This window comes from Candoia aspera, chromosome 1 (genome assembly GCF_035149785.1).
Source record: "Candoia aspera isolate rCanAsp1 chromosome 1, rCanAsp1.hap2, whole genome shotgun sequence".
Classification (NCBI taxonomy): Eukaryota; Metazoa; Chordata; class Lepidosauria; order Squamata; family Boidae; genus Candoia; species Candoia aspera.
The window spans coordinates 140,249,956-140,321,847 of NC_086153.1; the positions used below are offsets into that span (position 1 = coordinate 140,249,956).

A 71,892-nucleotide genomic window follows, 5' to 3' on the forward strand; every position below is an offset into this window, starting at 1 on the left:
GGTCAACACCCCCAACTCCCCCAGGGACGAGTCCGTCACCTCTAGAATATCATCCATCCACCTTGCCCTTGGTCGGCCCCTCTTCCTTTTGCCCTCCACTCTCCCTAGCATCAGCATCTTCTCCAGAGGGTACCCAGAGCAAAACTGTGAAGATGAACATAGGGTGCAGATGGAAGAAAAAGAAGTAGGAAGAGGTGTTCCACCAGACATTGGGACCCCAAGCTACAAAGAGCTTGATGGGTGAAAATCAGCACTAGAATTGCAACCAGATACACAATAGGAACCAGCAAAAATATTAAATTGGCCAAATATGTTGATAATGTCCAATTACAATCAGTCCCTTCGCTGCAATGTGAATGCGTATTTCTCTGTGACTGGATTGTGTGTATGAAAAGGAATAGTTGGGATATACAGCTGGAGGGTCAGTTTTATAAATAGGGCACCTTAAGCAGTTAATGTTGATCAGTACTTATTCAATTAATTTATTTTTTGCCTTCTGTTTTAATGTATGGTTTCTCGGCATATAGACACACACAAATGCATATGCAAGTGTGTCCCATCTGCATGTTTATCTGAAATGAGAAAATACCCAGGTCTGTTTTTTAACTGAGGTTAATGTATCTAAGTTAATAATGTGGGAAGCTGGCTTTGGATAGAATCTTGTCTCCGTTTATGTAGATTATTTCTGTCTACTCTTTATTTGAGGAGTGGGTCATCTTAATGTAGGATTGTGTTCCTTTCTAATAAATATGATAAATGAAATTTCTTGATCATCTTAAAGGCAACCACAAAAATTACATTGCAATAATCTAAATTAGAAGATATAAAGGCATGAATTACTGAGACTACCTTTGTACATGCATGGCTGTAGACAGAACACTAGCCTAAACTGCTAAAAGCCTCCCTCTGTACCATAAATGCCATGAGACTGAACAGAAATCGTCCAGAAGAACCGCCAAAACCTAATTCAGCCTTTCTAGAGAGATACTATGGTAATTGGTATTGAGAGCTACTGAAATGTCCAGGCAAATCAACAGGGTTGTATTCTAGGCAAAGATCATTCTACAGGACAACCAAGACAGTTTAAGTGCCAAAACAGGCCTAATCCCTGGTTGAAATAAGTATAGTCCCAAGGGAAATTGATTAATTTAATTGAAGAATGCCTGGAGCTGACATTCAAGCACCATTTGCTTGATCCTTCATCCAGGAAGTCATAAATTAAATACTTGGCCAAAACCAGACCCAATTCCTGGTTAAAATAGATCTATCCTCAATTGAAACGGATCCATTTCATTGACAAATGTCTGGAAATGATATTCAAGCATCATTTAGTTGATCCATCATCCAGGAAGATATGTTGACCACAGACATATTGTAACAACAATTTTTGTGGATAAATGCAGCATTTTGCCATATTACTGGAAGTTGACTCATTTTTTTCCCTAGATGATATTAAAATGTATCTTTAATTATAAAACAGATGCAACAAGTTTGAAGTGTTGTTTTCCTTATAAATAGACATTCTGGAGATTTATGGGTTGTTTGGGGTACCTTTAAGGCATATATAGTGGTCATATTATTGCTTAAGCTTCATGGAAAAAGAGTTAAGAAGAGAATATGGGGGGGGGGGAAGTGAGGAAACTTGAGCACATATGCAAATCAACATACCACAGAATTTTATGAAGGGTTTTGAAAGCTAATGGCTATCACTTAGACATAATGTGAAGTTTCTGTTTATAATCAAGTTCCAGAAATATCAGGTGAAGTGTCTAGAGATTTATTGCTGGGCTGGGCATGAAATTAGTGTATCAAAACAAGAATATAGCTAGCAAAACTGGCAAATAGTATACAGACATTATTATTATTATCCAAGCAGAGTCATTAGAGCAGATAGATAGATAGATAGATAGATAGATAGATAGATAGATAGATAGATATTCTTTTAATTTTTTTAAAAATCACAATCTGCTTTTATAAAAGGTCACCAACCCTTTGATCTTAGATTACTAATTGACATTAATACAGATTCATAAAAATTGAAATCAGTGGTGTTAGTTTAACTGGATGTGGAAAAGGCCTTTAATCCAGAAATTTCTGAAGTAAGTTTTACTTAAATGTGGATTAAAGTCCTGTTTCTGTCTGTAACAGTACAAGCCTGTGCAGCAACAAAATGTTGGAGGCTGGGACATAGCCCAACTGGCTTCCTTCTCCATTTATGTGTAGCAGAAAATGTTGACCCATTGCCACTAGCAATCAAGTAAAAGTCAGTAACTCTCATTGACATGGAACCAGGAAAGAGCCCTGGAAACACCAAAGTAATCTTTTGGCATTGGGGAGATGATTTCTAGGAAATACCTTGTCAGACAATGAATATGCATTGCTGTTTCACTAGCCATGCTGCTCACTTCTTCAGAGTGGAAATGGATCCAAAACTGAACTCCATTATCCATATCATGCCTTTTTATAAGACCACATTCAAGGGAGTGGAATGCCCACACTGATTTTCAGACCATTCTCTCCATATTAAGTTTCCACAGTGCCAAATACGGCTCTTCAGGAAGGCATTCAGAGATAGGTGAAGGAGACCATGCTCCCCCCAAACAGTGGCCTTGTGGATTGGCTGCAATTTTATTATAAATTAGTCCTCTTGTTAATTTTAATCCCACTTGTGCCAGTGTGGTAAACTGCTGAGAGTCTTTGAAAATGGAGTGGCTTATAAACTAAAATCAAAACAGAAATACAAATAAACCAATTGCTGGCTATTGTGTAGATGACAAGTGATATCCTTCCTCCCTATTAAAATCTTGTGCTGCTTTAAAAATTAATAAATGTATTAGGCCTCATCTTAGATGGACTATAATTTATTTCGTAAGAATCTGTGTAAAATTATCAGCTAGAGTAAGCAAAGCTAATTCACTTAAGGAGAGAAACCCTACTTTATTTAACAATGGCATAGTTGAGAGTGAGATTGTCTCACTCAGGGGCAGGGAACAGATGAAGGTTCTGGAAAGGGGCAGAAAAGAGAGGCTGTCAGGATATATTTGTGCCCTTCTTTAGAAGAAAGTAGGAAAGGCACTATGCAAATTATTATATAGGGTAGGGGGTTATCATGATTCCATTTTCATGTACAAACCCAATTATTGGTTATCTCAGTAGGGTCTGTTTTCAGGGACAGAGAATTGTGGTTACAGAAAGATAGATACGATTTAGTCCAATGCTTATTTTTAGGTGCAGTTTAGAAAAATCTGGGTTAATACTTCATACGCTCCTCAGATCTTTCAAAAATTGGCAATAAGTAACCAATTTCAGCCTTGTACCAAAGTATCTTGAAAGGGAAGGGAAATCTTGCACCTGCCCTTCATAATTCGGGCGTCCTGGAAAAAATTCTAAGGCCTCTCCATCTGGGCGTGTGCGCGCCTCCATCGCCTGACAGCGGGCGAGACCCCCTGGAGGAATGGTCCTTCCCTGGCAGCCGCCTCGAAGAGCTGAACCCCGCGAAGGCGGAGGGAGAGGCCACGGAGGAGCTTCCGCAAGCGCCACCGGCAAGCGAAAGGCGGGGGGGGGCGGCGGCTGGGCTACCTCCTGCAAAAGGCTCCGCGCCCTTCAAAGGTCCATCCCTTCTCTCCGGTGCCCGCTGAGAGGAGGAGAAGGGGCCACGCCTCGGAGCTGCACTTGCTGCTGGCTATGGAAGGGGCCGCTGCTACAAGGTGAGAAGCGCCCGCGGTGTATCCCGTGGACTTGGCGTAAGTAAAGCCGCCGGAAACTTTTCCCACCGCCTCCTTGAAAACGCAGGTGGCGGCGGCGGCGCTCCCCGGCGAGGCTCTGGGTGGAGTGGGCGCACGGTGGTTTCGGAAGGAGACCCGAAACATTTAAAACGAAACTATGGGAGCGAATCGGCCTCGGTGGAGTTTCTAGTCCTTGGTCCATTTTATTCAACTCGGATCTTGGCGCTGCTTCGTGGGAATAGAATGCGCTATTTGCTGGTCGTTAAGCCTGGCCGTTTATGTTGCTTCTTTTTCTGAAAGCGGTTCGGAGTGATGGGAAAGGCATTTTCGTCCAGCCTTTTTAAGCCATTTTCAACGTCCAAGTAGACGTAAGTTATCCCAATAAAACTGATAAGTAAAAGCAAGCCTGATTTGTGGTATTTTTAGGAAGCCTTGGTTGTTTTGTGTTGGAGGGCAAAATGCATCGCTCCACCAGGCCATGGAAAGGTGCCAGCTTCTCCTTAGAGATGGATTGGAATCAAAATTCAAAGGCGCATTACTAGATAAATTAAAGATTAAATGATAAAGGGAGAATTTCAAGAACATTGGTTATGATCACTTTTTATACCTATTAAAGCTATAGCAGAACCATTCCCCTTTCTTTTCCTTATGCTTTCCATCATTTTTATGATGCCTCTCTGTGCTAAAACGGATCAACCTCACTTCTTTGTTCCTAATGGTAGTGGGCAAAGTCAATGCAGGTGGCATCCCCTAACCAACCTGGCCACTCTCTGAAAAGGCTAAGCAGGGAGGGAGTTGATTAATACATGGATAGGAGACCACTAGGAAATCCCAGGGCTGGAGGCTAGATTAGAAAACTGAAAAGGTTTCCCAGAAGGCAGCTGTGGCAAACACCTTCTGTATCCTTACTATGAACATAGATGTATCCATCTAGTAACCAGGAGTCAAGTTCAATGTAGGAGAATCTTTACCTTTTTTAAAGCTGATAAAATTATCATAAATGCCCTCATATGAAATGTAGGAGAAAACTGCTCCCTCTGCACTCTTTCTGATAGCACCTTAGTAGTTTTATACACATTTCATTGTCCTGATTTTTTTCAGTAAACAGAAATAGATTTAAAAATCTAAATAATGGACTTGCCAATATGACAACAGGTATATATTAACTGTCTACATATACATATACATGAAGATGGTTAACCCCAGAAGTGTAGTAGTAGCCGAGTCATGAATTTATCTCCAGATCTAGATGTAATTCTAACTCTTGAGCTGTATCAAGAGAAAAAGGTCCTTGGTAAATGATGTAGGACTTTCTGTGCTGGAGGAGGCCAGGAAGAGTTAATCTGGAGACGAATGCCTGTCCTTAAGAATGCAGGTTGGTTTCTCCTTAGTTTACAGCACACTCTTGTGTGTATCTGCTCAAAAGTAATTATGAAATTCTACTTACGGCTTTTGCAGCAAGATCTATGCAAATAGCAACTTAGTGAAGTGCAAGTATCTGCTTGGCTATATTTTGTCATTCATAAATTGTGGTTTCCTAATGCAAAGAAGTATAATGCAATACATGCCTCTGAGGGATCTTCTCCAAGTTCATTGATCTATCACCCTGCTCAAATAATCAGCAATAACTAGGTAATATGGTTCCTGTTCCAACTCTGATTATTAGCCTGGAAACCTGCTTTCTCTGTATATTTCTGTATATACATCTACAGACATAAAGCCCTTGTCTGTGGTGCCAGAGAATAATACACATACATATATTTCAGTAATGTGTGTGTTTTATGAGACTGTTTGCCAAATATTTAATTGACCTATGTTTTACTTGCATTCCCTTGCCTCCTCAATTTTTAATTTCCAATGCATGTTTCTTTCTAATCAGTTTGAGGATAACATATGGCACAGTATCTAAAAATACAAAAAGTTCTGCAAATCTTGATGGTATTTTGGAGAAGCATTTTCTATCATTTAAAAAGTAAAAATACTGACTGGAATCCCCAGGTTTCCTTTATAGACATTCATCATACTTCTATCTGCTTTAAGAAAGTCTCATTGGGTTCAGTGTGACTTCCTTCCAGGTAAATGGTTACAGGATACAGCCTTTAAGCCAGTGTTTTTCAGACTTGGCAACTTTAAGATGTGTGGACTTCAGCTCCCAGAATTCCGCAGCTAGTATGCTGGCTGGGGAATTCTGGAAGTTGAAGTTCATGCATCTTAAAGTTGCCAGGTATGAAAAACACTGCTTTAAGCTCTTATATTCTTCTCAAAGAATGTTTCTTGGATTGGAATTATAAACAGATCAGCCTATTACTTTTGCAAATAATTGTGAATTGCTCCATGCATCAGCACCCTTAAGATTAGAAACTCCTCCCTACTGACCAGATGAAACAACCCAGGGCAGGGAGGGGAAAAAAAGAGGAACTATTCCCTGCTTGTGACATTGAAAGGAAGGTCACATTTAATTTTAGATTTGGATTGAAAGGTGATGGAATTTTCCCTGTATGGACTGAAATACCAATATTTTTAATGCTTTTCTAGAATACTGATCGTAAATGTTTAACTGATCTGTTTCTGTGTTCCTGTTTTTTTATTTTGATTTTTTTAGTTATAGTGATTTGTACTGAAGGATCCTTTTCCACCATGTCAGAGTTCTGGTTAATTTCAGCTCCAGGGGATAAGGCAAATTTGCTTGCCTGGGACAGAATGAATACTGTGACTTCGAAAGCCAACCTGTCCAGCAACAGCAAGTTCACCATCCCTGACCTCAAGGTAAAAGATAGGGTGAAAAATTACAAGGGGGGGAGAGAAGGAGGAAGAACAAGTCACGAACAAGACAGGGATCAAGCATATTCCTTTCTTCATAGAGTGGATCTATGTACAAGGAAAATTAGTCTGAATAATATCTTTCATTCTGTTTCCTTCTGAAGTGCTTGAATAGCATACATGCATTATTATTAGTCAGTGGATTAATTACCAGGAGAAAAATCTGGAGGTTTAATTTGATTTCACTTAAACCTGTCATTTGCAGAAAATCTCAAAGAACTTTAGTTAGACAATCTATGAGCATCCTAAGTGGTCAAGATTCCAGTTACTTATGGTGGAGCTCTGCCTTACATAGCTTATTTAGAGGCAAATTAAGTAGGATTTACTCACAAATAAATATACAAGGAGTTGTAGTATCAGTAAACTAAATCTGAATGAATTTAATGGGGCTGAGCTCCAAGTAACCATAAACAATATTGGGCATACACTTTGAATGGAGATGCAGAGCATTTTAATGGGTGTCTGCAGGGGTGGGGGTGGATGGGGGGGATTACGACATGTAAATAATGTCATTGTGTCTATATCATTTTACCAAAATTGATAAATGAAAATTTGTAACCGATTGTTAGCTGTTTACTGTTTGTAAACAGTAAACAGCTAACAGAATTGATAACAAATTATTCCATTCAAAATAAGTCTTAGCTATTTCGATATCCATGCTGTATAGACTTTCTCATAGTTTAATTAACATGGCTTGGGCTTATTGTAGTTAAATTACTTCTTCAACAACAGTCTACACTATCATGTTAGTTACATTTTGGTGAGAGTACCAGACATAGTAAAAAATACAAGGATTAATAATATGACTATGATAGAAGTGCCAGCTGATATCTGGAAATCACCTTCACTCTTGGTATCTTAAAGTGTAAAAACTTCAGGAACAGATGCAACAGATTTATTTGCTGCAACTGCTTTCTGCCCACATTATGTATAAATGAGGTAACTGTAAGGCTCATTCATCTTAAGGATTAAGCCTTTTTCTTACTGAAGTTGGTAGCAAAATATATATTCTTTTCAGTGTCCTATGATTGCACATACAGGATTCTATACTGTGAGCTATAAAGCTGTTGAGGAACATGGATAATAAAAATAAGGAAGAAGTCTTGTAGAAGTGGTTTATAATCACATGCTACCATACAATTTTTCCTTACTTAGAAAGAAGAGGCATTTCAGTCATTTTCCACTGAAAGAAATGTTCTCCCTGATTGACTTTGGCTCCCTACAAATGTGCTTAATATTTTGATCACACGGAAGATCATCCATGCCAAAAAAAAAAAAAAGATTCTGGCAAAACATTTATGCAGCTCTTTTGTTTATGTGTAAAGCATTTGTGTTCCCTTCTACAGGTAGGAACACTGGATGCACTGGTTGGCCTCTCAGATGAGTTGGGAAAACTTGATAGCTTTGCTGAAAGGTAAAATAGATCTTATTTACTGCACACAAACAGCAAATGGATGTTGTTTTTCCAGGTCACATTGTTCCTGCCTGAACCTAACTCTGACTTGTTTAAGCCTGGCCCTAGAAGCCAGCCAGGTCGGGCAGGTTTGGCTTTATTCTGTTTAAAGAATAGTTGGGTCTAAGTCCTATGTTTTCTTTTGAATCAAGTGTATTGGGATCTAGAGGAGCAATGAGCTTTGCACAGAGGTAATAGGCAACTCCCTGCGAAAGATGGTACCTGCCCTCTGATTTGACCAATCCAACGCAATGGCTCTGAGAAGCTATTACAGAGATGAACTGGGGATGGGGTGGGGGGGAATGGGAGGGAAATAGCATCTTGCAGAAGGACTGTCAGAGTACCAATGCTTTTAAGAATGTCTAAAAAGCTCTGTTCTATTTTACTTGACGAGCATATCCATCTACAGCTGAGTCTCCCCACAAATTCTTCAGTGTTCAAACTTCACATATCTGAAGGGTTGTCTTCTTTGTTTATTTCTCAACCCAGAAGCAAGTACTCCAGGGTCTCCTACACTGGTAACAGTCACAGAGACACAGGAGGGCTACTAAGACACACAGCACAGAATTGGGAAAAGAAGATATAGGGCTGAAAGTGAAGTGTATATTTCAAATACTATAGTGGAAGTTGGCAGCTGGCAGCCTGGAGCAAAAGTTTTTTTTGCCCTGGGGGTGGTGTTGGGTAGGATGCTCCCCAATCCTTTTCCCATTTTACAATGAAAGGCAAACAGGCAAGACAAGTAAGAAGCCCTACCTTCTCTCATTTCTTTTCCCAAGTGCCCCCTTTCCACTTATCTTCCCCCTTTTCTTCTGGTCCTTCCATCTTCTAGATGAAAGGTTAGAGGTATGGAGCTGTGTATTTTATTGAGGGGTTGGGATTTTGAAAAAAATGCAGAACATATAGGTCTATTATTAAGAAATAGATTTGCTTCTCATCAGTGGGACACTGTTTCTCAGAATCCATCTATAACCAATCTGTTTTCTGACCAGGTTCCTAATACTATTATGGTCACCAAGAATTAGGTAATTCAACTTTGCTCTATGCATAGACATCCATTCCTAACCATGGTAGTGCCAAAATGACAAGATGTGAGTTGCCACACTGTGATGCACATTCAATCCCTTGCCCCCTCCTGCAGATGCCTTCTAAGAGGAAGATTTTTGCCATGGGACTTCAACCCACATTTCTATTAAGTACACTGTTTTGTAGCAGAAGCTGAAGGTCTGATGGGGAAACTCCTCTGATGAAAGAACAGAATTATATCTGAGACTAGTGTGTTAAAAAAATGAATGCAACAGATGCTGAAGCCCATGGACAAAGGGGAATTGGTCAGAAGCTATGCCAATGAACTCAGCACTTGTATCTTAGTTGCAGAGAAACAGATTGTTAGTGGAGCTGTTATCAGATCAACATATGCAAGAAATGTACATCTAGCTAGGCAGCAGAAACCAGCCCGCACTGCTTCTTGCCAGCGTAGCAGGGAAGGGGCGAGAGTTTTCAGGGTCTTGTTGCTGTGCAGTTTTATTATTTATTTACACAGGGAGGCAGAGTATTTTTCCATGTCACTTTAAAGCAACCTATGGCATTCTGATGCTTTCTGCCTGTTCGTTCTTGAGCTGTTTCCATCTCGGATGGCGCTCCCTCCTTGCAGACCTGTTTTTAATGCTTCCCAAAGTTAAAATGATATAGAATAAAGATGAGAATCCTGGGAAATCCATGTAGCAACTTAATGCTTTAAAAGCAAGTTAATGTCCATTTCTAGGTATGTTTATTCTGGAGTAAGCTACTTTGGACTTTTCCCATTCTGCTCCATCATGTTCCATTACATGTACAAGCACACACCTGAAAGAGCACCTGTGGATTCCTTGGGCTTCAGCAATGCTTCCTCCATGCTTGGCTGCTTGTAGGCTATGGTTTAAAATGAACCATGCACACTCTGATCCCAGCTGTGCTTTTTCCCCTTTTTCCTTCCACCTTATTTTATTTTTTTGCCACCCAGTAGCTGTTGGGGAACCAGACTTTGTAGCATAGAGAAATTACTAGGACTGAGTTGCTAGTCCCATCAGTCAGAGTTGGGTGCAAAATAACAGGAAGTCATGCTCTTAGAATTTTTTTTTTTTAGTACCAGAACTCAACAGGTATTTTGCACAATACCTTAAACACACACTTAAAAAAAAATAGCCAGTTCCCTTTGACTGCTGTTAATCATTTTGGAGTTGAAACCCCCTGTTGATCCTCCACTGGTCCTGATCTGCCTTCTGCCCACCTCTGCCTATATATTGGTTCTCACCTTAGTGACTGTGAAAGCAATGGTTTTTACTATCTAGCTGTAAGTTATTTCATGAATTGAACTAAACTTTTACTGTTTTGTTCTTGTATGAAGTGTAATAAAGAAAATTGCCCAATATATTGGAGAAGTTTTAGAAGATTCAAAAGATAAAGTACAGGAAAACCTGCTGGCCAATGGAGGTAGGCCCTGAAGTCATGCATATGTTGTTGTGTTTGGATGTAGCTTTGTTGTTCTCACCCAGTTTCCAGTAAGAACTGCTGAAATTAAAATGCTCCTATATTAAGGAATTAGGTGGTGTTTCCAGTTTTAGAAAATAATGCTTCTGGGCTTTGTTTTTTATTAGCTTTAGGACAGATTCTTGTCACTCTTTATACTGTGGCTTATGGATGAAGTGGCTTTTTCTTCACTGCTTACATGGATAAAAAACTTGTGACTGTTTTACAAGGAGTCCAGATTCCCAGAGAGGTGACTGTTACTCTTCAGTTCCACACAATCCTCTATTCTACAGATTGCAAAGTATTTAGTTGTTTCCAAAGATATAGAGAAGTCCTTAATGGCAGTCAGAAGTGAAAAATTTATCACAAGGAAGAATAAATGTAATGAACAGGAAGAGGAAAATCAACTCAGGATAAAATGACACCTTAAGCGGCAGGATTTAGAGAGCTTTGCAGTCAACAGCTCTTCACAGCCTAAAGTGGGACATGAATTGCTCCAAGTTCAGTTTTAGTTCATACTTATATACAGAAGCTTTTGTGCAATCTACTGAAAACTACCTTTAATTAAGTGTTAAAATGGCTACTGCTAGCATGAAACCAGAATGGAATTCTGTTCTTTGACAGAGATCTTGTTCCAAGTGATAACTTTAGTTTTTACGACAAATATTTTTGAAGATCAATAATTGCACTTATTGTATTTCAGGCGCAAAGAGCAAAATGAAATGTCTAAAGGGTATGTTTGGGTGCCAGTTGTGTCTTGGCCAGCATGCACTGGTGTGTTTAATAATAGAGTTGAGCTCATATCTGGTTGTAGGGGTACAGTGATCAGGTTACAGTGGATTTCTCTAGTAACAACCCTGTAGCTTGATCACCGTCTTCCTATGACTCAGATAACTGCAGGTTTGCATCCCCTACTACTTTTGATTTTTCCTTTCCCTCAGCCTTTTTCTTTCTAACTTACTCTGCATGTAAAGCAAAAGGGACTGTATGGACTACTGGAGCATGTGAAACTTTTTGCATGCATCTGTTTTCTTATGATCAATGATATCATCACTGTTCTTAACTGTGCAGAACAAATTAACGGTCCAGTTTTTACTCAGTAGATTAGTTTAGGCTGCTGGATCTGAGCTGTAAAAAATCAAATGAGCATTTAATGGCAGCAAATGTGGCTTGTTGCTGCCATCTGGTGGTTATTTGGATTTTGCAGCCCAGGTCTGGTATACTTAGGGCTCTTCCTCATAGCTGAGGGCTGTCCATTAGTCCTTAAAGTGGCGGGAGGGGGGCATGCTGACCTCAACAGTGCTGCCCCCTTTGCCAGTCTGCATTCTCACTGGCTAGTGGTACTGTCCTTATGTAGCTATTGTGGCTATTTTAAGGAAAGGAAGCAGTGTTTCCCCTAGTTTTATTTCTTGCCCACCAAGCATTATTTGCTGATAAGAAAACAGCCACCAGTCTCTTTCTCTTATGTGGGTGGAGAGTGAGGATGGGTGGATTAGATGGGTGGTTAGAATGGCAGATTAGCCCCCTGTAAAATTGCCTGACTTACAAGTTGTAAGCATGGAATCGGGGCATGGGGAGAAGTGGGAGGGACCTCTGCCAAAGCTTCTTGGATCCCTTGTACCTATCAGTCAGATTATTTCTGAACATGAATAGAGTGTTCTTCTGAAAAAGTGCTAAGCCTCTGTTCAAAGGTATCTTGGCTCCACAAATGTGGAGGACAAGTGAGAGGAGAAACAGAAAGGACCTGTGATGCTGTCAGCAAATGACCAGAGTCCCATTTTGACTTCATGGCTGGCAGCATCTGGCAGTAACCAAGAGACAACCATGCGGAACATGTGTGTGACAGCTGACTTCCAGAATCTCACAATTCTGGATGGTCCTCAGAGTCACAGCAGCTATCACCAAGGCACCTACTGCAGCCAAAGCCAAAATGGAGAGGGCAAGCTGTCCTTGCTTCTCCCGCCAAGAGGGATGAAGGTGTCAGTGGTGTGGTGCGCAAAGAACCACAAGAAGTAAAGATGCATAAAGTGATGTGGGAACACTGCCCTATCAGAGCAACGGTGGTAGCCCTCTTGTCAGCAGCCATAGTAGAAAGCTTTTAATGCACCTACTGGTGAAAGAACTAACCGCACATTGCTGGCAGAACCTGGTTCTCTTTCCCAGTTTAATTCAACCTTCTCTGCAGCCCAGGACTAGTGCTCCTTCAAAAAAGCACTAAACCCACATTATGTATTTTAATACATCATACATAGTACACATTTTACATAGTCTCCATAAGGTGTGATAAGTACTTTGCAAAGCATTGGTCAGGTCTCTCTTACAGCCCAAGCAGCAATAGGGAACTGTTCGCAGCGGCTGGAGAGGAGGGGGCTGACCACAGCAATCTAAAGTGGTCTATAGAAGCTGGGCTGATACAGCTCCTGAGTATATCCTCAGTCAAATGTTTGGTGAAGTGTACCTGTATACATGGCTAAAATTGTGATGGAAGAAGAAGGAAGACACAACTTCAAAACTGGAACAGCTTAGTACAGCATAAGCTGCTTCAGCTGAGTCTGGGGATGAGACAAAGGCATCATTATGAGGACATGGCACTAAAAGTGTTTGGGTTGTGTCGCGTCACGCGACCAGTCCTTCGCCCTTCGGTCTATGGGATTCCCTGGGGGGGAATGAGCCAACGATTCCCTCGCAAGGGTGAGGTCGAAAAAACAACGGTAGGCACAGGATTCTTTTGTGTGTGGTGAGTGACGCTACATCTCAGGAGGTTGCTGGTACTGCCTCCTGGTGCCACGCCCCCACCTCCTTTTATTCAGCAGTTCTATCAGGGCGGGGGAGTGAGTACAAAGAGAATAGGGAAATACAAGTCATGCCCTGAGGCTACGTGAGAGACATGCAATCTAGCTGTGCAGTAATGGAGTCAGGTTCGTCACATTTCCACCTTTTTTATTTAATTTTGTTCCTCCCCCAGAGGGTCTGAGTCGGGGAGCCAGGGACTCTTCAGTCCAAGGAGACCCATCCCAGCGTCCTCTCTCGGGGGGTAGTGTGACCGGGGGTCCTTTTCCACTTCTGATTCACTATCGGAGGACCATCCCAAGAGTGGTGTTTTCTCCATACCTACAGCAGTGACCAGGTGTTGAACAGCAAGCTTTGTCTCGGATACCTCTGAGTCCAATGTATGAAGTCTCTGCTTTAAGAAGCGGAGAACGCGACCCAGCACACAGGGGCCTATGGTGCATACGAGAATCAATAACAGGAGGGGCCCCAACAGAGCGGACAACAGTGTGGTTAGCCATGGAGAAATGCTAAACATATTTTGATACCATGACATGGATTGTTGGCGCTCCAATTCCCTTGTTTTTAAACGGGAATTGAGCTCTTTCATAGAGTCCAATACTACTCCTGAGTTGTCGGCATAAAAACAGCAGTCTTCCTTTAGAGCAACACACAGACCCCCTTGTTTGAGGAACAGAAGGTCGAGACCCCTACGATTTTGCAAAACCACTTCGGATAGAGAGGTAAGGGAATCTTGTAGCGCCACAATAGATTGTTCGATGGCGCGAAGGTCAGTGTCAATGATAACGCTAAGGTGACGCAGGTTCTGATCATTGACAACAAGGGCTGACACACCAGTGGCGGCTCCAGCCGCACCTAAGCCCAGTAGGACTGATAAAGTTACAGCAGTCACTACTTCGCGCTTAGCCTTGAGGGGATAATGAGGGGGCTCTAAAATGGAGAGAAGTTCGTCAGGGGAATAGATAGAAATCTTGGGGAGTAGGAGCACCTGAATACAAAAGGCGTTAGTTTGTAACAAGGTATCACCATATACACATGCGGTGAGGCCAGAAGAACATGCCCAAACAGAGTTGTTCCCAGGGATAAAGTATTGCCCTGTCAATCGGGCAGAGATATTACCAGAGGTAGTGTAGAGTACACCGTAGCCACCATGGCCGGTGTGACCGTTGATGTTCAAGCGATTTTTTGGAAGATAGAGGGCACAGTGATCATGAGAAGAATTAAGGCAATATTGAATATAGTTAGCAGGAACACGGCCAAGGCAGCAGCCCTGCCCTATTATAGAGGTGATAGTCAACGTGGTGTTTTGCCAGCGGCAGGAGGCGGCTGAGGTAGAGTTTCGGATAGGGTCAGGAGAACCGACTGCTTCATAGAATGGTGGGGAGGAAGACAAGCAAAGCCAACATCGAGATGTGTTAGAAGCGGTGTGAACAAGGGAAAAGGAGGAGTTAAGAAGAGAGACAAGGGGGTTTTTTTGTTTGGTGAGGGGTTTAAGAAAGGTGGAGTGAATGTCGTCGGCATTGGGCCCAACAGGTGGGGACTGAGGGAGAGTGACCTGTCGTTGAATGTAGAATATGTTGCCGTAATGATACCCGGGCCATCCGGCATATATACGACCTCCCCATTTTACACCTGAGTCCCAGGCATTCCCCTGAGCTTTTCCTGCAGCAGTGAATTGTACAATAACCGGATTACATCTATTCCAACCCCCCTGTCCTGCCGCATTCTTTTTGGTTGCGGTGCACCTAATGTCCTTTCTCAACCGAGTGAGGGTGATGTAATCAGTCTTATATGGAGGGGTCCAGTAGATGTAGCCAGTGGAAACGCAGGACCAAGATTTGCAAAAGTAATCTGCTAAGCCTCCGCAGTCGTGCACGTGATCAGGGCTGGTGTCATGTCCTGGGCACACATATAGGGGATACCTTTTAACGGTGGAGTGGCTGGGCTCTGGGAAGCCGTCCAGCCTCCTGTAGGCTGTCACTCCTAAAAGCATTTCTGAAAAGTCAAAATACAGGTTAGGGAAACAAGATATAATTGGGCTATAACAAAAGGAGGTATTCAGGATCTGTCCCAAGGCATCGCGGATTGTCCAGGTGATATTGTAAGGGCGATGCGATCCCTGGGCGTCAAATGCCAGTAGGCGTCGTCCCTGCCAACGGGCGGGCTCAGGAAGGGAGAGTAAAAATAAGGTGAGCGTAAGGCGAGATGAGGTGGCGAACCCCTTAATTAATTTTGTTATTTCACAGTGATATTGTCCTAGATCGGTCAACTGTACGTTGGTGATAGCAAGGGTAGTTTGGCGAAAGTGATAAGTGATGGAGTAGGAATCGCCATCTTGGAGAAGGGTGTTGTTGCGAAACCAGCGCCAGAAGGTGCCTTTTCTTTTGATGGGAGAGCGTTGAAGACATTCCATGGCGTTGGATGCTGAGCTGCGGCCAATGGTGGCAGGGTAGCGTAAACGATGGGTTCGAATGAGAGAGGTTGTTTTAGGGTTCGTTGTGAGGGGAGCAGAGATGGAAGAGAGATAACAGAGAAGGAGGGTCAAGAAGGTGCTTGTCAGGAGGCTGCCCATGATATGGCCGGATGCAGCGAGCAGGAACCCAGAGCACTCGATCAGGTAGTTGCACAGCAGCGTAGCCTTTTCCCCAGGTGACGAGTTGCGCAGGGCCTTTCCACTCAGGGCTGGGCAGTTGCCTAAAATAAACAAGGGGACGGGAAGAGGGAACTACTGGCTTGGAAAAGTGTCGAGATGCAGCCGTAGCAGGGGGGGTACCGGTAAGATTAAGGAAATTCAAGGTAAACAAGGTGAGATTAAGGATATTTTGTAACATCGGGAGGCTTGGGGGGCCTAAGGCCTTTTTCCCCGTTTGCCGATCAAGGGCATTCTTTAGGGTCTGGTTAGCCCTTTCCACAATAGCCTGACCTTGGCTGTTGAATGGTATACCGAATCTGTGAGTAATGGACCACTTACGGCAAAACTCAGCAAAGGGAGTGCTGACGTAAGCGGGGCCATTGTCAGTTTTCAAAGTTTTGGGACATCCCGATGTGACGAAAGTGCGAATACAATGATTGATTACGTTTTTCGTGGCTTCTCCTCTTTGCAAAGTTGCCAGGATGAATCCCGAATAGGTATCCACAGATACATGGATATACTTCCAAGGTGCAAAAGAGGGATAATGAGTGACATCCATCTGCCATGTGTCACAAGCATGGACACCCCTGGGATTAACTCCCTCAGGGATGCACTTTGCCTGCAAACTGCAGGTTGGACATTGTTGAAGAATGGCGGTAGCTTCTTGATATGTAATGCCAAATTGGCGCACCAAGGCTTTTTTATTTTGATGGAAATAAGCATGGCTGTCCCCTGCTGAAAGCGGCGGAGGAAGAGGGGAAGAGGCCATAATTTTGCAAGCCTCATCTGCCATGTGGTTGCCTTCGGACAGGAAACCGGGTAGCTGTTGGTGGCTTCTAATATGCGCTACAAACAAAGGGGATGTTCTGTCCTTCAGGAGAGTTTGAAGCTGCAAAAAAAGCGTCATGAGAGAGGGGGGGGTAACAGGGGAAATATATGCATCAAACATGGCCACAGCCATTTGAGTGACATACATACTATCTAATATAACATTCAAAGGCTGTTCTGGGAAAAGGGACAAGGCTAGCAAAAAGGCGGCTAACTCAGCCTGTTGGGCAGATGCTTGTGGGCCTGTTAGGCGTTTATGCCATTTGCAATTATTTTGCCATGTACAAGCCCCTATGGTTTTGGAGCCGTCTGTAAAAACAGTGAGGGCTTCCTTGAGTGGCTGCTGAACGAACGGCGAGGTTAGTGTGAAGGGTACTGTTCGCAACAGTTGCAATCGAGGATCAGGGGGAAGATGGCATGACACCTGGCCACACCAGTCCTCCAAGGCATCCTGCAGTGCAGTGGAGTTTTGTAGGAGGGGTTCCCATTGAGTAACCTTAAGGGGAATGTACAGGGTGGAAACATCCAGTCCCATTAGGGCTCTAATCCTCTTCCGGCCTTTCTCAACAAGAGAGGCCATTTGTGCTGCTCTGGTGATGATGGATGTCTTAGGTGTGTGCGGCAAGTGTAGCCATTCTAAAATATGTAGATGTTTGTTATCAGACGTTTGGACAATGATGGCAGTTAATAATTGATGTGTTGAAAGAATGGCAAGAGAGGGTGGTTTGTCAGTGAGCGCACGGTCCACCCATTGGGTCGTAAGGACGGCATTGACCTGTTGTAGGGCATGCAATTGTTGTTCTGTAAGGTATACCTTGTCAGCTGGGTTTGTCAAACCCACTAACGCTTGGAATAAAGGTGATAACATGGGTGTAGTTAAAGCAAGGTATGCGCGGGCCCAGTTAATGACCCCCAGACATTGTTGTAATTGGACCAAGGTGGTCGGCTGGGGAAGCGTGAGCATAGGTAGAAGTGGGGCAGCTGTGGAGGCTAAAACTTTGTGGCCTAGATATTGCATTGGATAACGAGACTGGACCTTTTCTGGTGCAACGTGCAACCCTGCCGTTGCTAGGGTGGCTAAAAGAATAGGAAAAGTTTTTTGAACTGTCCCTTTCGGGCCCTCAGCAGCGACTAAAATGTCATCCATATAATGATACACAAGAAAATGCGGAAATTGGGATCTATAGGGTTGCAATGCTTTATCGACAAAAAATTGGCACATTGTGGGTGAGTTCAACATGCCTTGTGGGAGGACCTTCCACTGGTACCGAGCAGTAGGCTTTGAATTGTTAAGTTCCGGTACCGTAAATGCGAAAATAATTCTGTCCTTTTGTGCCAAAGGTATGGAAAAAAAACAATCCTTGAGGTCTATTACAATAAGGTCGTGTCCTTCCGGAATCAAGTTGGGGTTGGGAAGTCCACACTGCAAAGGTCCCATGGGCTGAAGGATGGTGTTGATAGCCCTAAGATCCTGTAGGAGGCGCCATTTGCCAGACTTCTTTTTGATGACAAATACCGGAGTATTGTATGGGCTGGTGGAGGTTTCGATATGGCCTTCAATTAACTGCTGTTGGACCAAGATATGTAAGGCGTCCAGTTTCTCTTTGGTGAGTGGCCATTGATCAACCCATACCGGCACAGAGGTTTTGAGAGAGAGAGAGAGAGACCCTAAAGGGTCCTGTAAAGCCATTAGGGAAGTTGAATAAAAGCGTGGAACTGTGAAAGCAAGTCACGGCCCCATAGGTTACAGTGCAAAGGCAAGATATAAGGCTTTAGATAAGCTGTAATATGAGAATGAGCAGTCACAGCAGAAAGCCAATGAGAGCTGACCTTAGCGGCCTGTGCTCCGCCTACTCCTTGCACCGAGGAGGCTTCAGCGATAGGCCAGGAGGAGGGCCATTCAGCGGAACGAATGACAGAGACGTCGGCGCCGGTGTCAATCAAGCCTTCGAAAGAGCGACCATTTAGTGTGACAAGGAGGGTGGGTTTAGAGGTTTGGACTGGTTGCTGCAAGGCAAACAATGATGGCATATCAGGAGAAGGGAGAAGTATGAGCGTGGCGACAATTGTTCCTTTATTTAAGGAAAAGCACCTATCTCCCACTCCTGCCAGAGCAATTTGTGTCAAATCTGATGAATCATACAAATAGGGAGCAGCAACCATTCCCTCAAGCGTAAGCGAGGAGTTGGGAATAAGCAAAGCAGGGGTAAGAGGAGGGAGGGGTTTATGCAGCGTGACAACAAGAGGAAGGGAAAGGACAGCCCCCGGATCGTCATACAAAAGATCCTCTGCCAACTCCACAGGGAAGCTGGTGATGGGTAATTCAGCCTTTGGGGCGGGGTTAGCTGACAACCCCCGATCTAGTTTTCCGAAGGCTGGTGAGGGGAGGAGTTATTGCGACATTGCGAGGCCCAATGATAGCCTTTGCGGCACCTGGGACAAGGTGTTTTAGGTTTGGAGGGGGGGGGCGGCCCCCTTTGAGTGGAAGGGGGCGCCCCACCTCCCCCGGGTGCACGGCATTGATTCTTAAAGTGGCCCGGCTTCCCACAATTGAAGCAATTTCCATGACGAGTGATTGCGAGGGCTTCCGGGGAATGGAGCTGAGGGGAGGGGTTAGTAGAAGGCAGCGAGGTGGTAATGGCGGCAGCGAGAGCGCTCACTTTGTGAGAGGTGGTACCAACGATTCTGCAGAGTTGCAGGAAGTCTGCAAGCTTTACACCCGGTTGATTGACTGCGGGTTGCAGAATGGTCTGGCAGTCATGATTAGCGTTAGAGAAAGCAAGTTTCATTAGCAGCTCATGTTTAGCCGTGGCATTATCAATTTGTCGGTCTAAAGCAATCTGAAGGCGACTTATGAAGGAAGCGTATGGTTCATTTGGTTCTTGCATTATTTTCAAAAACGTTTGGGTGGATTGAGAGTCGGAATCATCCACTCTTTTGAGAGCATTCATGGCGCACATGTGAATAATAGCAAAACAACGACGGGGGGAGTTCTGTTGCTGGACTAAGGTTGCGAATTGTCCCTTTCCTAATAATTGATTTGCGGTCACCCCTGCGGGAAGACCTCTTCTAATTTCTACTTCCACCCCTTTGTCGTATTCAGATTGCCACACAACGTATTGCGCCGGGGTCATAAGCATAGAAAAAAGCATTTTCCAATCATACAATAACATAACAGTGTTAGCAGTAACTAAAGAGTCTAAAACTCCCCTAGTAAAAGGAGAGTGCAAGCCGTAGGTGGTTACAGCATCTTTGATTTGTTTCAAAACCTTAAGTTCAATATTGTTATACAAATTTCCTCCCGCCGCCCCTAGGCCGATGGTCATGGGAAAGGCAGAGGGACTCTCCATTTCCAATGAGAGGGGGGAGGAGAGGAGTTCAGTGATGGCGCCTCCTAGGGGGTGGTGTTGAGGGGAGTCGGGGGTTGGAGCTGAAGGGGGAGGAGGAACGGCTGGGTATGGAGGGGGTGGTGGTGAGGCAGCATCGAGATGGGCGGCAAGAGGGGGTGGGGTTTTTGGGCCGGGAGGAGAAGGGCAAGTTTCCGGGGAAGACGGGGGAGGGGAAAGAGTGTTGATGGCCGCCATAACAGCCTTCCAGGCAGTCAGAATAGGCACGGGTGCTCGTGGGGTATCATGAAAATATTTTCCTATCCTTTCCCAAGTGGATGCTTTGAGCGACCCCTCTGAAGGATAGACAGGGCAGTGTCTGTCCATGTACAGTAGGAGTTGAGTCACCGATTTTTTTGAAATGGGAAAGATGGTCGTACCGTTAGCCTTTTGACAAGAGTTAGCCTTCTTCACTAAATCATAAAGTTCGTCCCTATGAACTGACGAAACTTTGGAGAGTGGGGAGCCCATTACTTACGATTGCAGAGCCTTTTCCAGGTGCGTAGTAACGAGAGTGAAGGCAGTGCACCTCTAGACAGAGATCACACCGTGAGACCGAAGGGATCCCGGACGAGCCCCCAGTTGTCGCGTCACGCGACCAGTCCTTCGCCCTTCGGTCTATGGGATTCCCTGGGGGGGAATGAGCCAACGATTCCCTCGCAAGGGTGAGGTCGAAAAAACAACGGTAGGCACAGGATTCTTTTGTGTGTGGTGAGTGACGCTACATCTCAGGAGGTTGCTGGTACTGCCTCCTGGTGCCACGCCCCCACCTCCTTTTATTCAGCAGTTCTATCAGGGCGGGGGAGTGAGTACAAAGAGAATAGGGAAATACAAGTCATGCCCTGAGGCTACGTGAGAGACATGCAATCTAGCTGTGCAGTAATGGAGTCAGGTTCGTCACAGGGTTGTGGTTAGAGGCAAGTGATGAAGAGCCCATAGTTTGGTAAATTGATGACTTATAACCAAGGCAATTATGTATGCTGGTTTCTCTCACTCTCCCCCACCCCTAGTAAAAAATATAGCTTTTTTTTTTTTTGTAATTTTGGCGTTGATTTCAATGGTTAATGTTCGCAGCTATCTTTTCCAATATAAAAACTAAGCATAACTAATCCCCAAATGATACAGGTCCTCCAGTAAAGCTGAATGGCAGAAGCTTTGAGTCACAGGATGGAGTGATAGCTATCAATCTGGATGATTTAGAAGATTAGTTAGATTTAGTTAGGAGTAGTTAGGGTGGTGGCTATTAATGATGATGATAGCTCTATTTTGACTGGAGACTACCTGGCTTTCAGGAGTTGCTAGGGATTATAATGGGGGAAGGGAATGTCCAGCTTGTGGGATCCACAGAGATACCTGGTTGGTTTCTGTGAGAACTCAATGCTCTTTTTATGTTCTTAGGTTCCCCCAATGGCCCCCTTTCCACCTGCAAAGCAGCACCATGTTTCTGTAGCTGTATAATAGATATGCAGTGGCAGTCCTGTTGAAATGAACGGGGCAGACCTTGTGAGCAAAGCACTCTCTGGGCAGTTAGAATGACCACCACAAATTATAAAGTTCTGTAACGGATTATTTGCATTATTGGCTTATTCAGAAGAAAAGAGCACAGAGGGATACATTCTCAAATAAGATATGTGAGAGCTGCAATAAAAAGCTGTATTGTGGAATATTTCTGTTTAAAATCCATTTCATTCCCTTTCAGGAGGGAGGCAGAAGAGTTTAAGGGAAAGGAAGGTGCTAGTCAGCTAGTGCTGTGCACGGTTTAACACTGGGAGGTGCATTTAGGAAGTTTACAAACATTTTTGTAAAGACTCCCATTTGCTTTAATATGTTTCTATTTAGCTGTCTCATACATACTTTATGAAAGGAGGATAAAGATGAAGCCTGTTGATTTCAGGTCTCTGAGTACTTAATTCTGTCTGTGCACATTAGATTTTCCACACCCAGGAAATATAAGAAGGTAAGGTGACTCTTTCTAGGAGTAGCAACACTCTAAGGAAGGACATTGAGATGCCAAAAGGGAGCAAGTCTGATACCACAAAAGAAGGCATTAGAAAGAGGCGGCTTTCGCACCACAGGCACACAATCCACTAAGACAGGAGTCACTACAGCTGCTCATGTGCCAGTCATTCTTTTATTACCTTCATCTTAGATCACCTGGATTTGCATTGTGTATGTCGAAATGTACTGTGAATGTTTAGTGTTGACCCCATATGTTTCTCACACATGCATGGATCTCTAAGGGAAGAAGGGTTTCACTTAAGAATTCCTTTTTGTGTGATTATTAATGCCTCACTAAAACTGCACATAGTTGCTGTGGTGTCTAGAAACATCCCGGAATGTTCCTTCTCCTGTTTTTCCAGCTCTAGCTGTGTGCCTCTGTGTGCATATATTTGTTCCCTCACACATGTATTTTTTAAAATGTGGCTTTAAACCCTGCCCCACGTCAGTTTTGTCCCTTGATAATTTCTGCCTCCCTGCGGAGTCTTCAGGTTACCTTTGACATCATAACAAAGGTCACTTGAGCAGCTTTTGGGTGGTGCAGGGAAGGCTGCAGTGTTGATCCCAGCATTAAAACATACAATTCAGGATCCAATCCATCATATATTCCTTTAATTCTGGTTTCTCCCACTGCCTAGCAAAATGCCCTCTTTTGCACCCATGATAGTTATCAGATTAGTCCTGATCAAAATGCTACATCAGTTAACCTTTAAAAAGCTACATCTGCACTGAAGAGCTGTAACTAAGTCAGGAACAGGACTTTTGTTCTGTACTGAGCAGGAAAACCTGTGGATATCTCATTTCAAGCAGTTTTTATGTTCATGCAGACTAAGCTAGTAGATGTTTGATGCAAGTGAAATTTTTGCAAGATTATGCAAACTATAAGTATACTAGACATATAGTCTCTGCATGAGCTATTTTTTGTCTCTCTAGAAGTGACACAATCTGATAATAAAAATGTATAAAAGAATAAAGAAACCCCCCCTTCCAATATAAATATTATTATGCCAAAAGGCAAACCAAAAAAAAAAAGGGTTGGGGTTAAAAATACAAATCCACTTAGCTTATAAAATAAGACGGAGGACCTTATGGCTCCCCAGATATTATGAACTACATCTGCCAGGAACCCAGATCTTGCTGATTGTGGCTGTGAAGAGTTTCAGTTCCGTGACATTGAGTGGGCCATGGATTCTCCAACCCTGCCCTTAATTAAACCGAGCCATTACTTTTAATCAAAATCTTTACTCTCTTACGTGGTAACTATATTGAGAGGGTAAGAGCCAAGATAAACATGATCCTCTTCAAGAAATTAATTGGATGAATATCTATTTTTAAAGTGTAAACAATTGGCATGGGGGGGTTGAGATCTGGATTGGCATCTAGAAAAGGGAGTAAGTACAACATGGTGATCCTTGTCCAAGCCATGTCCTAAATGCCAGCTCTTCTGGATGCAGGCTGTCATGGGAAAAGAATACTTTATTCTCAGAATAATACTTGTACATGTGCTGCTCACTGGATTTACTTTTATCATTTCAGTTGACCTGATTAGTTATCTAACAAAGTTTGAATGGGACATGGCTAAGTATCCAGTAAAACAGCCACTGAAGAACATTTCAGAAGGATTAGCAAAGGTAATCACTGTTTCCCTTTCTTTTTCCTCTATCGAAAAGCATCCTTATAAAAGCTCATTCTGAGGAATGATAATAAAGTGCATGATTAGAACGTTAATTTTGGAAAGTTACAAACAGGCTAAGGGTCCAGATGGATTTGAAGTAAGATTTTGAAATTAATTATAAGAATCCTTCCCATGGGAAAATGCTGTTGTTTTGAATCTTTTTAAAAAATGAAAACGTGATAGATAGGGTGGGAATTTGAAGGTTGGACACTAGAGGGAACCAGAAGGAACTAAAGATTACAATTAAAGTAGAAGAACACTTAAATTTGACCTACTAATACAGAATGGAACAAAATAACATCAGACATATTGAAGGATATTTTTGAACAACAGACCCAGAAGTTAATTTTAAGAGTGTCTGGCATTATAGACAGACTGTATTTAAAAGATGTTATGGAAGAGGAACAAGCTTTACCAGACAAGACTGAGACTGATCTGAAAGTGGATTTAAAAATGACAGGCTACAAGAAGGATATGGAAAAAGATGCTACACTGGATATATAAATGAAACTGACTGATGTCTTAATAATTAAAAGGGATATACAAATAACAAACTGAAAGAGTGATCTGGATAACTTCCTATTAGGATTTACAAAAGAGGCTTGTTAAAGCTTTGAAGAATTTTGTGAGAAGGGACAAAAAAAAATGAAAAGAAATCAAGTTCTAGGACACTGTCTGAAGGGATTAAAGATCAAGACTGTTAAAAGTGAAAGAGAGGGATTTAAAGATGGTTTATTTGATCAAGGTTAAAATAGATACGTTGTTATCTCTGGTAGTCCTTAATGGACTTTTGCTGACCAGGTGTCCTAACAGCCAGGAACCACGCTGAGACAAGGAACAGGTCTCTAGTGTTTTATTGCTGCTACATAACAGAAAAATCCTAACAAACTGAAGAAGCATGGGAAAAACTCAGACATATAAACCCCAAAGGTTAAGGTGGGCCCGATCTGTGCCTCTTGGAATGGCTACCTAATTCCTCAGTGCTACGCATGCGCTTTACAGCCTGGATGGGAGCCCCCTGCTCGCCATCCTTACTCATGACACCAGGACTGAATGACGAGGTTTTATGGATTTGTTTATAGATAAGAGATTAGCTATGAGGAGAAGAGATCATTGGTATTTTAAGAGAAGGTGATAAGTTACTAAAATTGTTTATACTTGTGATGAAGGGGGAATTCATTTCTTTATATATTTCTTTTCTTTTCTTTACTTTATTCTTATTTTTTTTTCTTTTCTATTTTTCTTCCTATATTTTTAAATTTTTCTTCACTTTCTATTTTTTCTTTTTATTCTTTTTCTTAGTTTGTATTAGTTTTTTTTAACTGAAATGTTTAATAAAATTACTATAACAAAGGAATAATAATAAAGTGCAATTATTAATTACTGGGGACAACTTCCTCAGGAACCCAGTTATGGATATATGGCTACTGGCTCACTTTGAAATTTATCAGAAAGCTAGATGGGGCCTTTTTTTATATTGGCAAATTCTAGCATCATGTAAATATCTTCCTCCTCATCTTCTTCACCACACAGATATTCTTGTCTGAGAGAAAAGGAAAAATAAAGATGCAGTATTTGTGTCATTCTTAGGAGTATCTCCTGTGACCTAAGGAGAGATCTTTAGGTTATAACTCTAAATATACATTTGAAATCTGTCTTAGAAGCCATCACAAATCTGTCACACAGTAGTTTTCATCAGAGAGGAGGCATTTATTTCTGTATCTGTAAATTTAAATTACGAAGTATTTAATGAGGGATTTCATCCTAGTACAAGGAAAGATTTTCTTCAGGACCATGGCAGAGCAGGAATAAATCGAATTCCTTCTCTTCATCTCCTGATCATTACCTCTTCCCCATCCAAATGCTCTTAAGAGAGACAGACAGATGTATGTATTTAAATTACACGTAAAATGGAAAATAAGTTTAGTTTTGGCCCTCTGGTAAATCTAGCAATAGAATCTATATTTGGGGTAGATTTTTGCATACTGTATATGGTACTATTAAAACTCTCAAATTTAAAATGGATGCAGAGTTCATACCGCTCAGCTGAATTTCTCATCTCCCTTTTTATGTTTAGCAAATTACACAAATCGAAACAGATTTAAAAAGCCGAGCAGCGGTCTACAACAACATCAAAGGAAACCTTCAGAATCTGGAAAGAAAAACAGTGTAAGTGTTTAGATAAGTTTTAATGAATTGTGTTTCTGTATGCGTTGGGATATTGGCTTCTTATAATGATTCTTAACATGTTAGCTGTATTGGAATATAATAATACAGACAAGTAATATGGACTTAATCAGTTGTTGTTTTTTTTGGTGGTGCCCTTGAGTCAGTGTTGACTCCTAGTGACTGCCTGGACTAGTCCCTGCAGTTTTCTTGGCAAGGTTTTTCAGAAGTGGTTTGCCCTTGCCTCCTTCCCAGGGCTGAGAGGGAGTAACTGGCCCAAGGTCACCCAGATGGCTTTGTGCCTAAGGCGGGACTAGAACTCCCGGTCTCCCAGTTTCTAGCCTGGTGCCTTAACCACTACACCAAACTGGCTCTCTGATCAGTTCCTTAGTGGATCTGGATTACTTAATCTGTTTAAACAGAGTAAACAAAAGTGCTAGTTGTCCTGGGATAGAGCCCAGCTTCTCTAAGCTTACCACAGAAAGCCCAGATCTGCCTTAAATTTGTGGGAAAAGATGTCCAAAATTCCCTGAAAACATTTTCTGTCTAATCATCAAATTAAGCATCTATTTAACATTTACAAAGTGTCAATGGTAGATAATCCTCTACTGATCTTTTCTGGCTTTTTTTTTCCCCAGAGGAAATCTTTTGACCCGCACTTTAACAGATATAGTGAACAAAGAAGACTTTGTGTTGAATTCCGAATATCTCATCACTCTACTTGTTGTAGTTCCTAAGTAAGAAAAAAGTTGGCTTTCCTGCAGAGGGACTTAATTGTAATACTCAATATTTACATAGCATTTTAGAGAAAATACTTTGTATATATTATACCAGCTTTGCCAGGAAAATTTTGGTGACATGAAACTGATAAAAAGTCTCCTACTAACCAAAGAGTTAATAGGAAAGGACATGGATTGAGCCAAAGAGTTTATTGCTTATAATAAGACTCTCAGCCCTGCTGTGCTTGAATTCACACTGTGGATGTATCTACAGGTAGTCCTCACTTAATGACTGCCCTGTTTAGTGACCATTCAAAGTTACTGTATAACAGCATGGAAGAAGTAACTTTGTGACCGGTACTCACAGTTACAACCATCACAGCGTCCCTGTGGCCACATGATCAAGATTCTGGCACTTCGCAACCAGTGGGCATCTATTACTGTCAGTGTCCTGCAGTCATGTGATCGCCATTTGTGCACTTCATAACAGGCTTCCAACAAGCAGAGAAGCTGGCAGTAAAATCACAAGTTGCAGTCACATGATGTCTTACTTAACGACAGTGGGTGATTCTCTTAACGACTGCAGTAGACGTGAGGTCATAAGTCCATTGCAGTCACATGATGTCTCACTTAATGACCATGTTTAGCGACAGAGTTGGTCCCAATTGTGGTTGTTAAGTGAGGACTACGTGTATTGTAAATATGAGCACTCCACATGACAGATTCAAAGTACCATATGGGAACGAGGACTTCTTTTATTTTTTTAAATGTTTAGATGCTGCTTTTTCTTTGTAAAATAAGTCCAAAGATGCTAGCATACATAGAACACCTTTTGGTTCATGCTTGCTCAAAAGTAAAACCCTGTGAAACAGAGCTGAGTCTTTACTGACAACTCCTTAGCTCACTTCTCTGATCACATTACTCAGTGGTTTCAGGTAGATGTAGAGAAGTGGGAGTTGAGCAGGGAAAGAGGAGTGTCTTGGAATCCTTGTGGACAAGACTGGATATATGCAAGACCAGATTCTTACTGCAATGTGTCTAGGAAGTTCCCAGGATATGGAAACTCCAGTGTGAATATTGAAGTCTCACTTCTCAAGTCTTGGGCCCAGCACCATGCCTGAGTCACTTCTGTCGCCTCAGGCAGGAAGACTGTTTAAGGGAGTGGAATTCAGGACGCTTAACACCAGCTACTTAGACTGGAAGCTGGCTGATGGATAGACACAATACTTAGAAAAAAATGAAATGGGGATTGGGCAACCTGCGCACCTCCAGATTTTTCTGAGCTATAACAAAAGTATGTATTTGTCAAATTTCTCTACTGCCCATCTCACGTACAATGACTGTATAAAAGGTGCAGATCAGAGGCTACATGAAGCCCAGCGTGCTCCCACTGGAGTTCAACTGGGGCTTAAAATTTCAGTTCTTTTCTCCTTTTTTCAGGGGTAAGGGGTAAAACGAGAGCCTTGCAGAGTTTTAATAGCACTGGTTTCAACCACTTTTGGAATTTGGCTCATGAGATGCTGCCCAGAAACTCAAGCTGACGGAAGTTGAACGTTCTTGTCATACAGGATCAATTCCCACACTGCCCTTTTTTCCTCCACTTATCAACTTGGCATTAAGCTTTTCTGAACTTCTGTAAAGAGACGTGACAATCATTATACTGAAAGTAGCAGCTTATATAGCGATTCTGAATAAAATCTGTCTTGTTGCAGATCAAGCTATGTACAATGGCAAAAAACATACGAATCACTCTCAGATATGGTGGTTCCTCGCTCTACAAAGTAAGCCCAGCTTTTGGACTGTCTTGTTTCTCTAACAGATTTCTATCTTTTGCTTAGAGTCCTTGGATGTGAGGTGGCATAAAAGTTTAATAAGTCCTTATTGTTATGGATGAGCTATTGATTTTCTCTCATGTACTAGTTCCCTATCCTCCTAGTATTGTCATATTCTGGTTTGGAAATGCTTTGCTTAAACATTTTCCAACTTGGCATGCTTCTGATTTGGATATTCTGGAATATGGAAGATTGCAAGATGCCCTTGAAGGAACTTAAGTGGGGTTAGGCAGTGGGGAGTCTCCTCTTCCACTAGGAATTTTGAAAAAGAATGAATTTGGGTTGTTGCAGTAAGAAGAGTATCTCTTGTTCTTATTTAAAAATATTAAGATATTAATATTTGTATCCTGTCCTTTTGCATAAAGTTTAAAGGGAGGGAGGTTGTATTAAAGCTGCTGAGCTTTTTTCCTTGTCATTTCTTGTATGACGAGACTGCTTTTCATTACCTCAGGCAGGAAGGAAAGTGGTAAGGGGAACGTAGGTAGCAATTTCTGGAGAGTGTGTTTAGTTGGTTTATGAAGGACGCAGTGACTTTTCTGTTAATCACATGGACTTGGTGGTGGTGGTGAAATGGAAATAAAAAACTCTATATGAAACAATAGAATGTATATCAGTATTACTGTGTTGATTAAGAGACTGCTGAGGAAGTAATTGAATTTGGCAAATACCAATTACAACAGGTTATAATTACTAACAATAATAACCACACATTCATTATTGTTAGTTGATTTGGGCACCTATCATGGAAAGGCAGGATAGCAATCTTTAGAATAACTGAACCGAGGTATTTGATTCCTCCAGGATGATCGCCGAAGATGCAGAGGGAGGGCTCTTCACAGTCACCCTGTTCCGAAAAGTGGTTGATGACTTTAAGGCCAAAGCCAGAGAAAACAAGTACTGCTTTCTTTCTATTTGTATGACAGAGGCAAAATAGTACAGGTTCTTTTTACTGTCCTGAAGAGCAACTAGACACATCCATGCAGTTATTTATCAGAACTCTTGAATGAGTTGCGCAGGGCCGAATCTAGGGGTCTGCTTCCATCAGCAGAACAGGAAGAGGTGGGAGAATTTTTTCCTCTGCCCTGCATGTATCTTGAGGATGTAGGAAAAGTCTTTGTGGAGAGGGGGAGTCCTATTACAGGAATGGACTTCTATTTCTATTACATTAAGGGCACACCGTTCATGTATGTCTTAACCAGATTCTAAATCTGTTTAAGAACATTTTCACACATGAATATCTGCATCTGGGTGAACATTGATGATGAAGAGATAAAAAAGAGGAAGGTCTTTTTGAAAATTTCCATTTTAGCCAAGTACTTTCACTGAACATAAATAGTAAATGGATAACAAGTGAAACAGCCTTAAATGCCATGGCTTTCTAATCACTCTGATCATTTCAAATATTTGATGCTTACATAGCAAGCCTTGAACAATTTGGGGACTGAGTTACCTGAAACACCCCCTTCTCTTTATGAGTCTGTTAAATTACAATGGTTACAAACAGAATTTTTACTAGTTACACCACCACCTGCAGATTTGCATATGATGCTAAGTGAGAGAAGAGCTTTCTCAGTGGCATTTTCTATGCATGGGAATCCATCTCTGGGCTAGGCTTTGATTATCTGTGGAAGACATACTCTGCTCAGGCAAAGTGCAAGTGTATGAATGCCTGCTTGGACTTGGGACTTATTCCCTAGCACATGTCTTGGATTGTAGCCTAACGGGGTGTCTGTTGGGAGAGGGGTCAAGAAAGTGAAGCTGTTGGGGCTATCACAAAATCAAAGCCTCGCCCCTTTCTTGTGTGCAGATGATGTATGTATAAAGGGATCGGGCTTCAACTGGGCCTGTCATCTTGATTTTTTGATGATCCCCTGCCCCCACTGGTGCCCCTGTAGCCTAAGTCATCACTTTTTTTGGCTGAATTGGGACCACTGGATCTCCACCCAACCAAACACACAGGGTGGTTGTTACATTCATTAGAGGAAGGTAGGATATAGGACAGCATAAGAAACCCTTCATCAGTTTAGCCAATGAGTCACTTTTTCCAGTGCTGATGCATTGGTGTGGGCTTACGGAGCTGAGAAGGAAACAAGCTTATTAAGCATGACAAGAGCTCCTAAAAGCTTTTAGAATTGGTCTAATGTGGCTTGCTTCCTCCACTGCCAGAACTTACCTTGTTTCCTAGTTAAGCTTTCAATGTGTACCTCATGGTTTGAAAAAGCATTTGCATACAGAATCCCAGGCAGGAAACAGCTTTCTAAAAGGACAGGTGCTGAATGTCAACACTGATTTGCTTCAAGGTTCATGGTGCGGGAATTTTATTTTGATGAAAAAGAGCTGAAGTGCGAAAAGGATGAAATGAGGAAGCTAGCTTCGGATAAGAAGCAACAGTATGTGAGTAAACCACTCAAGTTGTGCCTGTTTGCCAAATTCTCACTGAAATGTTGACTTTTGTGCCTCACTTGCTTGTTTTTTGGTAGGTTACAACATGAGTTACAAAAATAAAACACCAAATAGTGTTAACCGCTTGCCCAGAAATGCCAGACATATACTTGGGGTGACATCCAAGACAACTCATTTTCCTAAAGTTGTGTTCACACAACACATTTAACCTGCTTACTGAATTAGTCCATTGTCTTAATCTGCATGACCCATTGACACAAAAATTAACCAAATAAGCTGGGTTTGCATGGCAGGCTAAGCCAGAAAAAAGAACCACATTTAGCACATTGTGAATGCAGCTATTTTGTTTGTACCTGGTCTGGCTGAGCTTGTAAACATTTGGGGTGTGGATGTGTGTGGTTGAGAGCCAGTCTGGTGTAGTGGTTAAGGCACCAGGCTAGAAACCGGGAGACCCTGAGTTCTAGTCCTGCCTTAGGCACAAAGCCAGTTGGGTGACCTTGGGCCAGTCACCTTCTCTCAGCCCTAGGAAGTGGGCAATGGCAAACCACTTCTGAAAAATCTTGCCAAGAAAACTGCAGGGACTAGTCCAGGCAGTCACCAGGAGTCAACATTGACTTGAAGGCGTGCGCACACACACACACACATCCACACCCCAAATGTTTACAAGCAGTTTCCTCTCATCAGTCTAGTGTTTTAATGTGACATTATATGTAGCCCAGAACAATACTCTGATTTTTTCTCCCCATGAACGGATGTTACTTAATGTTATTTGTTTATTTAATATGGCCACCCATCTTGCACAAATAACTCTGGGGAGCATGTTGTTGTTGTTAGTTGCTGTCAAGTTGTTTACAACTCATGGCGACCCTATGTATAACAGAACGAAATGCTGTTCGGTCTTGCGCCACATGCCTGACTGTTCCAATGTTTGCATCCATTGTTGGGGTAATTGTATCAATCCATCGCGTTGAAGGTCTTCCTCTTTTCTGCTGGCCCTCGACTTTACCAAACATGATGTCCTTTTCAGGCGATCGGTCTTTCCTGACGATGTGCCCAAAGTATGAGAGTCTAAGCCCAGTTATCTTCACCTCTAGGGACTTTCTGGTTGTATATCTTCTGAAACTGATTTGTTTGTTCTTCTGGCAGTCCATGGTATTTTCAATAATCTTCGCCAACACCACAATTCAAATGCATGAATTCTTCTTCTATCTTCCTTTTTTAATGTCCAACTTTCACAGGCATATGTGGCAATTGGGAAGATCATGGCATGAGTCAGACACACCTTTGTTTTTAAACTGACATCTTTACTTCTGAAAACTTTAGATAGGTCTTCGATGGAGATTTTCCCAGGGTGATACATCGTTTGATTTCTTGATTACTACTTCCCTTGGCGTTGATTGTTGATCCAAGTAGAATGAAATCGTTGACAACTTCAATTTCTTTTCCATTTATTGTGACGTTGGTTATTTGTCCATTTGTGAGAATCTTCTTCTTCACATTCAGGTGTAGTCCGTATTGCTGACTACAATCTTTGATTTTCATCAGCAAGTACTTCAAGTCTTCTTCATTTCCAGCAAGCAAAGTTGTATCATCTGCATATCGCAGGTTGTTTATGAGTCTTCCACCAATTCTGATACCCCATTCTTCTTTGTACATTCTTGCTTCTGGAATTATTTGCTCAGCTTATGTATTGAATAAGTAGGGTGAAAGTATACAACCTTGCTGCACACCTTTTCCAATTTTGAACCACTCGGTGTCACCGTTTTCTGTTCTAACGACTGCCTCTTGATCCGTGTACAGGTTCTGCATGAGTACAATTAAGTGCTCTGGAATTCCCTTTCTTCGTGATATTAGCCATAACTTGTTGTGGTGCACACAGTCAAACACCTTTGCGTAATCAATGAAACAGAGGTAAACATCTTTCTGGTATCCTTTACATTCAGCCAAGATCCATCTGACATCAGCAATGATATCCCTCATACTGTGTCCTCTTCTAAATCCAGCCTGGACTTCAGTGCAGCTTGAACTTCCTCCTTTAGTACTGATGGTTCTTGATCATATTCTACCTCCTGAAATAGCTGAACATCAACTAATTCTTTTTTATACAGAGATTCCATATATTCCTTCCATCTTCTCTTAATACTACCCGCTTCATTTAGGGTATTGCCCATAGAATCTTTAAGGATAGCAACTCAGGGCTTGAATTTTCTCTTCAGCTCTTTCAGCTTGAGAAATGCTAATCGTGTTCTTCCTCTTTGATTTTCTAGCTCTAGGTCTTCGTATATTTCATCATAATATTTTTCCTTATCTTTTTGAGCTGTCCTTTGAAATTTTCTATTTAGCTCTCTTACTTCATTCTTTCTTCCATTAGCTTTAGCTACTCAGCGTTTAAGAGCAAGTTCCAGAGTCTCATCTGACATCCATTTGGATCTTTTCCTTCTTTCCTGCTTTTTTAATGATCTTTCACTTTCTTTGTGTATTATGTTCTTAATGTCTTCCCACAACTCTTCTGGTCTTGGGTCATCTGTGTTTAGTGCATCAAATCTATTTTTGAGGTGGGATGTTTTCTAGATTATACTTTGGCATTCTTGGACTTGCTTTAATTTTCTTCAGCTTCAGCTTGAACTTGCACATGAGCAATTGATGATCTGTCCTGCAGTCAGCTCCTGGCTTTGTCTTCACTAATAGTATTGAGCTTCTCCAACTTCTCCTTCCAGAAACGTAATCAATTTGATTTCTGTGTAATCCATCTGGCAAGGTCCGTGTATATAGTCATCGACTGTGTTGTTGGAAAAAAGTATTGCAAATAAATAAATAATTGGTCTTCCAGAATTCTGTCACACGATCTCTAGCATCATTTCTATCACCAAGGCCATATTTTCCAACTGCTGATCCAGCTTTTGTGTTCCAGTCGCCAATAATTAACAAAGCATCTTGACTGCATGTTTGATAAATTTCAAATTGCAGCATTTTGTAAAGGTTTTCAATTTCTTCATCTTCAGCATTTATGGTTGGTGCATAAATTTGAATAATAGTAGTATTAACTGGTCTTCCTTGTAGGGGTATAGATATTAGCATACAAGGTTTAAAAGCACAAAAACAGTTTGTTTGGTCTAGTGGTTAAGGCAATGGGCTAGAAGCCAGGAGACTGAGAGTTCTAGTCCCACCTTAGGCAGGAAAGCCGGCTGGGTGACCTTGGGCCAGTCCCTCTCTCTCAGCCCAGCCCACCTCACAGGCTTTTTGTTGTGGGGAAAGAGGAGGAGGAAGGAGTATTAGGTATGTTCGCTGACTTGAGTTATTTATAAAAATAATAATGGCGGGACAGAATAAATAAATAAATAAATCCCATAACATACAAGCCCTAGCACCCAAGGATAAAACAGTGACCCCACTCACAACCACCACCACTGCCCCCACATCAACAGCAGTGGAGATCACATAACTTCCTGCCCCTGATGCCTGGGGAAATAATTACATCCTGAAGGCTGAACAGAATGTAATCCAACAAGCATCATTTAAATGTATTAGCTAGCTGTTCAGCCAGCTTTTCCCAGCTAGAGGTAACATCAAGGACTGTGGGAGGCTTGACCAATGGGTCACTTGCTGATGCCATTTTTGACCCATTTTTGGAGGGCTTGGGTTTTGAGGGAGTGAATGGATAACTTAAGCCTCCATAGAGCTTTTTTTTGTATGAAACCCATGAAAAATGGCATCACTGAATATCAGTGATGTAGAGGTGGAATTTTAGGGCACAATATGGGGCTCTAGAGGCCAAAAAACAGCTCTTCTGTTATCTAATATCACTTTTTTCCTCATTAAAGGGTCCTCTGTTGAGATGGTTGAAGGTGAACTTCAGTGAAGCATTCGTGGCTTGGATTCATATAAAGGCATTAAGGGTTTTCTCAGAATCTGTCCTCAGGTAAACAGGTGAAATTGTATAGGATCCATCTTTCTCAGAGAAAAGTACGATCTCAGGTCAATAATTACAGATCCCCATTGATTTAACTTTCCCATTGATTTTAAACATACTTTGATTGTAGCATGCAGAATGGGTTCTTAAACCTTCCAGGAATAAACAGAGTGTAATCAGGCAAATGTTATGATATAAATAAGGAAAATAAGCAATCTTTGATGAAGTTTAGATTTTAAAATACCCTAGTCATAAACAAAAGCAAGATGAAGATAGTTGATAGGTAGAGTGAAAACTAGCAGTATTGCATTCAGAATGTAATCTGGTTTCTGCTGCCAGTTACACCCCCCCCCCCCACACACACAACCATCTCTCTCTGTCTGTTCTTTCTTTCTTTCTTTCAAGGTATGGGTTACCGGTGAACTTCCAGGCAATGCTACTTCAGCCTAATAAGAAATCTACCAAGAGGCTGAGAGAAGTACTAAATGCGGTCTTCAAGCATCTGGATGAAGTAGCAGCAGCCAGCATGATGGATGTAAGTATGCCATTGCAGGCAACATGCCGAAGGATGGAGGTAGCAGACAAGGGCTGCATGAAGCATAGGAAAAATGGGTAGTGCCTCCCATTCTCTGACCCTTCCCCACTTCTCATTTTTGACACCACCTTCTGTCTCCCAACCAGGAGGCTGCTGAGTAACTGTCAATCACTTACAGGGGACTGTGAAGCCACCAGGGCTGCAGTTAGCTCACCCTTGAACTGCTGGTTTATCTTATTCCTGTGTCATCTTCCACAAGTAGTTTCTCAGAAGACCTAGAGACTTCCAGTGAGGGATCAGCTTCCTTACACTACATCTGGGGATTTCCAATTTATTCTCTGTATTTACTGTTTGCAGTCTTTCATTTCCCAGTGTTTGTTCCTGTTAGTTCCTGAAGTTAAGATATTAAAGTATTCCCTCACATTCAGTAAACATTGTAACAACTATCTCCAAGTCTTAAGGACCTCACCCGACTTTGTTTTAATCTCTTCCCAGACTTCCATTGACATTCCTGGCTTACAACTGAGCAATCAAGACTACTACCCCTACGTCTATTTCAGGATTGACCTCAGCCTTCTCGATTGCAGCTAAACCATGCGGGACTAAGCGGGACTTGTTTTTCAGTATTGTAGCATTTGGTTGTGAGCGAAGTGTCATCATCTCAAGCTGTTTTGTTTTTAAGGCAAACGAACAGGAATGTGGCCCTTTCAGTGCAGAAAGGGCAACCAATTTTAAGTGTTAATTGTAGTTTCTAGATTTGGCTGGACTATACCGCAGTTTGGTTGCCTTCTTCCATTTTGAGAGTTAAGATACTGGAAGCTTTCTCTGATTGTATTAGAAAACATGCTTCACAAGGCATTTGTGTTGTAGTTGTATTTATTGTTATAATTACAAAAAAAACCCTTATCAACTAGGGTTTTAAATAAAATCAAAAGGTATCTGGTGGTTAAAATGGAAATATTCTTGTCATAAATTTGTAATTTGTTTAATGAATTGATTCAGTGCACACAGCAGTTACACACTAAAATAGAAGGGGGAAATACGTTTGAGAAGTTAGTCTTAATCTAACAAATTGCTTCAGTTTAGCATGTCTAAGTAATCCAGGCAGAAAATTTCCCTCGCTTGGGTGAAATAGCACTCTCTCCAAAGCAGCATGTGGCCCACTGCAGACATAATACAGAACCTGAAATCTTTTTGTCAGTTTGTTGGCAGCAATATGGCTCTTCCAAGTGTCGTCTTGAATTTACTTAAAATCAGATTAAAATGAATGACAGTACTTCCTTTCACAGCCACCATTTGTTGGCATCGTTACAGTATAGATGGAATCTCCTTCAATGCCTCTCAAAGGGTGTGAAAGGTGAAAGGTCCCCGAGCTTCAAGTCATGTCTGACCTTTTAGAGGGACACCGCTTTCGCAATGTTTTCTTGGCAGACTATAGAGCGGGGTGGTTTGCCATTGCCTTTCCCAGTCATCACTGGGGAGTTTACAAAAAAAGTGAAGTTCAGCCAATGGCTACAATGATGCTGGACCAAACAAGTCCCTAGAGAAAAGATGAGCCTTTTTTAAAAAAAGAGAGAGAGAGAAATGTCTAACATTCTTGTGGCAGGAAAGTTTAATACTGACACTGGGAACGTCCTTACGTCCTTCTAAAGAAATCATCTTGATTTCTGTTATAGGAGCATTATACTTTATAATTAACTTCATACTAAAATTCGCCTGAACTCATAATTCTGGGCTACTTGGGAACATTCTTCTTCAGAGAGAACAGGAATTAGATGATGGCTCAGTATTTTTCTTGAGGACCACCAAGGAACAGGAGTGCTTAAAGATTCCCACAACTGACAGAATATGCATCGAGATAAACGTGCCACAAGTCACCCAGCAAATATGGCAGTTCTCTGAATCCTACAGGCTACCCCCCCAAAAAAACCCCAACTGTTGAAGGTACTTAGAATCCAAGGACCTGGTTCATATCCAAAGCCTAGTATAATGTGAAACTATTCACTACAGCTTCTTCAAAACACAATTTTAAAAATGACTGGTTTAATATGAACATATATATATAATGTCTTCATTCTATTAATATTCACTGCAAAAATGGATTCTAAATACTGCACTGATCTAGTCAAAGAGATCTCTGTACACTGTACGACACTGACACAGAGTCAAAAATATTGTTTTATTCTTTCATTGAAATGAAAGCTATACCTTGGGGGAGGAGAAAAAAGATCACATTTTAAAACTAAGTACAACAAAAGTCTCAAGTTACAGTTGACCACCAATACCAGCTAGACAAAACAAAACAGAACAAAAAAACAAAACAAAACAGGAGCATTTCAATGAAAGATCAGTGTTGTTCTCAAAATATCTGTTGCACCGGATACAATTTCACTCAATAAAAAAAATTCATAGAATTTGTGAGATTTTTTTCTTAAGAGGTGCTCAGTTCACTAATGACCATGTTTCCAACAGCTTCTCTCTCAGCACAAAGGCCACTGGTAGATCCACATGATGCAAAACGTTCTTCTATCCAACCACTGCCCAGTGTCTCTCAAGAAACAAAGTTATCTTCAGGCTCTCACAATTCATCCTTCTGAGTATCCCAGTCATCAAGATCCACATCACTGAGATCAATATCCTCTTCAGCTGGGAGCTATGAAACAAGTAAGTGGAACGTGAATTAATGAGGCATTTATCACATGATGTCACCACACGCTTCTTAGAACAAGTTCCAAACCCCGTAACATGCTGAGAAAATACTGTCCAGTAGTGAAGGGCACTACTGTTAAATGACTTCTGAAGAGACCTAAATGCTCTCTCATGTGTTTTAATTCATGTACAACCAGCAAGGCACTTTTCTGATCTTCCCTTAAAGTATAAACTACACACACAATCTTGTCATGAAGGTACATTTTACCATTCAAATAAGTGATGCAATTAAAGTGGAGTTTCAGCACCTACAACACCCTTCAGTCCCATCACTATTATTTTACTCTTTAAAACCAGCAGAACAATTAAAGCTATGATTAGTGTCTGTTGGTAAGATCAAAATAACTGGGTTTACACCGCATGCTAAGTAATTATGTGATTACAAAGGTGGCTTAACATGATACAGGAATTGGGCTACATATTTATTTGCAGCTTCTTGGTTCTTGTTCTGTGTCCCACCCAAGCTTCTAAACAATCTAGGGATGCAAGGCACAGACCATCCAAACAGGAGAGCAAATGAACTCAGAATTGGCCAAACAAGGCATTATTATTTTATCTGTCTATAAGATGGACTGGCTATTTCTTCTTCATTAAGCAAACCAGGGCTGAAACAAGCCCAGGCATGACATTCTGTGTGGCTTCAGTAAGCTACTGAGCAGAAACTTCCTATGAAAAAAATGGGAGAAGTCAACAGTAGACTGTAAATGAACAATAAAAGTTGTAAATCTACGAAGGTTTTTATGTAACCTGAGCAGCTGGATAAACAAGAAAAGTAGTACTAGTATTATTATCAAGTTCCTCTTTGCAACCCTCAATGCAACAACGTTAGACCAGTTGAAGGTCTGGTGAGCAACTCGCATCAGCACAGGAAAGAAAGAAAATACAGAATTTGCACAGGAAGCATATCAAAATAACTCAAGCAGGATACAGAAAATAAAATAATGCCAGAAATAGATAGATAAACAAACGTCAGAGCTTTGAGCAAAATCCAAAAGAGAACAAGGATATGCAGCCAAGCGTAGAACTAAGGTGATTTCTCACAGATAAGGTGGGTGACAGAAAAGATGAGAAATAAAAATGAGAAGCAAGGTTTTAACTAAATAGATTGCTGGCTACAAGCTTTAGGGTATATAAGGAAGGTATATTAGGATGCTTACGCATGAAGTGATTGATTTGATAACGAACCAACTGAAACGCATGAACCCTAAACATTCAAGTAAGTTGTGTATGAATCCAGAAATGGAAAAGGGGTCTCTCACCTCACCATCTTTGCCATCCCAGGGCTCTACCGTGTTAATCTTGGCAAAAGCCCCTCCACCAACCGGTGCTGTGGACCCCCGTCCAACAGAAAGTTCCCTAGAAGTTCAAAGAACATTTGGAACATGTTACACACCCATCTAGTGATCCACGTTTGAGAACCTGTTACGATGCATTATATACCGAGTAGCACTGAATGGGATTGGCAACTGGTACCCCCTCCCCCTGACTCCACCAGCTAAAATTTCATGAGATCTCAATCACTTCTTTAAAAAATGGGAGGGGTAGCAGGAAAAGACGGATTCAGGAGTGCTCCTGAACAGAAAATGTACTTTTTTTCCTTTTCTGTTCAAAAAGGAAATCAACTAACATGCTTACAGAATCAATTATTTTTCCCATTGGCTGATACTGAACTATTTTTAATTTAAACTCGTCAGGCAGCACAACATTCATATGATTTAGGTACCCACAAGAAAGCCTTACCGTAGGAATTCATTAATCCCTTGTTCACTGAAAGAGCCTTTCAGGAGGGCAAATTTCATCTTTCGAGCATTAACAGCTGCCATAGCTGGATAGCCAAAGCCACCAATACCCAAGGAATTTTCAAGATCAGACTGTGCTCCAGCTTCTGTCCACAGCCACCTTGGAAAAAAGAATTAGGAGCGCATCTCACATTAACCATATAAGATCACTCTTGTCTACAGTTTCAGATTCTCTGGCATCACCCAATTTCTATTGTAAGATGCAGAGGAAAAGAGATGAGGACAGCGTGACATCAGATCAAAATCAGCTGCTTACCTCAAGCCTCCCCTAGTCCAGTTTGTAACCATCTAGGCTAGTCTATGCTGGCCAGCAGCATCTCTATTATTGAGCTTCTATTTTCATTTCAATAGGAACATATATTGTCATTCCCCCTGCCTCAAATCTAAGTGCTTTCTACTATAATCTGTACCTTACCCCCACATCTTCTTTTTGTATTTGTCTGCCATTCTCAGCATGACTTCCAGATAGGCATTTCTACCTGCAGCTCCTGTTTGACAGAAATCATAAAAAGGAAAAATCACATTTCAGGCCAGTATAATAATGCTGAAGAGAGGGGAAAATACCTTTTTTTCTTACCTGTGTCAAGTATATGGGGCAAAACAGAAATAATACAAAGTTGGTGAGCATCACATGTTTGCTTTAAGACATCTTCATTAATAATCTAGGAGAGATAAATAGATTACTAATTCAAAATCCTAGTAATTAAAGAGTAATAACTACATTGGTTGATGCAGCTACAAAGTCACATTCTCCTACAAGGTCTTCTCTTGCTCTATCTTTCTTAACATGGCTGATTTATTTGCTCTGATATTGGAGTTTCTCTAGATAATAGCTCTGACATCATTAAGACTTAAAACAATTTTGGTCTACGAAGCTGAGGGCGAAAAGGATGCCAGATGATTCATAATTCACAAAGTCAACGTTGGTAACAATTAGGGCATATACATCATGCCATACTTGCCCATGACCTTCCAGAGAGACACTTTGTCCCAAAGCTCTTTGCAAGCAAATGCCAATATATAAATGCAGCTATAAATGCAGCTAATGTGAAATAAGGGCAGACATTTCAAGAAAGGGCTTGAAATTTCCAACTACATGAATTTAATGAAGGAAATAATATAATTTTCTGTCAGTTAAGATCTTTTGGGAAAAATCCAGTTAGAAATCAAGCTTAGCTTTATTACCCATTTTCAATGAAAACTTTGATTCAAACCATATAGAACACTCCTTTCATTTCACCAATAAAAAACCCATCATAATAGCAAATTTGGGTGCCCAATTATGATGGCTATATAGCCAAAGTAGGACTAATGAGAAATAGGGAGGGTTACCAGCATGCAGAGGTTTTCAAAGGAGAAAATACTAGGAGTTCTGTAACCACAAAATGACTGGGGGAGGGTCTGAAATGGACTTTGGAGTACTTTTAAAGACAGCATGGCTGGCTCACTGAACAGAAGCATTCCATACCGCAACGTTTTGTTGCAGTTTCCACAGGAAGTAACTACTTGATCAGAATAAGGATACCTCTAGGAGTTCAGGGGGTGGTGCATTCTCTGAAAACAAGTCCAGAGCCCGAGCAATGATATCAGGTTTTGTCCTTCCACCATCATAGTCAACAGGTTCTTCTCCCTTCTGGAAGATTTTTATTGTCGGAAATCCGCGGATCTGGAAACAGAATGAAAGAATTCAAATCGCAGTGATCATAAGTGGTAATCACCTTGGTATTAGATGGATTAAAAATTAAAATAAAATAGCTCTTAGCTTCGCTGTATGTCCACATAATCCAAATTCTCTAAATAGAAGGTATGTAAAACTATCAGAAACCATTACATATATGACCCAATGTTTTAAGAAAAAGTTCCTGACATAGTTTATACAAACAAGTTATGCTCTCACAGTTGCCTTTATTTAACAATGATCTAATGTAAAAATGTTAGAAACGTTCCATGAAAAATGTTGTTGCCATCTTAAAAAGGCCGTATTCCCGCCTCTATCTTATTTGGGAGACAGTGAGTAATAAAATAACAGCATCACCACTTGCGCTACCTACTCACCCCGTATCGGCTGGCTAACATCTGGTGCACAGTAGCATCTACAGCAGCTAGTTTAACCTTTCCCTTTGTTTGCTCCTTCACTTCAGTTGCAGCTGATGCCCATTCTGGCTCTAAACTGTGGAAGGAAATGCACTGTTATATGCGGGTGCTTTCCTTTTAAAAAGAACAGCAATAACCCACAACGTAATTTTACAATTAAAACCACTTTTAAAAAGGAAGTGAAGCGGTTAAATGATGATAGTTCCACGATGATGAACGGGCGCAAAATTACTACAGATTGGTCGCTGCTTACCTAATTACAAAGACATGGTTTAACAACTTTTCCTAACACCACAATGACTACTGAATACTCCTCAAAAGGATCATGTGACTTGAAGTCCTTGGGACAGCTTGGACTACATTAGCCCCAACCATTATCATCAATGGTCAGATTCCAGGAACAACTATGCCCAAAAGTCCTACTCCTGCTTTACAAATGATTAGGTTTCCAGCAGGTGTTGTCTTACGTGACAACAGAAGAGTAATGGGTACAGAAGAGCATTGTATTAAAGGCAAAAGAAGAAAAGCCGAGGTTACTCAAATATGGCTCACGTACCTCCAGAAGTCACAAGCTGGACACAAGCTGAGTGTTAGATCTATTGAATTAAGTGGGGCCACCCTCTGAACAGATTGCACTACCAATGTTCTTGCACCCAAATACTACATCTGGATTCCCCTTAGAAATAAGTATGCTGTAACAACTCAGAGTGCAACCAGAAGTCTTACTTTTTGCAATGTCCACACCAAGGAGCATAAAATTCTACCAGCCAGACACTGTCGCTGTCCAGCACATTCTTATCAAAGTTATCATCTGTCAGTTCAATCACATCCTTTTTGCTGGAGCCTCCACTTTCATAACTGCTCTATTGATTTAAAAGAAATATGAAAGATATTCAGTACTACAGTCTTTATTTCAATTCTAATTATTGGTTATAATAAATGAGCACATGCTTTCCAGTCAAAGAGACTAGCGTAGAAACTTACATGTAATCAATGAAAATACCCTATCCCTGCCTGAAATCATGCAGTCCGTACAGGATGGAAGATGAAAAAGAAATCTAATGGTCACACTCATAAATCACAAGTTCATTTTTTTCTTTCTTTAGCAAAAAGTCCACAAGGGGCTTTCAGTCACTAGTAAATGAGGTTATTATCCTTTCGCCAATGTTTATAGTCATGATTTCTAAAGCATTTGTGCAGTGGAGACACCACAAATCTGAAGAATTTATTACGTTTCTTGGCCATTTCATTCCTTGCCATTCATTAACTCTCCAACACACCCTTACTTTCCTGTCCCCTTCTACTGCCATTGTCCACCCCACCTTTATTCTGATAACTGTAACTATCCTCTACTACAAAATTACTATTCCACTTTTCTACAAAATTTGCTATGTTTAAATGAGCAAGCCTGTTGTCCTCTTAAGTTTCTCAGCCCTGCCATAAAATAAGCCTGCCTTAAATCCATCGTTTAAATCCCCATTACTAGTTATCCTCTAACCGCCTGCCCAGAATACATGCTTGGAAAGTGGGAGTCTCTGCAATGAGCAGCAGGCAAGGCCTAAAAGGGGTACCTGTTTTCCAGAGCTGTATCCACCACCTCTGCCATTAAGACGATCTTTTACCAGTGATCGGACAGAGCTTAAAGCAGCATCAACAATGGCTTCACTGGTCCTGGCTCCTGAGTCACAAAAGAAAGGCAGAATGCTAAGCACTCATTAAGACTCCACAAGTATCAATGTTTACATACTCTTTCCAGCAGCAGTATCCACCTGTTTCAGCACTTTTAACAGGAGGGAAAACACACACACACACACACACACAATTGGGTAGCTTCTTGAAGCACTGTGGTGCTGCACAAGGAGAAACCACTGGAGGCTTCAGCCTTGAACTGGAAACCCAAGTTTTAAGTAACCAGTATGCTCCCTGCAACAGGGGGCGGAGAACTGTGCCTCTGGATGTTAATGAACTACAACTCCCACCCAGTTCAGCCAGAAGTGAGGCATGCTGGGAACTGTAGTTCAGCAGCATCTGGAAGACCATAGGTTCCTCACCCCTGCCCTACAGCAAGTATTTGATTGTTAAGCCAAACCTAATGCAGCCGCAAAGGCAGGAAATACGTCTCACTTAAATTCCTGGGAATTTCATGTCGCAAAAAAGGACCCAATATATTATAGCAGTCTTAACTTAAGTAGGCTGTAAGTTGTGAACAAGAGAAAAATATCAGTTCTGCTCAAGATGCGTATCAGTAAAAAGAAGGTATCTTCTTAAAAATACCTTGGTAGTCTTCTGCTTTGTTCTTGTTAGCGCCAAATACCTTGATAGTGGGAAACCCCTTAACACCATATTGACCGCCCAGAGATTGATGTTTATCTGCATCTACCGCTCCAACTTTCACAACTCCCTGGAAAAAAAGAAGGCTTTCAAGTTAGGGAAACAAGACAAAAAGCTCCACAAAGAAAAGGTAAAGGCCGTTTTGCTGAGTTCACACACAGGTGCTGACTGTGGCTCAAAACAGTGGAGTATGTCAGTTCATACGCACATCCACTGGAAAGTGCTGGTTTTGGCTCAGACATTGCCTTTGACCAAGCTGTTTCATGATGCTAGAAGAATAAAGATAATTCCACTTGAAAACAAGGATGCTGTGTCAATCCATTTATTCTTCCTTGAAATTGAATGCAAGGGGGTCACGTACCTACGCTAAGCAGTGTTCCCCGCTAGGGATGTGCTGTCTTTGGCAGCTCCCTACGGGGTGGGCTATCCTGCTACTGCTATTATTCCTCCGTGTCTTCTGGCAGCCTGCCAATTGGTAGGTGGCCAAGGAAGGCGACCTTGCTCAGGCAGCTCTCCAGCAGCAGACGCTGGCTCACTAGGAAGCCACGGTGCCACTCCGTAATTTCTCACTCATTGCAACAAAACCCCAGCATCACTAAACTTCCTTCCAGTAAATCTTTTAAGAGCATAAGGATATGCTGTGTGTAATCTCATATAAAAATATAATGTAAATAGGGTTGCCAGCAGGTTCAAAGTACTGATTAATCAGCGAACCGTAAGATTTAGTTCAATTTGCAAACAAGCATTACATCTCTGAAGTCATACTATATATTTTGAAGACAAAATCAGGCAGTCATAAAGAAGAACCAATATGGCACAAGCTAACTCTAAAAATCCTGGAGAGAGGCTATAACAGAAGAACTGTGGTCTGAAGGCCATTCTACAGCAGGGAGCTTTCATATCAGCTTCTCAGTAACAAGCGATTTGCCACTGCAGCAGGGAAAACGTGGGAAGTGGTAAATCGGGCCAAATTCTGTCGCTGCTTCAACCAACCTGGGTAGAGTATCTGATCTGGCTCTGTAATTCTTTTGTGGAAAGGTTATAGTAATGCCACAGTCAAACAACTTATATTTAGCTTTACAGGTAAAGGTAAAGGTTTCCCTTGACTTTAAGTCCAGTCATGTCCGACTCTAGGGGGCGGTGCTCATCTCCGTTTCAAAGCCGAAGAGCCGGCGTTTGTCCGTAGACACTTCCGTGGTCATGTGGCCGGCATGACTACACGGAACGCCGTTACCTGCCCGCCAAAGCGGTACCTATTAATCTACTCACATTTGCATGTTTTCGAACTGCTAGGTTGGCAGGAGCTGGGACTAGCAATGGGAGCTCACCCCGTCACGCGGATTCGAACCGCCGACCTTCCGATCGGCAAGCTCAGCAGCTCAGCGGTTTAACCTGCAGCGCCACCGTGTCCCTATTTAGCTTTATATACAGGAGGATATATAGGCCCCACTTTGAGACACAGACTTTACTAGGTACAATAAATATGATCTTCAGTAAAACATAATGAAATGAGACAGTGCTAAAAAAATATTATAAACAATTCCAAAATGCAGGCTAGCACTCACAAGGCCCCATGCTTCTTCCCAAGGCAGTGGTGGGCAATGCCTTCCAGATGTTTTTTTGAACTCCAACTTTTGTCAATCCTCATTAACATGCCCATTTTTAAGGAATGATGGGAAATACATTCAAGGGATAGGCAGGTCACATATTTATTCTTTTATCAAAGAAAATGGGCATCCTCGAGATTATATTTTCAATCCCAGCTGTCATTAACTAATTTTTAAAAGATTGTAAGATGTTTATTCGAGGTAAATAAGAAACTTCTATTAATAAGGCAGCTGATGACAACCATCTTCTACTAACGAAGTTAGTGTGTGGGGCTACCCTTGAAGAGTATCCAGAAGCTTCAGTTGGTTCAAAATGCAGCCACGCAAACAGTGATGAGTGCTCCGAGATCAGCACACGTAACACTTCTACTGCGTGAGCTGCATTGGTTGCCAGTTTGCTTCCAGGTCCAATTCAAGGTGTTGGTAATCACCTTTAAAGCCCTACATGGCACGAGTCCAGGTTACCTAAGGGACCTTCTCATCCCCGTTACATCAACCTGTCCCACCCGGTCATGCAGAGAGGGCATGCTATGGACCCTGTCTGCAAGAGAATTCCATCTGGCGGGGTCCAGGAGACAGGCCTTCTCTGCAACAGCTCCCACCCTTTGGAATACCCTTCTCCCAGAAGTGAGGTCAGCCCCCTCCCTCCTGGACTTCAGAAAACAGCTGAAGACCTGGTTTGCTGCCTTGCCTGGAATAGGGAGGGGAAGAACAATTCTTGGGGCTGGCTGATTCCCTAGTGCTGCGGGGACTAGTTTTATGCCCTTATGGTTTGAATTAGATCCACCATGGGTTGGATTTTACTGCATTTTACTCTGATTGATTAATGGCTGTATTTATGATTTTATGGAATTTTTAATTATTGTTATTGTGGACCGCCCAGGGTCCTCTGCCTGGGGGAGATGGGCGGTGATAAAAATTTGATAAACAAACAAACAAACAAACAAAGTTATCAGCTGATGGGTAGGATGCCTGCTTTCATTGCACACAATGCAGGTTTGATTCCTACTATCGTATGTGGGCTGAGAAAGACTCAGAATTGCCACTCATGTTAAAACTGTTAAGGTAGATGAAACAGTGCTATCTGTGCCTAAGAATTACTAGGCTAGAAAGTATTTTCTTTGGCTTTATCTTATGCTAATGGACAAGCCCACAACTAAGGCTTAGCATTATCTATGAACAAAGGCATTCCACATTGTACAGTTGCAGGAGAAAAAATGGTGATGGTTAGGACAAGCAAAATATTTCACTCCCCAATTATTTTCCCCAGAGCCTGTTTTGTGTAGTGGTTAAAGGCATCAGGATAAAAACCTGGAGACTGTGAGTTCTAATCCTGCCCTAGGCATGAAGCCAACTGGGTGACTTTGGGCCAGTCCCTCTCTCAGCCCTAGGAAGGAGGCCATGGCAAACCACTTCCAAAAGTCTGGCCAAGAAAACTTCATGGACTTCTCCATGTGGTCAATGACAGTCAAGACTGAATCAAACACGCACGCATACACACATGTAAATTTCCTTTCAAGGCACACAGAAAACTATGAACCCCATCAGCTCAGCCATAAAATACTTGGAAAGCCAAGAAACACTGATAAAGCTAGGAGAAGATGCCTGGAGGAGAGCAAAGGCTCTGGGAGGCAAGACCAGTATAAGATAGAGGGGTTGTATCTCCACCCTTTTCAAGTCTGCTTTTGCTGCCTCTGGTACCAAAAATAAACAATTTGGGTTTCCACAGAAGGGTATACTGGTCTCTGTTAAAAACAAACACTTGGGGGAATCTGTGAGAAAAAAATTCTCCTTTACAGCAACTGGGATTAAAATATCCTAACTTAACAGTAGTGATTAAGGTGGTGGACAAGGATAGGGGAATCCCAGGCTGAAGTCTGTCCTCCTCTCTGGAAGCTCAGGAAGTGACTTTGGGCCAGTCACACTCTCTCAGCCCAATTTATCCTACAGATTTGTTGTCATAAGAAAAACTGGAGGAGGGAATAAGCACACTCCCTTGAGTTCCTGGAAGACAAGTAGGATATAAACCTAATAAAAAAATAACCAATACAAAGGAAGATTATTTATGGATATGCTACTCACTTTTAAGGCAGCTGCAGCTTTCTTCCATTCAGGTGTTAGTCTTTGGCAGTGGCCACACCTTTCAGAAGATAAAAAAATAATATAAGCTTCAAACATATGATTTATTCCAAACCACATACACCCTTTCCTCATACGAATCCTCACACTGAAAAGTGTACAAGGCAGCATACAGTGGTTATATTCTAAGTGATATCCCAGATTCCTTTTTATTTTTCTAGCATTCCATGTTATTTGGAACCAATGTTAGTTGCTACAACTTTCCACATGTGTAACATTACACAAAATGAAAGAAATACCGACTGCTAGACACATCTCTTGCCCCTTAATAAAATAAACAAAACCCAAAAGCTCTGCACAACTAGCTGAAGTTCAATACATAAAATTCAATCACAGCATTTTCATAGTAGGACACAAAGCATTCTTTGAATTTCTAGATGCAAAAGATACACATCCTCTCTCCCAGAAAAAAAAAAGTTGGCAACCATATACTCTTGTAATAACATAAAATCTTCAGAAAAATGAGAATAAACTGAAGGCGTAGGGCACTGTTATGATTTCTCCAGCCTTCAACACAGATTTCCACTCTTGTTTCATCATGGCATGCTCCCCAATCACACGTTCCCAGAACATCCAATTGGACTTACATGTGTGAATGAACTTAACACGTGTTGGGACTTGCGGGTCAGTAGAATTGGGAAGGGGAACATGCCAGGAGTGTGAAAACATCTTGTTTGGACTATCTCTGGTATCCAACGTCAAGCTACCGAGCCGTTGGAGACACTTGTGTGGAGTTGAGCTGACTGGCACGAAGAGGGGGGCTGCGTGCCTGAGAGAGGGAGGGGGCTTGTACTCATTGGGTTGTTTAACTTGGGGAAAACACAGGAACTTTCATTCGCAACTTTTCCACTGTTTGTGTGCTACTCTCCGTTAAAGGGATTTCTACTAAAATCATGTATGAATTGAACTTAATGGTAAATTGAGTAACGCAGTCATTACACATCAATTGAAGGGTGTGGGACCAGCATTTATATTGGTATCATGACTAACACATGCAGACCTGCTACCCCCAATGCATTTAATGATGGTGGTTAAGATTTATCTTCATCAGCCCTCCAGAGGTGCTGGGCCTTTAAACTTCCATGTTGGCTATGAATTTCAGGAATTGCCATACCAACTCATCTGAAGGACAGCAATGAGAAAGGCTGATCCATGTATTCCTGCACAGTCTCACTTAACCACAGTGCTAATATGACCAGAACAATCTAGCTACATATTCTGTGTTGAGAGGCAAGAAACTGTTTACAGAAACAAGATAGCCAAAGCATATACATGGACAAGTAACAAATGGAATGAACAACAGCCGTTCTCTTCAAGAGAGCTCTGCTAATACATACCACGGTGCATAAAACTCTACTAGCCATAAACTATCACTCTGGATGACCTCCCTGTTGAAGTTTGTTGGTGTGAGATCTACAACATCATCACTGGAAGAATACAAGCTGTTAACAGCCAAGAAGAGGGTGCAGCTTACAGTCCCTAGGATAAAAACAGAACAAGATTCAGGTCATTACAACAGACAATCAAGAGTTTGATATGTTTTGGGCCAAAAGCATGCATACCTACTAAATCAGAGGCAAAGCAATGTATGAGAACCCTGTTCCACTAAACCAAACAGGATAAGAAACATGATGCATGGAAAACATTTCAACGGTCAAATCCCATTTTGAGTTGGAACAAGCTCTGACATTACCAGAACTCTTCCAACCCCCAAACGACCATTGTGACTGTTATTCACAATCAGAATGGTCTACTTCCATCAAGAACAGAATACTAATGGAACACTTCCAGTGAAGCTGGAACAGCCCATTCTAAAATCAAAACAGATCTCAGGACTGGAACATTTCCTGCTAATCTGGTGCTTCCATTTCCTCTCTATGCAAATGTAACCACCTGAATTAAAAGCAAAAGGGTATTTTTCCCAACCATTTGCCATGGAAACATGCCCACTCATGAACAGGTGACATAAACTGAATAGACACAAAGTAATTCAGAGGTAATGCTCTTACTGCTGAATCCAGGAGTTCTCCAACATTGTGGTGCCAGGATCCCTAAAATGATGCATGGTGGCAGTTGCATTTAAGAGGAGGAAGCCTCCTTCCTTTTTTTAACCCCTTAAGCATTTGCTCAAGCAAAGCTGGAGCTCCACCAGACTGCATTCAGGGCTCTCTTTTGCTTGGACAAGCCAACAGCCAGCTTGTCCTGGCACAGGGAGAATTAGATGTGACAGTCTGGCTTGGGTGCATGAGCCCCTCAAAACTTGTCAATCTCTAAATTTGCTTGGACCTCCCATAACCAACAGTTCAAAGCTCTTTGACTTCATCCTTTATATAATTTAAATCAGGGCTCTGCATACAGGCTGGATCCCTTGGAAACTGGCTTCATTCCTAAATTCATTTATAGGAAAATAAGCTCCATTAGACTCAATGAAACCCATTCCCAAGGAAACAGGCCCACATGTGTTGACTCACACGCTTTTGAACTACTTTATGTAGGAGTGGCTCTTCTGCTTTCAACACAGATTACACTGCATTTTATAACACTATTGATTTGCATGTTTTATTATATTCTTTACTGCTATGTTATGGCAGTATTTTTAAATTATTCAGCTTTGGGATTTGAATGAAAACTGAACTTCACTAGAGTAATATGTCATATGTTACCGTTGTTTAAAGGATCTCTGTAGTGAAATCAAGAAAACAAATTTAAGCTCTGTCAGCATTAGGTTCTTTTTGGAAACACAGTCTTTAGTACCCAAATATCAATTCAGAAAGGATATGCCCTGCTTAGTGTGCTAAACCATTCATTTGAAGGCTAGTTTGCAATAATGAGAGAGTCAGCCCAAAAATGTACCCATCCAAGGTAATTATGTGAAAGCACTTCACTCAAATGGATCAGCCTTCCAAACTGATAGATGATGATCCCTTGTATTTTTTTTTAATCTGTTCAATTGTGTCCGATTCTCGGAGACTGCCTGAAAAAGTCCCTGCAGTTTTCTTGGCAAGGTTTTTCAGATGCAGTTTGCCATTGCCTGCCTCCTAGGGTTGAGCGAAAGTGACTGACCCATGGTCACCCAGCTGGTTTTGTGCCCAAGGTGGGACTAGTACTCACAGTCTCCTGGTTTTTAGCCCCATGCGCTAACCACTACACCAAACTGGATCTCAAACCCTTGGATAAAAATCGGCATAATGTGATAAGAGGACTGGCCATCAGCAACATTCCGACTGCCCTACAATAGAGACTAAGAGCTTCTATTTCTTCAAACCACTTTCCTAAGCCAGAAACTTGGAAATTTACACACATTTGTTTTAATGTGTAGTTACCATCCACACTTCATCACTTGAGTTATATGAAGACAACTACAAGTCTGATCTAATGCCTGGATTTTTTTTTAAAGTATTAAGAGATGCCCAAAATCTGTAATTTATTTATTTATTTTATTTATAAATTTATTCACCGCCCATCTCTCCCCAACAGGGGGACTCTGGGTGGCTTACAATAAAACAAGATTAAAATATAAAACCATTACAATTAAAATACAATAAAAATATAAATATAATAAAGATTCAGGAACTGGACCAATTTTGTACATCCCTAAAAATCATTTATATGTATTTTGTACTGTACTAAAGTCAAGTTTTCCCCTTGTGTTGGGAAAAAAGCCTCTCATCACAGAAAGTATCTGTGTGCAATTGAAAATGCTTAACAGCAGGAGCAGGAAAGCAATGTGGTGCCTGTGATCAATCCCATTCCTACCTACCACACTCCCTGCAACAGCAGGTGTTTTTTTTTAGTATTTTCTTTAATTGAAATAAAGTGCTGACATATGCAAAGTAAAGCACAAATTCCTAGCATCAACCTAATTTACAAAATTGTCTCTGGACTCCATATAGATTCCAAAAGCTGGAAAATAAAATTCGTCGGAGCCTGCAACTCTGCTCTGTTTCTCCTGGCTGTCCAGAAACAGTTCAATGATAAGCTGAGCTTACAGGGAACATCCTGAGCAGAGGCATCCATGGAAGATGAGGGGGCAAATGATGCAACCAGATTTGTGCTTAAGTTCTGCCTCTTTTGTACATGCATCATGACATTACATACCCACACAAACAGAGTGGGGTTTGTGATGTGACACTAGCTTTGCCATTTTGATGAAAGCACTGGATCCTGCAGACACCTCTGATCTTCAGGGGAGCCAAAGGGAGTACTGGATGTGTTCTGACGGGTCATGCCAACTATGACAGTCATTCTAAGGCAAGCCTTTCTCAGGGCAGCCATTTTGCAGACCAAAGTTTCCACATGTGTCCTTTGGCCCTAAAATATTCCTGACCCTGCCTTCTCTATGCTAGAGAAATTATTCATTTAAGAGTGGCTACTTTTCATTCTTCTGTTCTTATTTGGTTATCACTGCTAACAAGGTTTACATCCCCATAAAGAGCTCTGGTGCACTCCAATGCACAATTCCAATGCCTTCAACAGGGTCTACTTCCATTTAAATGCCAAAAGGGGAACAGCAGTACCTGAGACCCACTGCGGCGGGCGGCAGGCACCAGGCTAAACCCAGATTCCAATTTCCATTCAGCCGTGCATCTGACCAGCGGAACAATTGTTCCGAGTTGAAACCAGAGTGTTCGGCTTCCGGCATGGTCAGCCCAGCCAGTTTTGAGTTCGAGACGTTTCAAATTTGAAGCACTTTGCCCGCCCCGAGAGCTCCCCACGGCGCAGCCGAACAGAAGGGTGGTAAAGCTACCCTTCAACATGCCTCGTGGAGCCGGTCTGTCTTTTCGTCTTGAACCGAAGTGCGATTCCTACAGCAACAACGGGAAAGCACGGGGAGAGGCGGGAAGGACTTTAAGCCTTCCCTAAAACTGTGTAAGGCAGGACAGTTGCATGATAAAAGCCACGCCTGGGGGGGAAATGAACCCACCTCACAAGGAGCAACCACATAAGCTGCCTTGAAGAAAAGCCCGTTTTGCTTTCTTAAGTTACTCAAGAGCTCTTCGCATCACCTTCCTGCATCACCAAAGCGCTTCCCTGCCGCTTCTTCAAACTATAAAAAGGGAGGCCGATCGCTTTCTTCCTTTAAAGGACGGGCTGTTCTAAAACGAGGTGCAGCCAATCTGAAATGTTAAATTGGAGCCCGAAGGCTGGACACCACGCAGCCTACTTAAGTCTGACAGTCGGGGGATTGTCTTATACTGAACCCCATTAATCCTCCCAACTCGTCCCCGCTTCCACTTAGCTTCAACAGCAGCGTCTCCTTCCCTCCCCGCAATTACCAAGCAAAAACCGCTTTCCGCCCAACGCGCCCATGGTCCGCTCCGAAGACCTCCGGCTCGAATCACGTCGCCGCGATTCTACCTCTTCTCCCCCGGCAGAGGACCAAGTGTTTCAGCAATCCCCGCCGTGGCTGCCGCTCATTGGTTCTCGCTGCGATCCCTCTTTTACATAGCCAATGGGAAACGGACGGGTCAGGCCCGGAACGAGGCGGGGAAGAGTTCGGATGGGCGGGGCTAATTGCTCCTCGAAGAAAGGAAAGGGAAAGGGAATGCGGGTCAAGGGGTGCAGCCGGTACCGTGCGACCACCCGCTTCCGGCCTCTCTTGTTATTACTCTTTGGTTGGCTGGCCATAGAGATAGGAAAAGGGAAATGGAGCAAGTGGAAGGGAGAGATTCCTTTCGGGTGTTCCCTTTGAGGAGCGCGGGAGCTGCTCCCGCGGCTCTGAAGTGTGGCGCCATGCAGAATTGCTGGGAGTCCAGTTCCCACAATTCTCAGCTGGGCTGGTTGGGAACTCTAGGATGAGTCATCCCAAACCTCATGGAGGGTGTGATAGATTGTGATAAGAGGGTGTGTCTATAAAAGTATAAAAAGTAAAGTTGAAAAGAGTTTGGAGATTATCTGGTTCAGCAGTCTGCACTGCTCAGAATCCATTAGAGGGAATCATAGAATGTCATCATCACAGACAATAAATCTAAATAAATGAAATAAAAGATCCAAAGGATTAAAATAATTTAATCTTCTAATTTTAGATATTTGGCAAATAGTCCTGCGAAGAAAGACCGTGGTCAACTGACCCAATGGAGTTGTTTGATTGATTGATTGATCACGTTTATATGGCTGCCCATCTCACAAATGTGAATCTGAGCGGCCTACAATAAAACCTACAATTGCAACATTTTTAAAAACTATTAAATGTAAATAGAAACAAGATCACCAGAATGTATCAGAGTCTTACATGTGATACAATCAACGCGTAGGCTCCCTGTTACCAGGGAGGTAAAATAAGTTTATGTTAGTTAAATATGCTGGTCTTTACCTTTGCAATTCTCATATTTCAATGGGATTGAGGTCTGACAGGCCTTTTTTTTCCCCTCAGAAGAAATACTTTTTTATGCTTAAACTTGTTCTTTCTTTAGGGTAGCAGCTTTTCAACTGTCTCTATGTGCATAGTGTAGAGAAGCAATGGTAGTTTTCATCATGCACACAAAACAGCCTCCCAGAGATGAGTCCTTGTAACAATACACTTTTTCTGTTATAAAGCACTAGATACTTACAGGTGATGAACAAATGGAAAAACCTAGCTTGAGCAGAACCTGTATTATTTTAAAGCTAAGAATCAGACTAAAATGCATAACATTCTAGTTTAAAAAAAACACCTTAGTTCAATGCCATTTTAAAGCTACACTGAGAATAATTTAAATTTCTTGCCCATAAAAATTATGCTGAAAGGAATATCGGAAATGAACAAATAATCATAAACCCAAATAAATTATGTAAACATCGGAAAGGCTAAAAAAAGTGTTTCTTTAAAAAAAGGTAAAAATTAAATTGGCAAGTTATCTAAACCTTGCTAAAGTCTTCGGAAAAAAAAGAACTTGGGCGATGTGATTCTATAAAAAGCAAACTCAAGAAAGCAGGTACCAACAGTGAAAAATCTGTACTATAACATGGCCAGTACTGTAGCTTATGTTTTTCCCTGCATCAATGAAAGCACATACAGACCTCTTCAAAGTCCTTAAATTGTAGGTGTATATGGGGAAAACAGTCTTTGAGGTTTGCAGGATCCAGGCTGTCTTCAATCTCATTATGTGTTTCTGTACTTCCCCAACCTTCTCTACAAACTTGAAGATAGCACTTCATAGATTTGTTGTTATTATTATTAGATTTTTTTTCTGCCTTTTTTATATATAACTCAAGGGAGTGAACATACCTAATATTCCTGCCTCCTATTATCCCCACAACAGCAACCCCATGAGGTGGGTTGGCCTGAGAGAGAGTGACTGGCCCAAAGTCACCCAGCTGGCTTTCATACCTAAGGGAGGCCTAGAATTCACAGTCTCCTGGGCTCTAGGCAAGCATCTTTGCCACTACATCAAACTGGCTCTCTTGGTGAAGTGGACTCTGAAGTCTGTTAATTACACCTGATGGGGATTCAGTCTAATTGATCAGAAAGGCATCAGTGAAGGAAAACTGTTAAAGCATTAACACTCACTGTGTCTGTTAAAACACATATGGGAACCAGATTGCAAAACTGTTGTTTCTTTCTTCGGATAGCCTCTATGAAGCTTGCCTTTGAAATACAGATGTTTGTACTGTGCCATTTCTGTATGTCTGCAGATAGCTACAACAGTTTTTGATTGGGTAGAATATACTTCCTTCAATCTTTATTGGATATATACTAATATTTTCAAAGTGTAATACCTATTTATTTACTTACTTACTTACTTACTTACTTACTTATAAGGCCTGGTAGGCCACTCCAATCAGCCTAAGCGGCATATACCTCCACAATATACAATTGGAATTAAAATAAGCAACAAAATGAAACAAACTAAGAAAATGCCATTCTTCACTAATATATTAATGTAAATTAATATATTAATTGCTAATATATCAAACTTTGATGTATCAACATTGCTGTAGAGAAAAGCCATTTATGTTTGACCCATAGCTAACAGGCAAAATTTCATTATAGAAGATATCCTAGAACATGAGCATTTTGAAATTCAACTTGTACTGACTTAGAAGAAGCTTCTCGTTGTTAGGACAATATTTGGATTAGGAACCAACTTGACTATCTTTACTTGGCAGGTACTGATAATTCATAATGTGAAAGCACACAAGCATGAAAATGCATTTCTAAATATCATGAGAATAGTTTTCCTTCAGTAGAGTGGACTTGTCAAAGTCAAATTTTATTTCAGTGACTGACTGTATATAAAAATCTAAAGTCAATATATGCTCAAAAGAGAATCAGTAACAGTATAACATATTGGTAAACTTCAAATGATAATGGCCTTCTAACCAATATCTGTCAAGTGTGACAACACTGAAAAGAAACTGAACAACTTTCAGGATGATTCCATCATCTTGGTTAGATAAAAGGTAAATAACATAAATACATTAGATAAGAGATTTGCATGGCCCCTCTCTACTTTTCATTTTTATTGTTTATCATAAAAAGAACCTCCAACAAAATCAAAACGAATAAACAGAAAAAAGATAATGTAATAAAATACATTCATAAAAATAAATCAGTTATTAAACAATGAACTGAACCTTGACCACATAAAGAAGTACTGGACAGGCTTTCATGTGCATGGAGAGTGAACATATTTCATCAATTATGAAATTACTTGGTCCTCTGATCTCATGGCAATCGAGTTTGCTCAGGAGACTCTCCTGAGGGACTTGGTCAAAGGCTTTTTGAAATCCAAGTATACAGTATCACCCTTATGTATGTCGGCATCCCCCACACTGCAGTCTAGAAGGGTAATGAAGACATGATTTAGCTTTATGATGCTAGGTTGGTTGTAAACAATATCATCCCAGCAATTCAAATGTGCTTTGCTCAATTTCTGTAACCATATTTGCTTATTTCTTCAGTGAATGGTAGTGAGGGATACATTCTAAGCAAACCTGCCTTTAGAGAGGTAGCAGAAACAGGACACCAAGGGCCTCTGGAACACGGTAATGGTTACCTTGAGTTTAGGAACCAGGAGGCAAGATAAGACAAGAGTTCATTTCAGTGAAAACCAGAATGTTTCTATTGAAAAAAAAAAGTCTGCTGGCTTCTATCTGCTCCTGTTTTGAATAAACATGTGCAGTCAAAAATAAACCAGTACAGCTGTTCAAAATAGCCAGTGTTGTAGGATCAGATTGGTCCAGAACACTTCTGCACTGGTGCAAAGTTCTTATGTAAAGGAGCCCACTGCACAGAAGTATCTAGTAGCCCAATGGAATGGGTGTCACAAAATCTTCAATCCAGAGACACCAAACTAGATACATTTTATTATGAGGAAGAAGTAACTGCTATGACCACATAAAGACCCCCATGGTCTTTATGCATGCTTTCAGGAGAGAGGGCAGCATAAATATAGAAAGACGAATTCTACACTGTAGAACTCGGGAGGAGGAGACAGTAGTGCGACTGCAATCTTCCAAACATGATTGCTGCTCATATCAGCAGCACAGCCCTGTTTAGAATGTGGACACAAAGCCCAGACAGCACTGCAAGTAAAGGAGAAGTAGGAGATACTTTAAAAATTGTGCCTGTTTACAACTTTTGGCCCTGCAGCAGCACGCTCCAACTGCTGCTACGTGTTTAAGTCTTTTTAAAAAGCCTGTGAATCATCTGTGATTGTGCAGATCCATTTTAAACAAAAGCGACCAGTTAACTGTGTGGTGGATCTTGAATATAGTCTTGCCTCAATCACACTCAACATATGAGCACATTGGCAGCCTCTGCCCTTCCAGTCACCTGAGCTCTCATTTCTTTTCAGAAGGCCTGCTTTTTAGTTAGTTTCGTTATTGGTACTTTTTTTAACTCCACTGAGTTCATTTCACCAAACCTATGCAAATTCCCAGCATTGTCCTCCCTGCTTGCATCTCCCCCTAACAGCATCTCACATATTTTGTCAGGGAAGCAGTTATCCTCTGATGCAGACTTTCTCAACCTTTGACCCTGGAGGAACCCTTGAAATATTTTTCAGGCCTCGGCGAACCCTTGCACATTCGGGCTCAAATATAGGCCAGAAATTACAAAATTATTGTATTTGTTTCATGTGTAGGCCTATATATATATGCATTAACAGCGTTCTTAAACTAAAAATAAAGAATGAAATTTGCCTCTTAATGTGAGGTTGCCCAAATTTGAAATAATTTTTTAAATAAATCATGATCTCCCAGGGAACCCCTAGTGACCTCACAGAACCCTAGGGCTCCACGGAACCCTGGCTGAGAAACCCTGCTCTGACGGGATGTAACTTCTGTGCAGAGAGAAAGAGAAAGGAAGGTTCTCTAGCGTTATAACCTTTTTCCCCGGCTTAGTGTAAGGTACCCCAAAGGCCAGCAGATGGCAACATTTGCTTTGATGCAGCGGTGATGTCAAGCAGGCCAAGACAAGTAAACTTATTTTGTATCTTGCCCCTGAAAATACAAGCAGAGGGCAGTGTAAAAGTACAGTACTTCAAAGTTTTTACAATAAATCAAGAACAAATGTCAACATTTCAAGTAAAGGTCAAACAACCTATATACCTGACATAAAAAAATTACCCCACAAATGTTCCCCAATCCTTTTTTAATTTCACAGTGCACCACATCAAAATGCAGGAAGCTCCATAGGATGATCACTGTCTGCATTCACTGTGTTTGTGAAGTACAAGAACTGCCACATCAAAAGGAGGAATTCCATGAGATTCTTACCAGTTCAGGAGCAGAACCAACAGGGATTAGAACAGGATCAACTGATACTGCAGTAGGAAGTAGTGACCTTTTTTTGTTGTTTATTCGTTTAGTCACTTCCAACTCTTCATGACTTCATGGACCAGCCCACGCCAGAGCTTCCTGTTGGTCGTCAACACCCCCAACTCCCCCAGGGACGAGTCCATCACCTCTAGAATATCATGCATCCATCCATCTTGCCCTTGGTTGGCCCCTCTTCCTGTTGCCCTCCACTCTCCCTAGCATCAGCATCTTCTCCAGAGTGTCCTGTCTTCTCATTATGTGGCCAGAGTACTTCAGTTTGCCTTTAATATCATTCCCTCAAGTGAGCAGTCTGGCTTAATTTCCTGGAGGATGGACTGGTTTGATCTTCTTGCAGTCCAAGGCACTCTCAGAATTTTCCTCCAACACCACAGTTCAAAAGCATTGATCTTCCTTCGCTCAGCCTTCCTTATGGTCCAGCTCTCGCAGCCATAGGTTACTACGGGGAACACCATTGCTTCAACTATGCGGACCTTTGTTGTCAGTGTGATGTCTCTGCTCTTAACTATTTTATCGAGATTTGTCATTGCTCTTCTTCCAAGGATTAAGCGTCTTCTGATTTCCTGACTGCAGTCAGCATCTGCAGTAATCTTCGCACCTAGAAATACAAAGTCTGTCACTGCTTCTACATTTTCTCCCTCTATTTGCCAGTTATCGATCAAGCTGGTTGCCATAATCTTGGTTTTTTTGAGGTTTAGCTGCAAGCCAGCTTTTGCACTTTCTTCTTTCACCTTCATCATAAGGCTCCTCAGTTCCTCTTCGCTTTCAGCCATCAAAGTGGTATCATCTGCATATCTGAGATTGTTAATGTTTCTTCCAGCGATTTTAACTCCAGCCTTGGATTCCTCAAGCCCAGCATGTCGCGTGATGTGTTCTGTGTACAAGTTGGATAGGTAGGGTGAGGGTATACAGCCCTGCCGTACTCCTTTCCCAATCTTAAACCAGTCCGTTGTTCCGTGGTCTGTTCTTACTGTTGCTACTTGGTCGTTATACAGATCCTTCAGGAGGCATACAAGATGACTTGGTATCCCCATACCACTAAGAAATTGCCACAATTTGTTATGGTCCACAAGTCAAAGGCTTTAGAATAGTCAATAAAACAGAAATAGATGTTTTTCTGAAACTCCCTGGCTTTTTCCATTATCCAGCGGATATTGGCAATTTGGTCCCTAGTTCCTCTGCCTTTTCTAAACCCAACTTGTACATCTGGCAATTCTCGCTCCATGAGTTGCTGAAGTCTACCTTGCAGGATCTTCAGCATTGCCTTACTGGCATGTGAAATGAGTGCCACTGTTCGATAGTATGAACATTCTTTAGTGTTTCCCTTTTTTGGTATGGGGATATAAGTTGATTTTTTCCAGTCTGATGGCCATTCTTGTGTTTTCCAAATTTGCTGGCATATAGCATGCATTACCTTGACAGTATCATCTTGCAAGATTTTGAACAGTTCAGCTGGGATGCTGTCGTCTCCTGCTGCCTTGTTATTAGAAATGCTTCTTAAGGCCCATTCAACCTCACTCTTCAGGCTCTAGCTCACTGACCACACCGTCAAAGCTAACCCTTTTCTTGATCTCTTCTTCTTCTGTTAGGTTCTTCCCATCTTTGTTTTTGATCATACCCATTTTGGCCTGGAATTTATCTCCGATGTTCCTAATTTTCTGGAAGAGGTCTCTTGTCTTCTTCCACTTCCACACATTGCTTGTTTAAAAATAATTCCTTATCTCTTCTGGTTAACCTCTGGAATTTTGCATTTAATTGGGCATATCTCCCCCTATCACTGTTGCCTTTTGCTTTCCTTCTTTCTTGGGCTACTTCTAGTGTCTCAGCAGACAGCCATTTTGCCTTCTTGGTTTTCTCTTTCTTTGGGATGTACTTTGTTGCCGCCTCCTGGACAATGTTGCAAACTTCTGTCCATAGTTCTTGCAGGACCCTATCTACTAAGTCCAGTCCCTTAAATCTATTCTTCACCTCCACTGCATATTCCTTAGGAATATTAGTGAGCTCATATCTAGCTGATCGGTGGGTCTTCCCTAATCTCTTTAGTCTGATCCTAAATTGTGCAAGAAGAAGTTCGTGATCGGAACTACAGTCAGCTCCAGGTCTTGTTTTTACCAACTGTATAGATGTCCGCCACCTTTGGCTGCAAAGGATGTAGTCAATCTGATTTTGGTGTTGTCCATCTGGGGAAGTCCATGTATAAAGCCGTCTCTTAGGTTGTTGGAAGAGAGTGTTTGTTATGCAGAGTGAGTTGTCTTGGCAAAATTCTATCAGCCTGTGTCCTGCTTTGTTTTGTTCTCCCAGGCCATGCTTACCTGTAATTGCAGGTGTCATTTGACTGCCCACCTTAGCATTCCAGTCCCCCGTGATGAAAACATCTCTTTTAGGTGTATTGTCCAGTAGGTGCTGCAGATCCTCATAGAACTGCTCTACTTCAGCTTCTTCAGCATCTGTGGTTGGGACGTATATTTGGATCACTGTGATGTTAGATGGCTTGCCCTGAATTCGAACTGAGATTATTCTATCATTTTTTGGATTGTATCCAAGCACTGCTTTAGCCACTTGACTATTAATTATGAAGGCTACTCCATTTCTTCTTGTCCACAGTCGTAGATCTGTGGTCATCTGATGTGAAGTGGCCCATTCCAGTCCATATCAGTTCACTGACACCCAAAATGTCTATCTTTGATCTTGATATCTCACCAATAACCACATCCAATTTGCCCTGGCTCATAGATCTTACATTCCAGGTTCCAATGGTGTGTTGATCCTTAGAACATCGGATTCGCCGTTCACCACCAGCACCGTCGGCCGCTAGCCGTCCTTTTGGCTTTGAGCTAGCTCGGTCATCAAGTCTGGGGCTAGTTGAACCCATCCTCTGTTCCTCCCCAGTAGCATTTTGACCATCTTCCGACCTGGGGGTCTCATCTTCCGATGGTATACTGACATATCTCTGGTTGTACTGATCTATTTAGTTTTCACGGCAAGAATACTGGGGTGGGTTGCCATTACCTTCCCCAGGGATCACATTTAGTCTGACCTCTCTGTCATGACCTTCCCGTCTTGGGTGGCCCTTCACGGTTTAGCTCATGGCATCACTGAGGTGCTCAAGCTCCAGCACGACAAGGTAACGATCCTTTGCTGAAGTAGTGACCTTTACCAGCCCACATAATTTGAACAAGACAAAACAACATTGGAAACCAAAATCCATCAGGTTTAGGCTAACAGAAGGAAATGCAACATCTGAAAGAAGCAAGAAAGATCTTGCTTCCTTTAGATATCAAGATATGAAAATAAAGTTATATAGTTTAATCTTAGATGGGTCTCGTCAGAATCAAGACCGTCTGCCTGAATTCGGTGAGGGTCCTTTTCAGGTAGGTGGTGTATAATTGGAGACTTAGAGTACAATCCTGTGCCATGGATTTGGAGATGAGCCCACATTAATTCACTGGGATTTAGTTCTCGGTACCCTTATATAGAAGGTTGCTGTTAAATTACTAGTTTGAAATATTCATTACCTAGACGATCTGGGAAGTCTATGAGTAAATGTTTTGGAAAATGATCTACAGAATTTAGAAACAACTTTAAGGTGGCCACCAGATGGCGGCCAAGAAATATATAAAAAAAACCTTGTTGCTTCCATCTAGTGGTCATCCAGTTGTTTGCAACCCAGAAATTATAATCTTAGAACTAGTCATGAAGCTGCCTTTTAACAGATTGCTCAGTTAAGTAGCTGATTAAACACAATGAAATGCACACAGACACCAAAGTCTTTTTTTTAATTAGACAACTGTATTCTTACCTTGTAGCTTTCCTTCTGAAAATTTATCTTCACAAGATTTCTACACTAAAGTAACAATTCTATGTCCTTTTACCTCGGAGTAAATGTAAAAGAACATAATGGAGCTTAATTCTGAATAAACCTGCATCAAAGTGCACAACATATCTTTGGTAGATTAATCTGCCAATTAGTTATAAAGTAAAAGATAACATTTGGGTTGTCAAGGGTTGCATTTAACTTTTTTTTCTTTTTGGAGGTAGAGGGCCACAGTGAATGTGGCAATGATCTAGATTGGTTGGGACTGTTTTTTGTTTCTCCTTGTTTTAGTTGGCAGTTTTGTGGGCTAGTTTTCAAAACTATGGTAAATCTCTTGTACCATTTATACTGCAGTTTTTCTACATCTCCTGTTTCAAAATGGTGTTAAACTGGGCCACCAAAGTTCAGCACTAGTGATTAGAGGAAGGGACTAGAGGACTACAGGTTCCTTGCACCTTATTTAAGACCTTTTCAGACTTTGCTTCTCAAAAAATACATACCTGTATGGTTTCTGGATCAGATGATAATAGGAAGAAGAGAGAGACATTGCTTGTGTTAAATATGAAGCTGGCTCTGCAAAGTATCTTTCTGAGAGATTTCCCTTTTTTAAAATATAGCTACTGTATTTGTGCTGCAAATCCTCTAGAGTCTAGATGTCCACTAGATAACAGGAAAGAGAGAAAAGTCTTACTCTTCTGCTGCCATCATGAGGTCATTTGGGACAGCTCAGATATCTTATGCATACTTAAAGCAGTCTTCTTTGCCCTGATGTCTTTCAGATGTACTGGACTGCAATCCTACAAAGGGAATTGCAGGCTAATGTACTTAGAAAATGTGGGAACATTCAAAAAAAAATTGTGAAGGGGGTAAGAACATCAGAAGATTTCTAGAGCACAGTATCTCATATTGCACTATTATCTCTAACATCCTGTTAGCATCCTTAGATGCTGTTGAATGCCATTGGCTATTCTGGATGGAACTGCTGATATTTAGCAAAACTGAAGAGCTACATATTCTCTATTCCTGCTATAAACCTTAGATATCAGAAAGCCCATTCTTCTAATTAGAATTCCATTGGTTTGTGCCATGACCAACTATTTTCTTGCTCAGAACAGCCTTTCTATAACTTGCTGTGATACCCATGGAGTGGGGGAGAAAAGAAAAATATGATGTAATTCTCTGTTTTCCCTCTACCCAATGCCACTATTTGTTCAAATTTGTGGCCACTTAAGACCGGTTTTGTTTTTAAAAGAAAAAAAAATTGAAAAAATTTTAGAATATACCATGCACAAACAAATTAGAAGAAGTTAAAATATCAGCTTTGATACATGTGGTTGCATCTCTTACATTTACTATACTGACTTTCTAGGAGATGCATACCTAGTGCAGAGATTCTTCTGTGCCAGTGAGAACATTTAGAATTTTAATAGCATGTTAAAGGCATTTAAACACAATAGTTGCCATGGATGGACTTGCTAAATCACAAGACGGGTACAGCCCATCACAATACACTCATTTACCAAGAGGGAAAATAGGAAGATTGCTTCATTTCACTTGGACTGTTTGATGATGATGTCACATCAAGTCAGTGTTGACTTCTAGTGACCACATAGATGGATTCTCTACAGGATGACCTGTCACCAAACTGGTCCTTCAGGTCTTCTAATAATCTACCCATTGCTGTTGTAATTGAATCCATCCACCTCGCCGCTGGTCGTCATCTTCCTCTCTTTCCGTCTTTCTCAGCATTATAAACTTCTCCAGAGAGTTTGTTGTTTATTCGTTTAGTCGCTTCCGACTCTTCGTGACTTCATGGACCAGCCCACGCCAGAGCTTCCTGTCGGTTGTCAACACCCCCAGCTCCCCCAGGGATGAATCCGTCACCTCTAGAATATCATCCATCCATCCATCTTGCCCTTGGTTGGCCCCTCTTCCTTTTGCCCTCCACTCTCCCTAGCATCAGCATCTTCTCCAGGGTGTCCTGTCTTCTCATTATGTGGCCAAAGTATTTCAGTTTTGCCTTTAATATCGTTCCCTCAAGTGAGCAGTCTGGCTTTATTTCCTGGAGGATGGACTGGTTTGATCTTCTTGCAGTCCAAGGCACTCTCAGAATTTTCCTCCAACACCACAGTTCAAAAGCATCGATCTTCCTTCTCTCAGCCTTCCTTATGGTCCAGCTCTCGCAGCCATATGTTACTACGGGGAACACCATTACTTTAACTATGCGGACCTTTGTTGTCAGTGTGATGTCTCTGCTCTTAACTATTTTATTGAGATTTGTCATTGCTCTTCTCCCAAGGATTAAGCGTCTTCTGATTTCCTGACTGCAGTCAGCATCTGCAGTAATCTTCGCACCTAGAAATACAAAGTCTGTCACTGCTTCTACATTTTCTCCCTCTATTTGCCAGTTATCAATCAAGCTGGTTGCCATAATCTTGGGGTTTTTTTTTGAGGTTTAGCTGCAAGCCAGCTTTTGCACTTTCTTCTTTCACCTTCATCATAAGGCTCCTCAGTTCCTCTTCGCTTTCAGCCATCAAAGTGGTATCATCTGCATATCTGAGATTGTTAATGTTTCCTCCAGTGATTTTAACTCCAGCCTTGGATTCCTCAAGCCCAGCATGTCGCATGATGTGTTCTGCATACAAGTTGAATAGGTAGGGTGAGAGTATACAGCCCTGCCGTACTCCTTTCCCAATCTTAAACCAGTCCGTTGTTCCGTGGTCTGTTCTTACTGTTGCTACTTGGTCGTTATACAGATCCTTCAGGAGGCATACAAGATGACTTGGTATTCCCATACCACTAAGAAATTGCCACAATTTGTTATGGTCCACACAGTCAAAGGCTTTAGAATAGTCAATAAAACAGAAATAGATGTTTTTCTGAAACTCCCTGGCTTTTTCCATTATCCAGCGGATATTGGCAATTTGATCCCTAGTTCCTCTGCCTTTTGTAAACCCAGCTTGTACATCTGGCAATTCTCGCTCCATGAATTGCTGAAGTCTACCTTGCAGGATCTTGAGCATTACCTTACTGGCATGTGAAATGAGTGCCACTGTTCGATAGTTTGAACATTCTTTAGTGGTATGGGGTTATAAGTTGATTTTTTCCAATCTGATGGCCATTCTTGTGTTTTCCAAATTTGCTGGCATATAGCATGCATTACCTTGACAGCATCATCTTGCAAGATTTTCAACAGCTCAGCTGGGATGCCGTCGTCTCCTGCTGCCTTGTTATTAGCAATGCTTCTTAAGGCCCATTCAACCTCACTCTTCAGGATGTCTGGCTCTAGCTCACTGACCACACCGTCAAAGCTAACCCTTTTCTTGATCTGTTCTTCTTCTGTTAGGTCCTTGCCATCTTTGTTTTTGATCATACCCATTTTGGCCTGGAATTTACCTCCAATGTTTCTAATTTTCTGGAAGAGGTCTCCTGTCCTTCTTATTCTATTGTCTTCTTCAACTTCCACGCATTGCTTGTTTAAAAATAATTCCTTATCTCTTCTGGCTAACCTCTGGAATTTTGCATTTAATTGGGCATATCTCCCCCTATCACTGTTGCCTTTTGCTTTCCTTCTTTCTTGGGCTACTTCTAGTGTCTCAGCAGACAGCCATTTTGCCTTTTTGGTTTTCGGATTCACCGTTCACCACCAGCACCATCAGCCGCTAGCTGTCCTTTCGGCTTTGAGCTAGCTGCGTCATCACGTCTGGGGCTAGTTGAACTCATCCTCTGTTCCTCCCCAGTAGCATTTTGACCATCTTCCGACCTGGGGGTCTCATCTTCCGATGGTATACCGACATCTCTCTGGTTGTACTGATCCATTTAGTTTTCACGGCAAGAATACTGGGGTGGGTTGCCATTACCTTCCCCAGGGATCGCATTTAGTCTGACCTCTCTGTCATGACCTTCCCGTCTTGGGTGGCCCTTCACGGTTTAGCTCATGGCACCATTGAGGTGCTCAAGCTCCAGTACCACGGCAAGGTAACGATCCTTTGCTGAAGCCAGAGAGTTTGGTCTTTGTATAATGTATCCAAAATATGATAATCACTCTGTCAATCTCAACCCAAAATGATCCCTGTCATCCCAAATTAACTGCCAATTTTCTGGGCAGGTGATACACTTGCAAACAAAATGGGGCTGCAATCATCCAACATTTTATTTTTCTAAGAATGCCTATCTGAAATTCTAAGGTATTCTTATAGAGATTCTTCTGACACTTTGATACTATACTTCAATTTCTAGCATGCCAACTTACCCCTCCCTCCCTCCCTCCCTCCTGCTTTCTTTCTTTCTCACTCTTTCTCTCTCTGACACATACACAGTCACACACACACAAAGAATAATGTGGTTCCTTCTGACACCAGAGCTATCTCACACAAGGGGGCCACATTATTTATTTTTGCCCTACAAGCAGCAAACTTTTGTTGTGCATTTTTTGTCTAAGATCCATAGACCATATCCAGATTAACTGAACTACATTTCAGTAGGAACTGAGTATACTTCCTTTGTTCTCGATTTAAATCCACATGTGTCTCCTAAAGAAAATTTGTCCAGCGTTCAGTTTTCAACAGATTGTTCTGAGCCAAATGCTTTATATTTTTTCCAGAGATCACTTGTGAGGACACTTCTTCAGTCACCTCCAACTGCTAGTGAAGTGTAAAGACAGCCCAATTTTGAGATGGCCTTCCAAAGGCCATAATTTATACATACTCTTTCACTTTTAACTTCAGATAAAAAGAGTCTTGAATACCCAGGACTACATATTATCAAATACTTTTAATCCTTTGATACAGTTTTAATGCTACCTTCAGTGCAGCATTTATTTTTAATCATGGTTTCATGTTGATACTTTTTGTGTTGGTTCTGTTTTACTGGTGAGCAGCCTTGAAATTCCATATTAGAACCATTTCTTAGGACACTTTCATACTGTCAGTGGCTTTACTCCCCCAAACTCTCAGAAGCAGTTTGAAGATGATCCATATTGTCTCTGTTTCTGCTAAGGGGAAATGTTGAGAGCAGAGATCAAAAGTGCCTGCCTCACTCTGAGCTTCTATAAGAATCTTCTCTTGCTTCTTTTACATTGCAGATGACAAGAAAAGTAAAGAAGGGCGGCCATTTTACACTCTGGCTTATTCTGTGCTGAAGTACAGAGAAATTTCTTCCAATGGGGAAATGGAGTTTCTCCCTCTCTCTCGCTCTCTCTCTCTCTCACACACACTTCAATCTCCTCTCTTTCAGGTTAAGCAATACTATGCAACATGCAGACAAATAATAAATAATATTCAGCAAAAGAAATTAAAGTCATGAGATAAGCAAGCAAGGGAAATATAGCTAAATCCAGCTTGTAACACCATTCACTACACCCTTCCTATCTTTCTACCCTTGCAAACTGTACTTGTTTCCACCACGTTCAGACATTGTTCATATATTGCCTTTTGTTCTTTACATTTCTTACTCTTTCTGAGGGCCTCATCATCTCCATCCAACCTCAACTTTTGTGTTCTTCCCCTTCCTTTCAACCCATACACTCTTCCTCCATATTTTGTTTTTTTGCAGGTTGATCTTTATTCGACCTCTGAATGTGAATGTCAGCACATATTCATGTTCTCACATGGCATTTCCCCAACTTCCCCAACCCTCCCCTGTAAGGAATGCCTAAGACCAAATAAAAGACTCAGACTCTAAATCAAGTTTAAGCTCTGGCTTTTATTTAGAATAGAATGCACACCAGTAACAAGCTGAGAGTGAGGGAAGCGCGCCAAAAGTTGAAATAGTCTCGCGCCAAACAGCGCTCCACCCCCATACTCCCCGGGTGTGCCCCACGAGTTCCACGGAGTGACAGGCCCTCAAGACTTGATAGGTGAGAGGTCGTCCAGCCCCATTCGCCCCGGGCATCGCCCTGTTTATCTTCCTGCAAGGTAATGGTCCATTACTGGGCGATTAGACCTCGATATTCCTCGAAAGCCCGGACGCACCCTTCCGAACCTCGCCCTGATCATTTCTTTGACAATGGTGTCAATGGTCGATTACCAGGCGATGAGACCTTGTTGTTCAATAGATCTCCCAAACCCATTACCTTCTTTGTCTGGTTTATCGCCTGCACCTCTCCAGTCATTGACACGCATCTGCGCTTTGTCATGCGAGCCGTTACGATGTCGCAAACATCACAACGGCGATCATGACATACCGCCGCCCTGAAGAAAATCAAGCCAAGGGCTTGGAGGGATATACAACATGGAAGTTGCGGACTAGCTCGGGGGCCTGAATGTCGTGGGCAGCGACCCACTCAGGGTGGGGAAAGTGTTTCCAGCGCACTAAGTATTGGAGAGAGCCACGAAGCTTGTGGGAGTCGAGAACCTCCTTGACTTTGAAGTGCTGCTGTCCGTCGATCATGACGGGTGGAGGGGGGGGGAGTGCGTGGATGCCACTGGGAGGGGTCACTGGCCGGCTTGAGTAAGCTGCAGTGGAACACAGGGTGCAGCCACTTCAAATTATGAGGTAGATCCAAACGCACCGTGACTGAGCTCACAATTTGTGTAACCTGAAAGGGGCCAATAAATTTGGGGGCCAGTTTCTTGGAAGGCTGAGGTGGCTTGATAAATTTAGTGGAGAGATAAACCAGGTCTCCTACTCGAAAAGGCGGCCGTTGGCGCCTGTGCTTGTCAGCCTGAAGTTTGTATGAGGTCTGAGCCTCATTGAGAGTGTCCTTAATGACGGGCCAGGAGTCTGTGAGTTTAGAACCCCAATCACAGGCCGCCACTACTGGAGACGGGGGCTGTGGGAGCTCGGGAATGGGGAGGAAGTCCCGACCCGACACCACCCTGAAGGGGGTTTGTCCCATGCTTTGATGCACAGTGTTATTGTATGCAACCTCTGCGAAAGGAAGCAAATCCACCCAGTCGTCCTGGTAGTAGTTGATGTAGGAGCGGAGGAATTGTTCAAGGGTGGCATTGAGGATCTCAGTAGATCCATCAGTCTGGGGATGCCAGGAGGTTGACAATGCTTGCTCGGTGCCCATTAATTTCAAAAAAGCCCGCCAAAACCGTGAGGTAAATTGTGTGCCCCTATCGGTCACCAAGCGAGAGGGGCAGCTGTGAAGGTGGTACACGTGCACCAAAAAGAGCTTCGCCAGCTGTTGCGCCGATGGGATAGAGCCACAGGGGACAAAATGAGCTTGTTTGGAAAAGTAGTCTTTGACTACCCAAATGACTGTTTTCTTTTGACTGGGCGGTAAATCCACGATGAAATCCATAGAGATTTCATCCCAAGGGCGTGAAGGGTTAGCCACGGGCTGCAGCAGCCCCTGGGGTTTACCGGACAGTCGCTTAGACATTGTGCAAACAGGGCAGGATGCCCCATACGTTTTGACATCCTTCCTCAGCGAGGGCCACCAAAATTGGTGTCGGGTCAAGTGGAGGGATTTGAGAAACTCGAAATGACCAGCCTGTTTGCTGTCATGAGACCGGCTAAGGATAGTTGATCATTGCGAGTCAGGGACGTATAAACGTCCCTCCACCCAGGTGAGGTCTTGTTCCTTGGAAACCTTGTCAGGGTTAGCAAGGAGCCAGGGATCAGACTTTAATGCGAGGGCAAAATCTGCACACAACCCACCCGGCATCTGTGGTTCCCTGAGGCCCGGAGCGGGCTGCGCCGGAGTCGTTCGCAAGGGTGGGGGAGGCTGTTCCTGAGCGCGGCTCCGGGTGACAGCGGCCAAACCCAATTGAGACTCAGAGAGCACAGTCCCCATGACATCGGAGACAGGCTCCGCGTCCTGGGGCAGTCGGGAAAGTGCATCTGCCAAAAAATTCTTCTTCCCCGGAATAAACTTCAGCTGAAAGTTAAAACGGCTGAAAAATTGAGCCCAGCGAATCTGCTTAGGGCTGAGGCGCCTGGGCGTGTGGAGCGCCTCGAGGTTGCGGTGGTCTGTCCAGACCTCAAAAGGGCAAGTCGCCCCTTCTAAAAGGTGACGCCAAGCCTCCAGTGCCGCTTTTACTGCAAATGCCTCTTTTTCCCAGACATGCCAGTGCCTTTCCATCTCGGAAAATTTCCGGGAGAGATAGGCACAGGGCTTCAAGAGTCCGGCAGAATCCTTTTGTAATAGGATAGCCCCAATTGAAAAATCAGAGGCATCAGCCTGAATGACAAAAGGCCATTCGGGGTCGGGATGGGATAAAATTGGCTCCGCTGTAAAGAGAGCTTTCAACTGGTCGAAAGCAGCCTGACAGGCGGGAGTCCAATTGAGCACTGCCTCTGGGTTTTTTACCTTGCGCGTCTCCCCGACGCCTTTGGTCTGCAACAAATCAGTCAAGGGCAGGGCAATCTCCGCGAACCCTTTTGTGAAGGATCTGTAGAAATTTGCGAATCCCAGGAAACTTTGGAGCTGGCGCTGGGTGCGCGGGCGCTCCCAGCTCAAAACAGCCTGAACCTTTGCAGGATCCATTTTGATGCCCTTATCTGAAATCCTGTAGCCTAAGTAGTCCAGGTGTGACTTATGGAATTCGCACTTGGAAAGCTTAGCATAAAGTTTAGTGTGCAGGAGCTTGGTGAGAACCTGTCTTACCAATCTTTCGTGTTCTCTCTCAGTTTTGGAGTATATCAGGACATCATCCAGATAAACCAGTACTCCTTTAAACAAATGGTCATGCAGAACCTCATTAATTAGTTGCATGAAAACCCCCGGGGCCCCTGCAAGACCAAAAGGCAGTAGCTTATACTGGAAGGAGCCCAAGGGACAGTTAAAAGCTGTTTTCCATTCGTCCCCCTCCCTGATGCGAATGCGGTAATACGCCTCACGGAGGTCCAGTTTGGAAAAAACCTTTCCAGTCGACAAGTGTGCCAACATGTCTTTCACGAGGGGGAGGGGGTACTTGTTTGCCAAGGAGGCTGAATTTAACCCGCGATAGTCTGTACACAGTCTTAGGGTACCGTCCTTCTTCTCGCAGAACAGAACGGGCACTCCAACCGGCGAGTTTGCCAGTTCGATGAAGCCCCGAGTGAGGTTTTTATCGAGGAAGTCCCGCAACGCCGCCAATTCCTTTTGTGTCATTGGGTAGATTTTTGGCTTAGGCAATGGGACATGAGGGAGTAGTTCAATGGCACAGTCCGTCTTGCGATGGGGGGGTAACTGGTCCGCCTCCTCCTCCCCGAAGACATCAGCGAAGTCTGCGTATTGTTCCGGCAACCCCTCCATGGGGGAAGCGTGAACTTGAGGGTCGACAATCTCAGCCCTCCCTACAGTCAAAGTGAGGGATTTCCCCTTAGCAG

The 71,892-nt window shown here is 42.1% G+C and overlaps 2 protein-coding genes across 2 annotated transcripts; one reads left to right on the forward strand and one right to left on the reverse strand.

Annotated features, from left to right (window-relative positions):
* The first annotated feature begins 3,866 nt into the window (after nt 1-3,866).
* On the forward strand, nt 3,867-36,437 carry ATP6V1C2 (ATPase H+ transporting V1 subunit C2). The gene is made up of 13 exons (XM_063314569.1): nt 3,867-4,093; nt 6,328-6,491; nt 7,892-7,959; nt 10,382-10,467; nt 23,674-23,768; nt 25,890-25,981; nt 26,617-26,715; nt 28,410-28,478; nt 29,331-29,423; nt 30,830-30,923; nt 34,754-34,851; nt 35,248-35,377; nt 35,873-36,437. The coding sequence occupies exons 2-13, from the start codon at nt 6,363-6,365 to the stop codon at nt 35,966-35,968; spliced, it is 1,149 nt and encodes a 382-aa protein (XP_063170639.1). The 5' UTR covers nt 3,867-4,093; nt 6,328-6,362; the 3' UTR covers nt 35,969-36,437.
* Nucleotides 36,438-37,537: 1,100 nt separating this feature from the next.
* On the reverse strand, nt 37,538-53,484 carry PDIA6 (protein disulfide isomerase family A member 6). The gene is made up of 13 exons (XM_063314555.1): nt 53,333-53,484; nt 49,394-49,535; nt 48,000-48,057; nt 44,254-44,380; nt 43,551-43,657; nt 42,706-42,842; nt 41,941-42,055; nt 41,411-41,551; nt 40,463-40,547; nt 40,301-40,373; nt 39,827-39,985; nt 39,346-39,442; nt 37,538-38,030 (listed from the first exon to the last, which is right to left on the reverse strand). The coding sequence occupies exons 1-13, from the start codon at nt 53,364-53,366 to the stop codon at nt 37,956-37,958; spliced, it is 1,350 nt and encodes a 449-aa protein (XP_063170625.1). The 5' UTR covers nt 53,367-53,484; the 3' UTR covers nt 37,538-37,955.
* Nucleotides 53,485-71,892: the final 18,408 nt, after the last annotated feature.

Excerpts from the sequence above, each read along its gene's own strand:
- ATP6V1C2 (XM_063314569.1), top strand. The coding sequence starts at position 6,363 with ATGTCAGAGTTCTGGTTAATTTCAGCTCCAGGGGATAAGGCAAATTTG. Across the intron at positions 6,492-7,891 it reads TCACCATCCCTGACCTCAAG|GTAGGAACACTGGATGCACT; the intron begins GTAAAAGATAGG and ends TCCCTTCTACAG. Across the intron at positions 10,468-23,673 it reads AAACCTGCTGGCCAATGGAG|TTGACCTGATTAGTTATCTA; the intron begins GTAGGCCCTGAA and ends TTATCATTTCAG.
- PDIA6 (XM_063314555.1), bottom strand. The coding sequence starts at position 53,366 with ATGGGCGCGTTGGGCGGAAAGCGGTTTTTGCTTG. Across the intron at positions 42,056-42,705 it reads TGGTGTGGACATTGCAAAAA|TTTAGAGCCAGAATGGGCAT; the intron begins GTAAGACTTCTG and ends TTCCTTCCACAG. Across the intron at positions 40,548-41,410 it reads CACCCCCTGAACTCCTAGAG|ATTATTAATGAAGATGTCTT; the intron begins GTATCCTTATTC and ends TATCTCTCCTAG.